The sequence below is a fragment of the Myotis lucifugus genome, unplaced genomic scaffold (genome assembly GCF_000147115.1).
Source record: "Myotis lucifugus unplaced genomic scaffold, Myoluc2.0 scaffold_124, whole genome shotgun sequence".
Taxonomy (NCBI): Eukaryota; Metazoa; Chordata; class Mammalia; order Chiroptera; family Vespertilionidae; genus Myotis; species Myotis lucifugus.
The window spans coordinates 678,238-750,326 of NW_005871172.1; the positions used below are offsets into that span (position 1 = coordinate 678,238).

At 40.3% G+C, this 72,089-nt stretch overlaps 1 protein-coding gene across 7 annotated transcripts; it reads right to left on the reverse strand.

Moving 5' to 3' along the window:
- Positions 1-4,747: 4,747 nt before the first annotated feature.
- On the reverse strand, positions 4,748-48,129 carry ZDHHC13 (zinc finger DHHC-type containing 13). 7 transcript variants are annotated; one of them, XM_023758149.1, is made up of 19 exons: positions 48,023-48,129; positions 47,158-47,228; positions 40,410-40,555; positions 37,286-37,408; positions 35,932-36,009; positions 34,574-34,718; positions 32,812-32,876; positions 30,782-30,944; positions 29,009-29,134; positions 26,146-26,279; positions 22,637-22,737; positions 17,842-17,966; positions 16,974-17,036; positions 16,642-16,722; positions 16,190-16,283; positions 13,830-13,913; positions 9,451-9,608; positions 6,850-6,947; positions 4,748-5,325 (listed from the first exon to the last, which is right to left on the reverse strand). In XM_023758149.1, the coding sequence occupies exons 2-19, from the start codon at positions 47,185-47,187 to the stop codon at positions 5,187-5,189; spliced, it is 1,953 nt and encodes a 650-aa protein (XP_023613917.1). In that variant the 5' UTR covers positions 47,188-47,228; positions 48,023-48,129; the 3' UTR covers positions 4,748-5,186. The 7 variants fall into 7 exon arrangements, with proteins under 7 accessions (XP_023613917.1, XP_023613918.1, XP_006093856.1 ...); XM_023758150.1 differs by lacking the exon at positions 47,158-47,228; XM_006093794.3 differs by lacking the exon at positions 16,642-16,722.
- Positions 48,130-72,089: the final 23,960 nt, after the last annotated feature.

A 72,089-nucleotide genomic window follows, 5' to 3' on the forward strand; every position in this document is an offset into this window, starting at 1 on the left:
ATCCAGAAGGTCATTCAGCTGTTTTGCCTAATTAGCATATTACCCTTTTATTATTATAGATTCCCATCATTGTCAATAATTAATAATACCAGTGATTAATTGAACTAACTAAATCCAGTCCTCTTTAACCTGCCTGACTTTGAAAGCAGTACACTACCCTGGCCCTTCAGGAGGAAGTCCCCACACTAGAGACTTGCAGGCTGAAGCTAAAAACTTCTGTCACCCTTAGCATTGCCCTCACCCTCACCCTTCCTTGCCTCACTCTCTAAGCCTCCCTGATTCTGACTCCAAAACATCTCTAGAATATACCCCTCCATTCCTATTCTTTGGTATATATTTCAGTCTGCTAGGCTTCCATAACAAAGTACTATGGATTGGGTGACTTACACAACAGAAATGACATTTTCAGTTTCAGCAGCTAGAAGTCTGAGACCAAGGTGTCAGCAGAGCTGATTTCTTCTGAGGCCTCTCTCCTTGGCTTGTAGATGACCACCTTCTCCTTGTAGTCTTGTGTGCATGTGTGTGCATGTGTGTGTACTAGTTTTTTCTTCTGAGAACACCAGTCATGTAGGATTAGGGAACACTTGAATGACCTCATTTTAATCTAATTACCTCTGTAAAGACCCTATATCCAAACACAATCACATTCTGAGGAGTGGTGTTAGCGTGGAAGGAGCGAGGAGGAGTTAGAACTTCAACATATAAATTTGGGGGGATGGGTATAATTTGGCCCATAACAGCATGTCATATAAGGATTTTCATGAATTGGCCTTGGACTTACCTCTTCAACTTACTTTAGACAATCTCTTCCATATAAGTAAGCTCCACCTGTACTTGAAGACTTAAAGCTTTCCAAAGATGCCAAGTAGCCTCACGCCATCATGCTTTTGCCAATGCTGTTCCTGTTGCCTGGAATGTCTGGAAGATGGAACCCCCTCCATCTTTACCCTCTCATCCAACTCCTTAGCCTGGTGAACTCCAAGTCACAGGTCCAATGCCATCTCCTCTGCAAAACCTCTGCTAAACTACCTGAGAATTAATCCAGCTCTGTTCCCACAGCCAATATATAATATGGCACGTGAAACCTTGCATTCTCACCTGTCTTTTTGTTAGAATGTGGCAGGCTTGCTTTCACAGTGCTCAGCAAATAGCAGGCACTTAACAAACATTTGTTGAGTGAGTTGAAATTGAAGAGTGCAGGCAGAACTAAATGCAAATTCTGCAAGAATTTCAAAAGAGTTTACTAGTACTATCTACTGGAGTGAAGGGCCTTGGTATTGGAAAAATAACAAAACAAAACAAAGACAGAACATTATTGTGGATCAGCAGTCTTCCTATTTCTCCTCTGCCTCAGGGCACACTGTACTATTACATCTCCCATGCTCCCCTGCCAGAGACTGGGACGTGGGGCTCAGTTGGCCAATGGAGGTCTGACCTCCAAGGCCTCCGGGGGAGTCTCCATTCTCTCCAGACCTGTGGATGTAGAAGGCCAGTGGGCACTGAGGCCCTAGGCAATGGGGGAGCCACTAGGTTGGGAAGGAGCCTGGGTCCCTGCATGGAAGAACACCTGCTAACAGCTAAATGGACTGATGTAAAAGGGAGAAATACGCCTTGCGTTAAGCCACTGAGATTTAGGGGATGTATATTATAGCATTAACTGCCTTGACTAACACCCACCTGAAACACTGGATGTCTTACACCTGAGGTGGGTATATCTTACTGCTCAGTGTCCATCCTGTCCATTTAAATCACAGGGAGCAGCATCAGGATTTTGCCCAATATTTGTGAAACTGATTCAAATGTGCTATTTCTGATGTGGCTATACAGACATTTGGGAAAAGGAATGAAGTTAGGGCAAAATAATCTAACAGTCGCATTCTTCAGGCCCCAAATAATATGAGTTTTCTTAGCTTTTAAAAAAATTAAAACAAAACCTTCCTATTCACCTCCAAGCTATGGCCTTCTCCTCTCCTTTCAGAGTCCACTTAGTTCTTAGCATCTTAGCATCTCCCCACCCCACCCCACCTTCTAATCATAAATTCTCTGGCCTTTCTTCAGTTGTTTTTCTCAACTCTCCTTCATTCCTGACCACTGACTGTTTCCTCTTTGAAATTAATTCTTCTTGAATTCCATGACGCTGTACTCTCTTGATTATCCTCTTACCCAACCTCCTCCCAGTCCTTTCTTCCTCCCCCAGTTCTCCAAATCCATATTCCTCCACAAGGTCACATTCCTGCCCTTCTCCTCTTTCTCACACTTTTTTTTGTTTGTTTGTTTGCGCTGTCACCTTTGGTCTCTTTTTCAAATTGATGTTCTCATTTCAGGAGGGCAGCTCTCTTTTTCATTCTCATCCCATTTTTTTCCTTCTCCCTCGTAACAATCTCATCATCTGTGCAGGTGATACTGGCCTCTTTCTGGCTGCCTTCTAGACTTTTCCACTGGATAGCCTGCAAGTATCTCAAACAGCAGGCACCAACCACCAAACTCACCCCCTAGTCTCTCCGCCTGTTTTCCTTTTCTTAGAATAGCACTGCCATCTTCTCATTCACTGGGTTCAACACCTCAAAGTCACCTGTGATTCCTCTCCCTCTCCCCCACATTCACTCAGTAATCTGGGCCTGCCGGATTGCTTCTGTGCCTTCAATACTTCTAGCCTGGACCATTATTAAAAGCTTATCTCTACATACTTTATCAGTCTGGGTCCAGTCAGAAAAACAGAAACCACACCAGTTGTGTGTTGTTGTTTTTTTAAGAGAAATAAAATAATAGAGGGAATTGGCTAAACAGCAGTTAATATTTTTGAAAATGTAAGGAGGAACACACTGACCTAACACAGAGGTAACTGCAGGAAGCGTCTACCACCTCTGGGGTGGGGAGACAGAAAATAGGTGGAGGAATCCTAGTTTGGATGCCTCAAGGAGAAGTCTCCCAGGGACTAAGTCAGACCTCTGAGGAGAGAGCCCTGCCTGGTTACTGCTGGTGCTTCTAAGGGGTATAATGGGACTGCTTTGGGGAGGGCCGGGGGGGGGGGGTGGGTAAGCTAGACACTGATTTTCAGCTGTCACTGTCAGGGTGAAGGGCCATTTCAGCTGTCACTGTCAGGGTGAAGGGCCATTGTTCAAACAACACTGAGAGGAATAGCCAGCAAGTACAATGGAATAACTCCTTTCTTTCCCTCTTTCTTCCAGTTTACTGTCAGAATTTAATAGAAAGTCAGCTGGCAAGGAGATAGTTTTCAGAATTCTGGCCCCAGAACAGGCAACACAGAGGACAGAAGGGTGAATTTGGTGCATTTTCCTACCACTAACACTAGTTAGTGTCTCTCTCTCTCTCTCTCTCTCTCTCTCTCTCTCTCTCTAGTCTATTTCCCAAAGATTTCTAAATAGCCAGCATTTATTGATCATTTACTATGTGCCTGTTATAATTCTAACCACTTTACATGTATTAACACATTTAATCCTCTTAACAACATTTGGAGGTATATGCTATTAGTATCCACATAATACAAATGAAGATACTGAGGCACGAGGATATTAAGTCATTTGCCCAGAGTACAAGTAGCTTGTAACTAGTAGATCCAGGAGTCAAACCAAGGTGTCAGGAGTCGAACCAAGGTGTCTAACTATAAAACACTGATTCTCATACCTTTTTTTTTTTTAAACTTTCACACTGTGTACTTGAGGGAAAAGCCAAAATAGAATGGTGGAAAGTAAGATTCCTTAATTAAAAATAGTTCTCAAACTACAGCATGTGCGCGTAAGAACCACCGAGGAACTTTGAGAAAATATGGATTCCAGAATTCACTTCTCAGACAGTAATTTGGAAGGTCTGAGATGAGGAATTTAAACTCTGAACACTTGATCCTGGATGCCACACCCCGACCTGTGCCCAGCCTGATTCTGATGTAAACTGTCTATGGACCACAAGTTGAGAAGACTTACCTGGCAGTGGTTGATAAGAGAGGAAGAGAAGCTATAACTTGAAAAAAAAAATCCTTCCATAGGTTCCCATTGCTCTTGGGGTAAAAGGTAAGTTGAGAATCAGTCTTCAAATACAACTCTTGATCACATCATGTCCTGCTTAAAACCCTTCAATTCATTCAACAAGCTAGTCCACAGATTAACTCAAATAGTTATTGAACACGTATGTGTCAGGCAGTATTCTAAGTGACTGGGTCTCTAGAGTGGTCATCCCACTTAGTATCTATGTAACCTTGGAGAAGATACAACTTCTTTAGATTTTCATTTCCTTACCTGCAAAGGCTCTGTAGGAGAAAGAACAAATCTGGTTAGAGTACAAAGCTTGGTGCAGAGTGAGTACGGTAAACAAAATAATGTTCTGTTGTTTATTCAGAGCCTCAGAAGTTACATGAGGATTTTAGCTTTTACCCTAAGAGCAATGGGAACCTATGGAAGGGTTTTCAGCAGGAAACTGACATATCCAAGGGTGTATAATATACAATACCAAGAATTAAAGTCAGTTAGTATTTCCTCCAGGACAAGGGAAATTAGCAATTATAATCACACCAGTCTAATATTTTCAGGTTACTTAGTGAAAATAATAATTCATCTTTAAGACTTCTTATGTTCAATTTTCTAAGTAAGATGGAAAACTAAATTAAATCTTGCTTATTGGTGTTAACAGTGATCTCAACTCATGACTAGAATCATGAATCAGTTTGTTTTATACGTACCTTTCCTCAATTTAAGATTTGAGAAATGTTAAGTGTCAGAAACTACAAAAGAACTACAAAAAATTTTTTTATTAAGTGTGAAAGCAAAACAGTATATCTATTTAAATATTTTTACATATTTATAGATAAAACAAAGACAAATAATTTATCAAAAATTACAAGTTTAAAGAACAGACTATTTTGAAACAGCCAATAAAGTATCTGAAAATAACACATTTTATCCATAATTAGTGAATATTATCCCCCCCAAAAGTAACTTGCATTTGTAAAAAATATAAAAGTTTTGTTTTTTTTTAGATGTCTGCCAAGACTGCTCTTGCTAACTCTAAAAAAAGTATAATGCCTTTATCGACAACTTCTGTTTTCACCAAATGGCTTTAAAAACCACCTGTGTTCCTCTGGGCTTAGGTGAACTCTAAATCTTCACTTTTACACCACAGGGCGTGAACATAAACACAAACAAATCAGAGTGAGAGCTTTGGGCTGCTTTGCTTCATACTGAGCGAAGAACTTTCTCCTTGGCTGGGTGAAAGACCATGGTGTATTGTGACGTCCAATCTACTGCATAGGGCTTCACCAAGCCAAAGCAGCCACACTGAAAGAAATCTGCAAGATTCTGGGTGAACCCAAGGCTGCCAAGAAAGGAAGAGAACATGTCTTACTACATTTCCTGTGTAGCTCTTGACAAACGTTCATTCATTCACACCATAAACATTCACTGAGATTGTACAATGTATAATGTCCTTTGGAGCTCCTACAGGAATCCAGAAGTGAATCAGTTACTGGGTTTATGGGACCTTAAAACAGAAGCCTAGTTCCAGTTCTGGAACTGAATTCCTAATTTCGAGAGTTCCTGGCTTCTGCCCAGCAACCAAATAGCTTCATTTTGGGTCTCCCACTCACTGGAATGGTCACTGCCATCAGTAAGTTTCTTTCTTTCCTTCCCACTGCCCTAATTCACTTGGATTATCTCAAAGCCCAGAAAAAAAAAAACAATCAACAAGATGGGTTTTTTCTAAACCTATATAGCTCTCTAAATGATGCCCATCTCAATTCTTCCCAGTTCACTTTACATCCTGGAGATTGTCTAGTCCTCCAAAACTCTGATATAGTCATAGCCCTTCCTTCCATCTCCATCATGCTCGCCCCACAACTTTCAAGGCTCAGCTGAAAATTCCACCTCTACCACAAAGGCTTCCATACTTTAGTATTTATCCCTCTGGTTAAACCACTAAGAAAGGGACTTTATTAATATCACTGCCAGTCTGAAACAATCATCACCAGCTTAACACCGTTCTCCGCTCTCTATCACTTTAGCCACCTCTTCCCAATAAAGTCATTTTCTTTCCTCTTTAAATACACATCAGAGTCACATCCCAGGCTCTGATTTCCTTGTCTAACAGCCTAACAGTTTCATCTTGTACCACCAATGTGCTTTAAAATAGACTGCTCATGAGATATGCAGTGAGCGCTCAAATCCCTGGAGGACTCTGGGTCACCTCCACAGCATTCCCAGCCTCCAAGATCCCTATACATGTGACAGGGAGATAAGCTTCAAAGCCTGATCCTTCATATCTTAAGATGACGACCTTCCTATACAAACATTCTCATTTTCAACTGAGGACAGGTTTTATACAACCAACACTCTAGGAAGAACATACCCCAACCTCAAAAGCTGGCTTCTCCCTGACACAGGTGGGCACCTTAAACATAGGGCTGAAATAATTACTGGTGATAGAAAGCCAGGTTGAAAATCTTGGCAAAGTTCACAATCTAACGCTTTGTACAGACAGCCTTATGGCTGCCTTTCTCAGCCACATGCTTAATTATCTCACATTGACTTCATGCCAGCAATATGCAACCTTGTGACCATGTGGCTTGACTGCAGAGATTCCCCATCTTGGCAAAACTTCACAGTCAGTTATTATTTGTGCTGAGTCCAATAGACTAAATCCCAAATTCTTACCACCTTGGGGCTCATGACCTTACCACTCATCTCCTGTCACTGAGGCTTCCAAGAAAAAAGAGGGTCAACTCTACCAGATAGCAAGTCAGAGGACAGCAGCATGGCCAAGGGTGGTGACACTGGATTGGGCAACCAATGGCTAGACTAGCATCTTCCTTAGGACTCAGTGGAAAGAATAGATCTCACTTACTTGTATGGTGTCCTCCTGAGGGACAATGGCTGCTTCATATGCCTGCTCTGCTTCAGCAGGCTGGTTCTCTCATGGGAGGTCAGGCCCAGAAAAGCAATCTGAAAAAGGTTGGGAGGTACATGAAAAATACCACATCAGGGCTCCATCACTCTTAGCAGTGCATCATGGGAAACTGGAAAACATGCAATACCACCCCCCCTCCCCAAAAAACAACAACAGTATCACCTACACTTCTAACCAAGGATTAAGGTGAAGGCAAAGATTCAGCAGCTCTAAGTAAACTCTCCTATGTAAATCTAGTAGCTGGGCTTTTTTTTATTGTCTTATTTTATTAACCTTCAGGAAAGCACAGTGTATTGACTTAATGAGAGTCATGAAATAACTGCTTTAGTAATTACTTCAAGCCATGGCTTATGGCCATGTTTAGATTCTCAATAAATTCAGCATGCAACTTTTAGATAAATAAAATAAGGTCCGTATCAATGCAATTATTTCGACTTGCATATTCTTCTTAGTATCTCTTTGAAAATAGCCAAGTGAAAAAGTTAATAATCTTAAGTAAAGAATATTTAAATCCATATATTTGGGGAGAGGTAAGAATTAAGGTAACTTGAAAACTCCCATGTCATTAAAAACACTACTATTGCCCAGCGGGTGTGGCTCAGTAGTTGAGCATCAATCTATGAACCAGGAGGTCACTGTTTGATTCACAGTCAGGGCACATGTCTAGGTTGTGGGCTCAATCCCCGCTGGGGGTGTATGCAGGAGGCAGCCTATCAATGATTCTCTCTCATAATTGGTGTTTCTATCTCTCTTCTTTCCTTTCTGAAATTATTAAAAATATATATTTTCAAAAATACTACTATTTACTGAGTTATCTCATTTAATCCCCCCAAAAAACCCAAACATCAAGTTCCTTATCTTTAAAACAGAGATTATCATCTTCATTAGATTGTTTAAGGGTTTGAGATAATATATTTAAAATACCTAGTGCAGAGGCTTACAGGGGTGAAGCAACTGGTCCAAGGCCCCACAGCTTAGAAAGTGGCAGAACTGGGACTGACACCTCGGTCAGTGTGAGAAAGAGCCCATGGTTCTAACCAGCAGTCGACAGTCTCAGTATGACTGGCCACAGTCAAAACCATAACTCACCAGAGCCCTCAGGAACTGAAAGGCTTCGAATAACTGAGTTGTTTTGTTTATTAAGAAAACTTTGCTCTGAATTCCTATACCTGAAAACTATCCAAAGCATTGAGTCCATTTTCCTGCCTTAGAAAATATACACAAATATATTAACCTTTTTTTGTTTATAAATTTAAGAATATTATAGTCCCACGTACTTGTACTTATTCTAAGAGTCCAGAAAAGGAGGAAGAAAATTAGAATTGATGCCTCAAGTCTTAGGTTCTACATCTAACTCCTCTTGCTGGCCCTATGGCCACAAGCAAGGCATTCAGCATCTTTAGGTTTAGTTTGCTCATCCATATAATGGAGAAGATACTACTTTGGCACAGTCTGCATCTCAAATGTTTGTAAGGAAACAGATGGGAAAGTGCTTTGGAATATGTGAAGCAAGTATAAATATTAGGTATTATAAATGACAGTAATTACTGCTAATAATCGCGGATGCTGATATCCATTCTTAGCGCCCGAGTCTGTAGATATCAGAGGGATAGGAATTTAAGATGAATGTTCAGAAACTTCAGTTCAGTCAGTATTATTAGCTTAATTCCTTTCCTTAGCAATTTTCCCTTTTAAAATTTTATTATTATTATTGTAGAATTGATTCCTTCCCCATAAAAGTGGAATGTATTTTGCTTTCATTGAATAATGCTCTAATTATCTTGAGTCTTACCGTAAATGGCGCAGAGGCACAGACTGATCATGGCTGTCCATTCCATACAGGCAGCCATAACAACGAGAACCAGGTTTTGCTCAGGGGAAGACAGGCAGCAGGGAAGGGATAGAAACGCCATAGAAAGCTGAAGATGACTACTGCCCTGGAACCTGGACTTTCTAATGGCCATGACCTTCTCTGGAAGTGCAATTACCATGTCCACTGGTTAGTGGTGTGTATTTCATTTCTTCTCCACTTCTATCCACTTAAGCACTGCATAATAATGATAACAAACAGGCTTGGAAAAGTGAGGGAGAATAATCGCCTCACACTTGCATGCTTCACGGTTTATACCATGCTTTCACACAACATATATTTTAACTGCATGATGGAAAAAGCCCTTAAATGGGACTGTCAAAAGACCTAAGTTTCCCGTTCAGATTTTCCTACTCATTGGATGACCTTGAACAATTCAATTCACCTCTGTACCTCTGTAAAATAATAGGTTAGATAATTCCTAGGGCCAACACTTAACAATTTATCATTCTAACTTTAAACCCTGCTGTGAGAGGAGACAGGCATTATTATCCCCATTTCACAGACAAGGAAACTGAAATTCAGGAGTCAAATAACATGCCTACACCCACAGAGAACGTGACAGTCACTAGAAACGAAGTCTTCTGATTTGAAATTAAAGTCTTTCTACCCTAATACAGGTTATTGGAAATATTACCCAAAGGCATTATAAGAAGAGAAATAAATACCTGAAAGAGTTGATTTACTAATAAAAATGATGACCATGAGAAATGGAAAGTTGCCAGCAGGAAGATATATAAAACCCAAGGGGAACAAGCCACAATCTGATTGAGGTAGGTCCATAGTCCATCTTCTCTGAATGTTGTGGCACAATGATTTGACCAATCTGTGAATTCACAAAAAGGAACCCATTATTTAAAAATACAATAAATTGCTGATCATTATGCAGGAAGATTAAAAATCACTGAAGTTTTTTTAGGGAAAAAAGAAAGGAAGACATAATGGCCCAGATCAGAACCTGACTTCAAGATTTTATCTTCCAAATGCCAGCTCTTCTAACACAGATGAAAAACGGTACCTCACTGTTAATTATGGCTATGATAACAATGCATTGGTAGTCAGCAGTGAAGAAATTAAACCAAAAAAGGTCCATGAAATCATCATTAAGATCAGCATATTCAGCATAAAATGCACTGGCCAGAGAAGTTAATTGTTCAAGAACTCAGGAATGATTATATCCTATCTAATAAAGAGGGAATACGCTAATTGACCCTCACACTGTTGCAAATATGGCAGCGCCCACAGCCAATAAGGAGGGAATATGCTAATTGCTGCCACACCCTCAAAGATGGTGGCGCCCATAGCCACAAGATGGCCGGCAGGGGAGGACAGCTGTGGAAGATCAGGCCAGCAGGGGAAGGCAGTTTGGCGGGGGGGGGGACCAGGCCTGCAGGGGAGAACAGTTAGGGGCAACCAGGCTGGCAGGGGAGGGTAGTTAGCGGCGACCAGGCTGGCAGGGGAGGGCAGTTGGGGGTGATCGGGCCAGCAGGGGAGCAGTTAGGCATCAATCAGGCTGGCAAGGGAGTGGTTAGGGGGTGATCAGGCTGGCAGACAGAAGTAGTTAGGGGCAATCAGGCAGGCAGGCAGGCAGGTGAGCAGTTGGGAGCCAGCAGTCCCAGATTGTGAGAGGACTGTCAGACTGCCGGTTTAGGCTCGATCCCACAGGGGCTAAATTTCATGCACCAGGCCTCTAGTTTAATAAATATTTGTCTTAGAAAATTCTCTATCTTATCCATGTTATAGCAAGATATGGGCCATCACAGAACTAAATATAAACTCTTATTAAGGGTTCTGATCAACAGGCCATTGTTGTGGGCACAAGAAATCCTGTAAGCACCTAGATACCACTGGAACACAAGCTAAGAGCATGCAGTTTCCGAACATACTTCTGCATTGGCACCGTAATTTATCCTGCAGAGGGAAAAAGGCCAGGTGAGGAAATGCATGAGAAAGATGCCCCAAGAAAAGTACAGAAAGAGAGTAAGATTCCTATGATCACAGCTCAGTTTCTCCCCCAGGAGAATTTATTTATATGCCAATTAAAAGAGGACTTCACTATGGTCTTCAGAAAACTGACCCCTAACCCATATAGCTAAGACAGTAGTGAGGTGAATGTAGGTAGGAAGCAGGAGAAACAAGGGAACAGACCTTTAAGGTTATATAAAGCCAATGACTTTTACAGGCACCATGACTGTTAATAAAGGGCAAACTATTTTTGAAATGAGAAATCTGTAGATTTGTACCCTGAGGTTTCATAAATGCCTCTGACAATTTGATCAGCAGTTTTAGGCAATTTCCCAAAGCAATACTTAAGAGCTCCTGGGACAGGAAGGATATATGAGTCCATGACTTCACTATCAACCGACTGTCCATTTTTGTCCCAAATATCTATATATTTTTTTGTATCATTTAAGTCCCAGCTATCTTTCATGGGTATATGCCAGAAGCATTCTAACAGCAATCATCACAGAGCAATAATCAAGGTAACAAGGCAAATTACACTCTTCAGAGCTTCTCATTGGGACACAGAAAGAAGCATCCCATGCACCTGGTATGACATAAGAGAATGTAATTTCCACCAGCAGGCAGCAAAGACAGCTGAGTAGGAAGAGTATTGACTTTCTTTCAGCTTATGGTCTTCCACTGCTCTCCTCTGGGAATTATTTCGATAACACAGCATGACCTCAAACTGAAGTTTCCATAGAACTGATTTCAGATTTAATATAAAAGATATACTGTAAGTGGCCATGTACATTATCTGATATGCAATATAACACTTTAATATGTACTAACACATTCACTGGCTAATGAGAGGGAACTCCTATTGCGGTTCCAAGTCAATTGTTTTCATCTTTAGATCGCTCGGATACTTAGAATGTTCTTTCTAGCAATAATCTAAGATCTTTCTCCCTGTAACTTGTACAATGCAGACACGTTGTTACTTATTGTCCACCCTGAAAACAGACCTCACAAGATGAAATGGATGGTGCCTGTACAGAGCCAAAAGGAGCTGCAACTGGATCACACAGAGAGGGTGCACAGCAACAGGAGTGTTAATGGTAAACAAAAAAGGTGGGAAGACAGGGAGGACGCATTAGAAAAATGGAGCACTTTTTTTTTTAAGTTCATTTTTCCTGTATGTGAAATGATAAAAGATACAATGTCCTCATTCATTGTAAAAAAAAAAAAAACTGTCAAAATATAAATGGGATAAAAAGTAACCAGATATGTTCAGCTAGTTGTAAGTGAATGTAAAGGTGAGACTGTTCCTAAGAAACAAAACATTATATACAAATTCGTTCAGAGCCAGAGGATACAGACAAAGAGGAGGGAAGAACTAATGCATGTCATAAGAAAACAACTTGGAAAGAATGAATGTAATGGAAAATCACTTCTGTCCTTATCAATACAGTCTTATGCTGGACAGACACACCAAACAAAGGGGACTATTTTTAGTGGAGAGAGAAGGGGGAGAGACAAGAGTGGTGTAAAATCTGGCTCCTTTTCCCTAGGATCAAGTCCAAGGCACAAGTTGGTCCATGGGCCAGCTTAAAAAGGTTTTCCAGGAACATGCTTTAATGTCAGGCCTTCAAAGGGCAGCCCTTTCAACAGAAAGAAGCACTGAAAAAATCTTTTATTTTCTACACCACAGGACATAATCTAAGAAGTTTCAAATTCCAATGCGCAGGATCCCTGATGGCCTTTGGCAAGAACTGAGATCAGGGATCACAATCTTCTGACTATTAGACCCATTTGAGATGGTGACAGTTATATTGAGCCACAAAAGCATTCCCAAGTGATGTCAGGTGGGAAAGGGGCTGGCAAGGTAATTGAAGTCCTCTCCATGCCTATAGCAGGGCAAGAAACAAACCATTTCACATAGATATTAGCAACCTCTAAAAATGAAACCCCAGACCAAACAAAACTTGTAATACTGAATGTTTCTGGAGAGGGGAGCTGGGAGGCTGGGGGACAGTGTAGAAGCAACTATCTTTCAAAAACTAAAAATTTTAACTAAAGAAAACCAGGAGGGCAGGGAGGACTTAGGGAGGGGTGGAGCATGGGATGATAAAGGAAAAAGAAAAAAAGGTAGGAAAAAACTTTCCTAATGTCTTCCTGAATCGTTCCAGATTTTAGCTCAAGCAACAAATTAGTATTTTACTGGCAAAAGACAAAACTTGAGCATAAATATATGCTCAACAGGAGGGGGGATGGAAATAGAAGCTCTAGAGCCAAACTCTCCCAAAGTTTTCACAATAAATACATAACAGAGTCAAAATAAACTACAATAACAAACAAAGTCAAAATAAATCACAAGCACTACAGGTTTTTCCAGTAAGGTAACCTATTCCAAGGTTTGAAAAGCAGTCATGCATTCTTAGGAGCTACCAAAATCCTTCTTGCTACAACTTAAAAGCTATTCTTTGTTGATCACCTTGGAACAGCTGGCTGTCACTCCCTACATGAGATGCCCAGAGATGGCCTTTACACTGCTACTAAAAAGTCATTTTCCTTGCTCAGGAATGCAGAATAAGTGATCTAATATTTTCTTCCAAGTTATTATTTCCAACCTTTCAATGATTGGTACAGTTATAAGTTGTGACCTGAGATTTATCAAGGAAATGAGCTTTGAGTTTTGTTCCAATGTGACAACCTTCCAAGTCCCCCAACCTGTCTTCCTCCAATCTCCCCCTGCCTCCTTTTATCTACTTACCACTCCACTTGCTTTTGTACCTGAGCAGCTGATTTTTCCTCCTTTCACTGGGTGAGAAATCTGCACTTGCCTTAAATAAATTTGTATTTTTTACCACTTTTCTAATTTATCAAGATCATTTTAGAGTAAAATCTTTTCAAAGGTATTGACAACTAACCTCTCGTAGCATTTCCTGCAGCTTCCCAATGCCAAGAATCGTACCAACATCCGTTTAGTTTTTATTAGGGTATAGTTTATAGTCACCTAGCCCAAATGTGATATATAAGAGTTCACAAGGAAAAGTGTATGTAGATGTGGGTACATGAGCTTGCTGTAAGAAAAATTTATACTTACACATGAAAGATTCATATATAATCCAGTTACACACAACGGAAAGGAAAAATAAGAAGAATATGTAATAGCGATGGTTGCCGAAACCTACATAAAAAAGAAAATCAACATATTTAATATTTTCGTACAATTATGTTCCAGACCAAGAGCCTATTAACCACTTCCTGTCCATAGCCTTCACAAAAGTAAAGAAATAAGCTGTTGCTGTGCTTTTAAGTACCATTAAACCAAAACCAAACACTCTAACATGTCATGGTCAATTGTCCATGTTAACTGAACTAATATTTATTCACTACTTAAAAGAGGTTTTTTGTTTTTGTTTTTAATACAACAAAGTTTACTAAACATATACAGCTCTAGGATGGCCTATACCAGTGATGGCGAACCTATGACACGCGTGTCAGAGGTGACACGCGAACTCATTTTTTTGGTTGATTTTTCTTTGTTAAATGGCATTTAAATATATAAAATAAATATCAAAAATATAAATCTTTGTTTTACTGTGGTTGAAAATATCAAAAAATTTCTATATGTGACACGGCACCAGAGTTAAGTTAGGGTTTTTCTAAATGCTGACACGCCGAGCTCAAAAGGTTCGCCATCACTGGCCTATACTGTGCTGGAGGGAGAAGTAGGCAGGAATTGGGGGAAATCATACCCTGTCTCTTCCTTTCTTCCATGTGATAAGCTTATACAGGTATAACTTCTGGACATCAAGGACTGACTTGATCAGGGAACAGAGAAAATGAATCTGAGGAGCAGCACTAAATAGATATGTTGCAAGAGACTGGACATAGCAAAAGAGGGGCAACCTGCAGCCCAATATAGGCTTACTAGTATAGACGCAAAGAGGGGGTGAGGCTGCCATGCAACCAAGCTCCACTCTTCTATGTGCTGCCCTCTGATGTTGGAGATGGGGGCATTTTTTATGCTAATGACACAAAAGTTCCTGAGGTACCATCAATTCCCATCTTCTCCACAGGCAGCAAAGCCCAGCATGAGCAACACCCATTGGAATGAGACCTAGGTTTATTAATGACTAGTTGCATGACTATAGGTACAATATTCAACCTCCTTAATCCAGTGTTCTTACTTCTAATATGGGCATAATATCCTTTTGGGGGGAAGGAGGTAGGGATACTATCTTCTACTTCACAGGCCCAAAGTAATCAGAGGATGATGCATGTGAAAATACCATGTTAAATGCAATCTGATAAAAATATATGGACTCATTACTACTGTCTTCCCACTGCCATTCAAAGCTGCCTGTTATAATGCCAACCATCTCATCTTTAAGGTGGGATGGGTCCATGAAGTTTGGGATCCCAGAAATTATCTCTTACTTGTTCTCTAGGAAAAGTAAAGAGCATCAAAATGCACCAAGGAAACCTGAGTGAGCTGAGGCAGCCTTTTGTTTATCAAGATCATGGAAGCATATCTTCTCCTAAAAACCCATGACCACAGTTCCTCATAATAAACCCCTGGCTTTTACTGTGATGGCTCAGAGGAAACCCAGGGCTGCAGATCAGGAAAACGAATGTTCCTTGGGTGGAAGGCAATCCCAGATCTCCGCCATCTCTGGTTCTAGCTCTTACCTGAGCCTTTAAGAAGGCAGGTGGAGAAGGTGAACAAGAGAGACAAGACACAAACTATGGAAAGAACATGGTATTTGGAGGAGAAAACTGATACTACTAAAATGACTTCAGGCAAATAATTTTTTACCTTTTATATTTTTCAACACTAAAATGGAGGTAATAATACCAACCTCATAGGAGTGGAGTTTGATGATCAAATAGAATACAGTATATGAAAGTGCATTACAAATGCTAAAATTCTATAAAATGATACTAGAGGCCTGGTGCATGAAAATTCATGCACTCAGGAGTTGGGAGGTATACCCTCAGCTTGGCCTGCACCCTCTTGCAGTCCAGGAGCTCTCGCGGGATGTCCACCTGCCAGCTTAGGCTCGTCCCCTGGGGGATTGGGCCTAAGCTGGCAGTCAGTCATCCCTCTGGCAGCCTGGGAGCCCTCAGGGGATGTCCAACTGAAGGCTTAGGCCCACTCCCTGCAGACATCCTTAGCACTGCCACAGAGGCACTGCTGCTGGGCTGGCAGCCATGAGCCGGCTTCTGGCTGAGCAGCACTCCCCCTGTGGAAGCGCACTGACCACCAGGGGGCAGCTCCTGCATTGAGCATCTGCCCCCTGGTGGTCAGTGTGTATCATGGCGACCAATTGTTCCGCAGTTAGAGATGATTCTCTGACAAGCAAGAGCTACAAAATGGATTCCCTTCTACTTTTTCTATGAGTCACACACATAACTAAATATAAGCTTAACTTTATGTGGTAATTGAAAAATTTTCACCTATGCACCGTCCAGTCCACAGGCAGTGTTGGTCGTATCGAGCCACACAGGATTTGCACACAGGGCAATGGAGTGACCTTAGTGGCTTCCTTACCTAAGTGGGCAATTAAGAGAGGACCAAGCAAAAATCAGTCTCTCAAACTGGTAACAAATCACAAACAAAATCTTATTCCTAAATCATAAAGACAGTGGCACAAATCATCCTAAATATCAGACCATCAATTCACAGAAAGGCTCTGGAATGCCTTTGTAATATTTACGACTACATGTCCATTTTGTCAAAGCCATCACTAAAGGGGGCCTGAATTCCAGGGCTACCAGCACTGACTAATGGGATGAGGCAGTACCATACAGCACAGTGGGCACTGGACTGAGGAGAAGGTAAAATGAGGTACATTTCTGGCTCTGCCAATAATTTGGAGAAAGTTAATTCTCCGTTTAGGCTATAATACCTCAACTGCAAAATGAGAAGTTTCACTAAGTGGTTCTTGGGTCACCATGAACCTCTGGCTCCAAGTTAGTTTTAACATATGCTTCGTGGCAGGAAAAAGCAAACAAAACATACAAAGAGATTTTTAATCATAGGCAACGTCAAGAGATCATAAACATCATTCCCTATATGTTCAAGGCAGAAAATTGTCCTGACAGTAATGCAAAATTAGAACCTGGTAGAAACAAAGGTGTAGAAATATACCGCAAAGATTTGATAAATGTTTACATGAGCAATGTAACCAAGAATTTGCTTTTACTATGGGAAAACATTATGAAGAAAAGGCTCACTCACAAGACACGATGTACAAAATGTCCTGAAGTCCAGACAGCCAGTCTCTGCAAGGGTGATGATATTCTGAAAGATATGCAGTTTGACCTTACATTTGCATTTACTAGGGAATGTATAATGCATGGTCATATACCATAATCACAGCTCTCTCCCCAAACTGAGGTAGCTAGCAGAGCAATTTGGAAGATTTGCCAACACATCATTCTGTGCCTGAAATAATGTAATTTTTTTCAAGGCTGCATTTTCAACCACAGCCAATAAATTAGAATGCACAAAAATTATACCCCTTCTCTCCATCAATGGCAATGACCTCCCAGTTATAATCTGTTGGAGAAAAATAAACACAGACACTCCTAAAAAGAAACAAAAACTACCAGCATTCAACAGCAAGAGCTCAGTCTTTGAGGAACACAGGGTTTAGGTAACAAAGATGACTCTCCCCAATTTCTAAACATTCACAGGCAATGGAAGACATGCCATGTCATCTGACAACTTCATATCTTAGTCAATAAGGAGGACCCTCCTGCCCCCCGCCAGCTCCTGCCTACTCCATGCATTAAATGAGGGACTTTAATTATATGATCATAATCTAAGCGTTACTATAAAAAAGCAGACCATATCTGCCAACAGAAATTACATCTGAAAAAGTCTTGGTGAGGTATTACTTTAAAGAAATTAAAAATATATTTTTTTAATTTTCATATAAACAAATGAAAAAGTATGACAGTAGAGAGATATTATTTTGCTGATTCATACATTCCACATTTAATATTATTAGGTGCCAGGCACTAGACAGTCATGACAGAAACCAACATGGCTATGAAGTTCACCCTCCTATTTTAAAATCAGTAACATTACAAAGAAAGTTCACCGTTTTCCTTTCTTCTTCAGAAGCCTTAGTGAAGCCTGGATCCGTTGCCCAAGTCTTATAGAAAAAATAGAGGAAGCCTATTATGCTGAAAATAAAAACAAAATAGAAAGGAGTGCCTGCCAGATGTTAAAGCCAAGTTAAGGAACATATCGGACCTCCCATAATTATGACACAAGCAAATTTCATCGTTGGTGCCTAAGAATCTCTCTTCTCTGCATTCTATCCTCACCTTCCTTTATGTAACACATCCTGCCCCCATAGCTGGCCCCATCCTATGTTCTAATCCTATGGGAATTTGGTCATGGTTGACAAATTAATCCCTCGTCAAATAGTTGAAACCCACATGAAATATTGATAGGAAGAGTTGCAATATATGAAGAGCATCCTGAAGAATGAAAAACATTCAAGATTCAAATAAATTAATCTCTAATGGTATAATGTGGCTCTCCTGAGAGCATCCAGAAAAATATTTTCTGATCATTCTAACCAAATCATTCAAAGAAAAAAGCCACTTGGTTCAGAGATTTCAACTAAAACTATTTTTTTATATATTAAATGCTTGCAAAAATTTCCTACTGCAAAGTTTAATACCTAGTCATAACTGATTTAGGCTGAGTTAATTTAGAAACAAAAGAAACTGCTCTCCCTGCAAAGTGATTATAAGTCAAATATTATTTGGGAAAGGCACATGATATAAACTGAGATAAAAATTGTTTCAAGTATAAATGAACAGTCCTCACTACAAAATCTTTGTATAAAAATTAAAATTTTGCTCCAGTAAAATTTTGTGCAGTAATCAACCAATACGCCAGTAATAAACCAGTGTCCTTGCTCAATTTAAATCATTATTGACACAGTAACTGTATTTGCCTTCCAGGGTGTTGCCAAGATGTCTGGTGCCAAACTTCAGAGTAGAAAAGGTGGCCATAAAATAAGACTCTTAAACACTTGCTGCTCAAATTGTGAGCCATGGACCCACAGCAATGGCTTTACCTGGGAGCTTGTTAGAGGCAAGAACCACAAACCTTACCCCAAAACAGCAGAATCACTCTGCTGTAACTCACAGAAACCAGCACAACCACATCTGGTTCAGGTAGGAAGGAACGAATCTTATTGGTTTAGTTTACTAGTTAATCTGCAGATAGGCCTGGCTTTAAGAAAGAGATAGGGTACAGAAAATTGTGTGAAATTGAATTTTAACAAATATGCTTACTTAGAATTAATTAAGAACACTATTTAAAAGTACACAGGACAGATCTTTTGTTAAAGAATCACATCCTTCTGCTCCCCCCGCCCCAGAAAACCATGATCAACATATATGACACATTCCCAAAAACACACCAATGAATCATATGATGATCCCTCTTATTAAACTAACTGAATTTCTGCTCTGAATAACTTACAACTCCTCTCCCTCTAAGCAAGTGAATTGCACTCTATCTCCTCACATAAAAGCCAAACATTCCTTGCTTCCATGCCCTTGCTTTGTGTGCTTCACTGACCTCAAATGCTCCCCCATCTCCACCACCGCCCCCTTCCCCAAAACCACACTTTTAGCTTGTCCAGGTTCTAAACGCCCTCCAGACCTAACTTACATCCCCTTCCCTTTGTAGGCCATTCCCTACAGAGGCTTCTCCCTCTTATCTGAATCTAAGAATGCTTATTCTATGGTACTTATACCTCAAATTATAGTTATTTATAGACATCTCAACCTTTCCAGTTAGCTTGTGACTCCTGCAGTCAATAAGTTTCTCAACTTGGACTAACTGGACTTTATTTCCTTAAGAATTCTTTAGATACTTCAGCTCTACACTAGAGATCTACCCTACAGAAGCCTATTCCTCATGCTCAGTAAATCATGCTCAGTGAGTGCCCATTCTACACAAGGCACTGGCTTCCAAATGATAGACTTCCCATAAAACACTGTTCCTTACAAAACATAGTTCCTGGTCAAGTTCCTCTGTTTATGCTCCTGACTCCCTTGTCTCTTTTAAAAGAACAGAATTGAAAACAGAACAAACACACTTCAGGTGTGTGCTGACCAGTGCAGAGGACAGTGAGATTGCTGCTGTCCTTTGCTTGGACACTCAAAGCCTCGTAACCCTATTGGAGAATACACTGGCTTCCGTGACAGCGCATCACTACCCACACCAGGCTTTTAGTCAAAGCACCTGGTTCTTGTTCACTTGACCTGAAGCTATGTCATTTTCACATGTGCTTGTACATATTCTCTGAAACCCAGTACAGGACTTCACATGAGTTTATACCTCTTAAACTTAACTCAGCTATAGCCAGAATCTTTCATCTTTAGTCTTTAATCTTACTTCCCAACTCATCAGTATATGATCTTACCTCCTTCACTTGATACTGTCTCATAAAAACCATTAGTTCCTGAGCCAAAATAAACTGATCATCTGAGGAGCTAACCTAGAGCTGCCCTTAAAATTAATTTCAACATGCAGCCTTCTACACAGATTTTATTTAGAAGACTAGTTAATAATAATAATAGGTATTATTTACAGAATTCCAATTACATAATGGGGACCATGGTCAGCAATTTACAAACATCATAGCACAGTAGTCCTTGCAGCCACCCCACTATTATCCCCAATTTATAGAAAAACTAAGACTCAGTGAAATTAAATAACTTGCCCAATGGTACATAATAAGGAAAAGGGCCAAAACTTAAATTCATGCTGATTCCAAAGATGGTCCTCTTTCCACAGTGCCCCAGACCCTCCCCATACGGCAGCTGTAGAAGCAGAAGCCCCCACACAATCCAGACTTGGCACCTGAGACGAAACTAGTTTAAACACTCAGATGGGCCTTTACAGGGTAGCGCTTTAGTTCATACCCATGGCAGTTCAACCAGCATTTACCATTCAGCTTGAAAAACACTGATCCGACAGCGAAGTGTGCCACCTACTGACTGACATTCTCCCACCAGTAACAGGCTCATATGGATGCCTGGATCAAATGGCTTTTTATGCTGAACATGTGAGTAAAATATCCCACCTCGTCAACTCCAACATCTTAACATTCTGTCTGGCTACGGAAATCAGTTCTTCTAATGTAATGGCATCTTTTCAAACAGTGAACAGTTTGAAATTAAACTCAGCTGCATACCAAATTCTGCAATTGAAGTTTTTAAACTACAGTGGAATTACATTGTTGTTAATATTGATTCTATAAACCTGAAATAATTGTATATAGTTACAGTACTTTTTGTGCAAAATTTGAAATAATGTAGTTGCTCACAATTTTAAAAATTCATCAAGAAACACAATTGTAAAACTGTTTACTACAATGCCACATGGGTTAGTAAACAAACAAACAAAATCAGCCATCTCTTCTCAATAGTATGTCAATTACCCTAGAATTTACCAGCCTTGGGATCTCTGTGCTGTTACTTGATGGTTACGTGTAAATTTAATTATTTTTATATCACATAATGATATCATCCAAGCTTTCATTAAATGGTGGTAATAAGGTTAGTGCTTAAAAAGCTGCCCCCAAATCAGTAATTATGAGACAAAGGTTAAATTAATAAAGTCAAATGAACTCCATGGTATGCTGTACCATTCATTTAAAGGAATCTGAAAAATATTAGCAATAATGCTCAGAAATAAGAAGCACCATTAAAGTAGAAACGTGCTATAATGAAAGTAGATGTATACACTCTAAGAGTTCATATGCCTCTCACTTTACAAATGAAAAAATATTCTTAAATTTGAGTGTATGAATCTCTCCCATAAGTACTACTCTTTCTTTTTAAAATGCCATTACCAGAAATAGAAATAACATAGAAGTTAAAGGAATATGCTTAAAGGTACATTTCTATTCACCACCTTCCTTCTTCTCCTACCTGTGAGGAAAACAAGTTTATAATGGGTTTCTAGAATCCTTGGAAGGGAAAAAGGGATTCTGGAAAGAAGTAGGAAGATGGAAAATTGGAGGAAATGCCTCCCTCATACTGGGAGCTATAAATAGCTATAAACTAAGAAGTAATCCCTGTTCCTACTTCTAGGTGACTAGATTTTGGTCAACACTAAAAGCACAGCACACCCCTACGATGGACTTGGTCTGAGCCCTGCTCTTCAAGTGATAAACCTACTTGATAGGTGAGTTTTGTTGTTGTTGTTGTTTGTAAACCATGGGCTGCCATCCATTAGCAGGCCATGAAAGAATTAAGTGGGCTGTGACCAGCATGTTTTTAAAAAAGAAATCTAATAGGATAAAATAAAATTTCAGAGTAAAACACATATTAGGAATACCATTTTCTGAAATGTTTGCTTCACATATGTTTTGGGTAGCAATGTATACTTATTTTTATTGTGGACTAAGAATCACCACCTAGGTTAATAACACTGTATTGACTACTGCTGAGGAGGCCACATTTCCCCCAAATCCTTCCATGTAGGCCACCTTGGTACCCAGAAGATTTATTAATAACTATAACCGCTGACCAAGTTAAAAGATCCATCTGACCTTGAAGAGAAACTCAATGAAATACAATAATATTTTATGGACCCAAATAAAATAATATTTCTTTCTACTGTTTCCTTCCAATGAGTAATAAATACTAGACACCTACTGTTTCCATTGTGTACTCTGAGATTATTTTCAAAGTTGAGTAGATTTTCAACACTAAACATCTTCAACTAAAATCACTAACTGAATACAAATGTGAGTTGCATTCCCTGGATCTTGTCTAACATCTATATTTCTAACAATGGCATTACTATTTTTTAAAGGCAAAAAGAGATAGGCATTTAAATTTAAGCTTGAAGGATATGAGGGAAGAATAAGATGAACCAAGTCACAAATATCCAAAAAATGGAACTTAGCAGAAGGACCGTTGGTAAGTACACAAGGCACTTATACCCAAACAAGAACCTAAAAGAGAAAAAGATAAACAGGAGGTATTAGTGAAAACAAGTATGACTCACATTAATTTTAGTTCTAAATTCCATTAAATAGTAACAGTGATAATAATGATTCCCTTAAATACCAACAACAGCTTTCACTTACTGCTTATCATATGCCACTTTCCACAAGGTAATGAGCTACGCATTAGCATCCACCATTTTACTCATGAGAAAACTGAAGCACAAGGGCTCTCAAGAAGTAAATGTTCTCGTTCTTACAGCTAACTTACACATTACTTCATCCCCAATCACTCTATATTTTCAATGATTCTTTTATTTCTATTGAGACATATCACATTTGTATTTCTTTTGGGGGTGGTCACATCATATGTTCAAATACTCCAAAATGCAAATTTTAAATATTTGGAGATTCACCTTCCCATCTAACAAGCTTTCTTCTAGAGCAGTGGTTCTCAACCTTCCTAATGCCGCGACCCTTTAATACAGTTCCTCATGTTGTGGTGACCCCCAACCATAAAATTATTTTTGTTGCTACTACATAACTGTAATTTTGCTACTGTTATGAATCGTAATGTAAATATCTGATATGCTATATGTGTTTTCCGATGGTCGCAACCCACAGGTTGAGAACCGCTGTTCTAGAGGCTTGCAGGCTATTTCTGAAACATACATCCCTTTCATCCCACAACAGCTTGAGAAGCAGCCACTGGACATAAAAAGATACATAAAGGTTAAAAGTGGCACTAGTCATCAGAACACCAACCATCTCACTTGGATATAACAAGAAGCTTGGAAGTCCACACAAAACTTACTCAAATGTTAATATTGTAGTTTCAAAATAAAAAAATAAATAAATCCGTCTTTCACATTAAATACTCAATATAGTAAATCTAGGCATGAATATCGTTTACCTGGACCTGTTTTTAAATTTATAGCAGGAAAAGACAACAGTTGATGACAGGCATGAAAAGGGTTTTTTAAAAGCTATCAAGATCATTAGGATATTATGATAAAATATTTGAGAACTGAAATCCCAAACCTAATATGCTGCCAGAATAGGCCATATGGAGCCCATGTAACCTCCAGGGCATGACCTGACTGAGATTTTGCAGCAAAAATGTGTTTGAACTAATTAAGTAGTACAGTGAACTATCTCATTTGTAAAAGACTGTTTACTTCTGACAGGCATCACATAGCAGCCTGGATCAATAAGCACCTGCCCCTGGAGCCTAATAATAGTAGAAGTTTGCAGCTGCTTACCTCCACAAAATTAGGCTCTACAGAGGAGTGTGAGAGAAATAAAAGCAGTATGGATAAAGTGGCCATATGCATTTGTCTCCCATTTGAATTGTGTTAATATGTCAAGCCTGACATAGGAAGCCCTCAACTCACTGTTATCAAAAACAAAAGTCTTCATATACTTTTTTATAATTTGGGTTTTTATTAAAATAAACAAAATCTCAAATACCCCCATCCAAGATCAGTAAATACTACCCTTGCTTTCTCTCTGGAAAAACAAAAAAATGATGATTATGATACCTGGTGATTTGGCTTAAATTTTGTTTGGAGACTGAGTCAATCCACTTAGTGAAAAATGAATGACTATTTCTAAGTTATAAGTTTTCTGAATAGTAGACAATTTAGAAACTTCACTATTTTCCAGAAATTTGAACTTTTACTTTATGTTTAAATTCTAATTCATTTCCAGCCAACTGTCCTGCTCTTGAGTGACAGAGAATCTTAAATGGTAAGATTCCTCTAATACTCTGTTTTTTCTTATGACAAAAGTAGCATATGCTTATTCCAGAAAATGCTGGCAGGCATAAGAAGGGCAGAGGAATCTCATAATCACACCCTGAAGAAAGCAACACTATTTACTTTTAGGTCTTTTCCTATGGATCATCATTACAGTTTTCTTTGACTCAGGAGAGGTTTCCTACTTGTATGGGCCTTGCATTCCAGGAAACAGTGGATAAGTGCTATGAAGAAAACAAATGGGGAATCAGGGAAGGCCTCACTAAGGAGGTGGTATTGGAACTTGGGCCTGAATGAGACATCTCCAGCTATGCAATCAGAACATGTCAGACAGGGACCAAGTGAAAGCCAAGGCCCAGGGTGAGAGGAGTTTGATGTGTTCTGAAACCAGAAAGAAGGGTAGAGACAATGAAGGAAGGAGATGAAGTCAGAGGGGAGGAAATGAATCACATAATACCTCCTAGGCAAGGAGTTTTGATTTTATTCTGAGTACAAGGAAAGCCCATGGAGGGCTTTAAGCAGGGAAAAAAGACAGAACCTAATCTGCCTTTTTAAAAGACTAAACTGATTGCTAAGTGGGGATGAGCTGGGGGGAGGCGGGGAGGGTGGGAATAAGAGTTGGAGTCAGGAGGCCCGTTAGGTTTGACCGAGGGTGCCAGTTGTGGAGATGCAGAGAGCAGACCCGATGTAGGCTGAGCAAGAAGGACTTGGTAATGAGCTGGATGTGGGAAGTGAAGAGAAGGGAAGAATTGAGAATGGCATTAATCCAAGGATGATAGCCATTATTCAACGTGAGAAACTGGAAAGGGAAAAAGAGATGAGGGGGTGACAAAATTATTCAGCATTGTGTGTCAGCCATGGTTCTAACCACTGAATGTGTGTTGACCATGAGACAGGCATTGTCAAAATTATTATCCTCATTTTATACACGGAAAAATTGAGGCACAGAAAGGTAAAGCAACTTGTTCAAGGTTGGCCTGCTATATGAATCTAGGCAATCTGACTCTTAACCAATGACTATATGGAACCATCTATAACAATAAATGCGTAATATGCTAATTAGACCGGACATCCTTCCAGGCATCCTTCCTTCTGGACAAAGCTGCAGTGGGCGGGGGCAGAGGCGGCCACTGTGGCAGCAGGGGGCCAAGGCCCTTGCACGAATTTCGTGCATCGGGCCTCTAGTGTATAAATATTTTCCTAAAAATAGAACCACACCATAGTTACTATTTTATAACCTCCTGTAATTTAACTAGGTTGTTTCCACCAAATAACATTAAGAACAAAAATAATTAGTTCAAAATGAATTTAGATTTAGAAAAGGAAAAAGCAAAATTTCTGAAAAATAGGCAAAAATGCTTCAAGATGCAAATTAGTTAAAAAAATCTCCCCATTACTCACCAAAATTACCATTTCAAAAAGTGAGCTAGGATATTTATTTTCAACTAGTTGTCAATTCAATTAAATTATTGTGTTGACCAATTAGCTTTCAGGCCAAACACATGCTACCAAAGCCCTTCCTTCCCAGCAACCCTGAGGATGTTTCTATGTGATAAGTAACAGAGCTCAATAAAAACCTGTAATTTCAGCTAATCAATAATAGAAATAAGCAATCAAATTGGAATGCAATAATCAGCCTTGCAAAGACTAATATACACACCTTGGAAACAAAGATGTCAGAAAAAGCAATGTTATTAGAAGACATCCTTTTAAAAGCCAAGAATCTGAATTGAAGTCCAGTATGTATCCAACAGCCCACATGGTAATCACAGAAAGCATCAGCAGCAGGAAGAGCTATTAAGAGATTCAGAGTTTTAGAACTTTATGGATTTTACCTCCTAAGTATCTAATAATAATTAGTTCATCAGAAGAACTACTTCTTAAACATATAACAAGTAATACAATAGCAGAACACAGAGTTTTCCTTCAAAATTGCTGATTGATAAATCTGATGTTTGAGAAATTACAAATCTTGGAAACAATCTTTCAAAAGCCTTACATTTTATAAAATGTTACTTACACATACTTTGTTTTGCTTTCCTCCCCGTCAAGAAATGGTGGTCGTTTAGAAAAGTGTTCATGATAGCTGACATTTAGAAAAGCAATAATTTCTTTCAAACAATATTATATACCAGAAAGCATAAACCAAGACAAAAAGGCCGCACAAAAATCAATACACCCAAGATTTAATGAGGAGAATATAAGAGTTCCAATCTGGGCACCAGATGGTGCCATTCCCTAATAAAGAGGGTGAGAAGGAACAAGTTTTCAGAAAAGATGAGTTTAGCTTAGCACGTGTGGAATTTTAGATGAATGTGGACACCTAGTGGATATTCAGGAGGCAGTCAGAAAAGCAGGTCTACCACTCAGGAGGAAACCTGGACTCATCAGCATATAGGTGGTAAAGCCATGAATGAACAACATCCCAAGGACTGTGTGCAGGTACAAAGGGGCAGAATCTTGGCCAACACAAACGATTAAGGAGAAAAAGCTAAGTCCTCGGAGGTAACTAAGAAAGAGTGACCAGTGCGATCAGAAATGCAGGATGAGAACCAGGAGAAAGAAAGGTTCCCCAGAAGCCAGGGAAGAGTTTCAAGACTGGAGTCATTCTTGGTGTCAATGTCACACAGAGGCCAGAGACTGAAACATATCCTCGCAAAGTCAGAAGAATAAAAGCCTATGAACCAACAGTGTGACTACCTGCACTGAAGCTGGCACCACATTTTTACAATGCATGACCTTGGAAGCAAATAGAGAAAATACATTCTGCCCTATCTTCTTCAATTTTTACTTCTCTGAGCCATATTCTAAGGATGGATAATTTCAAATGATATCAAATCTTTAAATTTTTTTCAAATTAGATTGCATAACACCAAATGAGCAAATTTAATTTTTAAACAAAAAAAGGTAAACTTAAAATCTACAAGCAATTTAACTTCAGAACAGAAATAAGAATTAAATATGGAACTCAAAATTTTAACTCCAGGTGTAACACTCATAAATGAGCCACACTATTCATTTATTCAACAATTATTCCAGAGCATATACAAGGTGGGGCGAAAGTAGGTTTACAGTTGTTTCTATGGAAAATACAATAATCCTATTTAATAAAAGGGTAATTTGCAAACTGCCCCTAATAGCAGAACCAGTGGGAATGACTGGTCACTATGACACACACTGACCACCAGGGGGCAGACACTCAATGCAGGAGCTGCCCCCTGGTGGTCAGTGCACTCCCACAGGGGGAGCTCTGCTCAGCCACAAGCAGGCTGATGGCTGCCAGCACAGCAGTGGTGGCGGGAGCTTCTCCTGCCTCCTCAGCAGCACTAAGGATGTCCGACTGCAGCTTAGGCCTGCTCCCCGCTGGCAAGTGGACATCCCCCGAGGGCTCCTGGGCTGCCAGAGGGATGTCTGACTGCCAGCTTAGGCCCGATCCCCCGGGGAGCAGGCCTAAGCCAGCAGGTGGACATCCCCCAAGGGGTCCCAGACTGTGAGAGGGCACAGGCCGGGCTAAGGGACCCCCCCGAGTGCACAAATTTTTGTGCACCGGGCCTCTAGTTAATAAATAATACAAAAGTAAACTCTGTGTTTTGTGTATTCACAACTGTAAATCTACTTTTGCCCCACCATGTGTATGTAGGCACTATTCTAAGCACCTCGGATACATCAATGAATTTAAGGTCTTTCTCTCGTGAAGCTTAAATTCTAGCAGGGGAAGACAGACAAATGTACTAAGAGAATTTTATAATACATAAAAAGCTCCAGCCCTTGTAAGGACTTTGGAGCCTTGTAAGGACTTTGGCTTTTATTCTGAGAGAAAGGAAGAAACCTAGGATTCTGAGCAGATAAATGATAGGATCTGACATCATTTTAAAAGATTCATCTGGCTGCTCTGTTAAGAACAGACTTGAGGTGAGCCAGACAACTGCAATAATTTATATGAAAGATAATGGTGGCTGGACCAAAATGCCATTGGTGGAATGGTGAGTAGGCATTAATGAATATAAACTGAGGGCAGAGTAGCCTATACCTCTTTCTAATGGCCTAGATACATGTTATGACTGAGAAAAGACACAGGTGATTGGAAAGCTGGAGTTGCCATGTATAGAGATGTGGAAGGCTATGAATGGAATAGTTAGGGATGGGTGGGGAGAAGATGAGGATTTCAGATTTGGATGTTGTATTGGAGATGCCTATCAGACACTGAACTGGGTAAGTTATACAGGTAACTGGGAGTTAGCAATACTGTATATAGATGGCATTTAAAGCCATGTAAATGCATGAAATCACTAAGGGAATGAATGAATACAAATAAAAAAAGTCCAAGGACAAAGTCCTGGGGCACCCTACTGTATGAGGTGGGGGAAAAGCAAAGGAGTTGGCAAAGGAGACTGAGGAGTAACCATTATTTATTTCTCTCTCCCTCTAATACCTAAATGCAAAATAGGTGTAGTATTCATGATGACCCTCTCCATAGAAATCTGGTGTTAGTTAATTTAGAATCATTCTGAAAGTATAGTTACCTCGCATTTCTGTAGCCACCTCCAAAGTCTGAATTTTTTGTTAGCTCTCATTTTGGCTTCTGTTTTTAGCATGTGAATAATGAGCCGATTTTTACTTTGTAGAGCCATCTCAAGAGGTGTTTCTCCCTAAAAAAAGAAAGAAAAGGTTCAATCACATTTTTTAAAAATATTTTATTGACTTTTTACAGAAAGGAAGTGAGAGGGATAGAGAGTTAGAAACATCGATGAGAGAGAAGCATCGATCAGCTGCCTCCTGCACACCCCCTACTGGGGATGTGCCTGCAACCAAGGTACATGCCCTTGACCGGAATCGAACCTGGGACTCTTCAGTACCCAGGCCGACGCTCTATCCACTGAGCCAAACCAGCTAGGGCTCAATCACATTTTTTATATAGCATGGGTACTAGACTTTTTTTTTTACTGTATGATTCCATTTTTTTAATTGAATTTATTGGGGTGACAATAGTTCACAAAACCATACAGGTTTCAAATGTACAACTCAATTAAAACATCATCAGCACACTGTATCGTGTGCCCCAAGCAAAGTCTCTTTCCATCCCCATTCCCCTGCTCCTTGCCCATCTCCACCTGGTCTCCACCCCACTTTCCCTCTGACTATCACCACCCTGTTGCCTGTGTCTCTGTGTTATATATACATACTTTTTGGCTAATTCCTTCACCTTCTTTTATTCAGTTCCCCCACCCTTCTTCCTCCTAACAGCTATCAGTCTGTCCCATGTATATCCATGCCCCTGTTTCTTTTTATATATATATATACATTTTTATTGATTTCAGAGAAGAAGGGAGAGGGAGAGAGAGAAACATCAACAATGAGAGAGAATCATTGGTTGGCTGCCTCCTGCATGCTCCCCACTGGGAATCGAGCCCACAATCCAGGCATGTGCCCTTGACCAGAACCAAACCTTGGACCCTTCAGTCTGCAGGCTGACACTCTATCCACTGAGCCAAACTGGCTAGGGCCATGCCTCTGTTTCTATTTTGTTCGTCAGTTTATTTTTTTCATTAGATTCCACATATAAGTGAGATCATATGCTATTTGTCTTTCTCTGACTGGCTTGTTTCACTTAGCCTAATAATCTTTAGATCCATCCATGCTGTTGCAAAAGGTAAGAGTTCCTTCTTTCCCATGGCTGCATAGTATTCCATTGTATAAATATACCACAGCTTTTTTACCTATTCATCTACTGATGGGCACTTGGGCTGTTTCCAGATCTTGGCTATTGCAAATAACACTGCAATGAACATAGGGGTACATTTATTCTTTTGAATTAGTGTTTCACATTCTTAGGTTATATTCTCAGAAGTGGGATCTTAAAATATATCCCCAAAAGTGAAATCACTGGGTCAAAAAACAGTTCCATTTTTAATTATTTGAGGAAACTCCCTGTTTTCCACAATGGCTGTACCAGTCTGCATTCCCAACACCAATGCAAGAGGGTTCCCTTTTCTCCACATCCTTGCCAACACTTGTTGTTTGTTGATTTATTGATGATAGCCATTCTGGCAGGTGTGAGGTGATATCTCATTGTGGTTTTAATTTGCATGTCTCTGATGATTAGTAATGTAGAGCATTTTTTTAAAACCTCATCAGATTCATAGACTTAACATATTTGTTCTGAGAGTAGCCAGCTATTATTATTTACATCTATCCTGTAATAACTGAAGTCATATGTAGAGCTTACCTTTATGTTAATTTATCAATCTTCTAACTGAAGATATAATAAACTAAGGGAGATAAATACCTGGTCATACCTTAACATTTCGGATATCCAGGCTAGAACCGGCTTCCAAAAGTTTATCAACTGCAGTAACATTTCCTGCTGCCACTGCCCAGTGAAGTGGGGTGTTTTGGTGTATTTTATCAACCACATTGAGAGAAGGATTAAACTTTAAAAGAAATCCAGTTGGTTCTGGCCTGTTTCAAAACAATAAAATACCAAGGGGTATTAGAGAATGAATGATTTGAGGGGAAAATGTAAATAACCAATCTTTTAAGCTAATATATCAATTAACAAATAAAAATTCTGAAAACTAAGGACCTTCTTTGTGCAGAGTTCTATTGTAGTTGCTAATAGAAGAGATGCACATGCCCCTCAAAAAGATATCTATTGTGTGACTATATAGAAAATATAATTTTCACATCAATACAGTGAAATAACTACTTTTGTTTTTCAAACTTTTACTTTCATGTTGTTATTTTATTAACCTTTTCTTTTAAATTATACATTTAACTTTGGCCAATATAAAATTCTATGTTATTCATCTAATTAAAAATTAAATGTACAATACTATATTTGAGGAGATAAACCAAAAGCTAACTTCACATTTCCCTTCTAACCTATTATTAAATAAAGTTGGGTATAAATAATATTCTAAAATATGTGTTTATCTTAGAAAGTTATGGACTAGAAGGCAGAATTCAATAAATATTGTTTTATCATCAATACCTCCCTGTCCTTCATGACTACTTGAGATTCTTTTAATAAAATAATATTCTACTTAACTTATTCTACCGAGATCTTTAAACACTGTATCTGACTTCAGAGTTATCGGCAAAGATGACAAAAAGCTTTCTAATAAAATCCTACCCCTACCCCACCACTCTATGAATGAAAAGGAAATGACATCAGAACTAACTCACTTCCTAGGAGAAAAGTCTAAAGTAAAATCAAAATCGGAAATTGAGCATAACCTTGGAAATAAACTGACAAAGTGAAAACTAAAGCATATATTTGAGAGAAGAAACACAGAAGATGGACTATATGCTGGTCATTAATCATGTATTTATAAAAGAAATACACAGAAAAACTTAAATATGCAAGTACTTAATGTGAACATATACACTATTTCCATAGGTCAGTTACAATTAATATTTTCTGAGCAGTCATCAATGTTGGAGATCCTCAACATTCATAGTGTTCTGCAAAGCAGATTTATCATCTAGATTTCAAATTATGAGAACATTTAAACTTGTCTTTTTTATGCATATATATATATTTTTATTGTTGACAGTATTACAGATGTCCTGAATTTTCCCCCCATTGCCATTTTTAAAAAATGCAAAATAAGAAAAGTAAGTCATGTTAATAACTATATGCTATCAGGGAAGGGCGGAGGTGGGGAAGAAATCAACCAATGAACTCATATGCATATATGCAAAACCCATAGACAGAGACAGTGGGGGAGAGGGGCTGAAGAGGGCAATGGAGAAAAATAAAAGGGACATATGTAATACTTTCAACAATAAAGATTTATTTAAAAAAATAATAAATATATGCTATGGAATCTCTATCTGTTCTATAAAGAAATTATCCCATATAATAAAAGGCTAATATGCAAATTGTCCCCTCACGAGTTCGACCAACCGGGAGTTCAAACGCTTGCTATGACATGCACTGACCACCAGGGCGTGGCACAGAACAAAGGAAGGCCCCAGCCAGCAGCCGGCAGCCAAGGGAAGGAAGGTCCTGATTGGCCCTGATCGCCGGCCAGGCCTAGGGACCCTACCCGTGCATGAATTTCGTGCACCAGGCCTCTAGTTTTCTTATAGTAGCTTTCAAACTCTTCCCCTAAGCTATCAGAAAAGAGAAAATTATTTCAGTAGTGCTTTTCTAAATATAACTACATAAAAAGTCCATATCACAATCACAGGGTGGAAAATCTTATTTTATTCTTCAGAATGTACTATCATTTCATATAGATTAAGATACTTAAAATTATATACACAAAAAAAGAAATGGTCAGAAGCAAGAATCAGAATGAGGCAATTCAATTAAACTCACCCAAGTACTTTGTGAGCTGATAGCATGAGAGGTGTTTGCCCATTTAAATCTGTCATATTCACACTCTGTTCAAAAAGAAGGGTCAATCAGCTTAACTGTAGATACAGTCAAAATTCTCTTTTTTTTCTTAATAGAGGTATCTCTTCAATGCATTAGCACTACCATTGTGTCTATAAGGAGGGTTCAAGTATCATTTAATAAAAGAATGTTCTGCTTCACAGCCATAGGATAAAAGTTCATTGATTTATAGAAAATATTTTTAAAAGGTATATCTGAATATATGATTCAAAGTGTTATATAATATGAATAGAAGAGAGCTAAGGGAAAGAGAGAAATAATAATCACCATCAAATATGAGAGACTTTAGAAGCAAAGACCCTAGAAGTCATCTAGTTTTAGACCTTAACTGATAGTACATTCACTGGTACTATCATCTTTTATTAAGTCATTTTGAACAATAGATGAATTTATCAAATGTTTTGTAGGCTGAAGGGAGGGCATTTCAGGCAGAGGGAACAGCATGTACAACAATCAGAGATGTGAAACTGCACAGATGTTCAGAGAAATATAAGCAATTTAACACTGAGGAAGGATAAAGCATATGGAAGAAAATGGTAAAATATGAGGATAGAATAGAGAGGCAAAGACTGCCTGGGCCTTCTATGCCATGCTTTGAAGTTCATAATTCATCTATTGTTCAAATTTATCAAATTTATCAAATTTATTCAAATGACTTTATCAAGCCATTCAGTCTCTACTTAAACACATAACAGTAATAGTGAACAACTATCTTCTAAGGCAACTCATTGTATTTTCTTTTATTTATCATATTATGTTTTAAAAGGTAACACATGAAAAATTCTTTTCTATTTTTCTAGAATATAAAAAAAAGAAAAAAGAAATTGTACCTCCTTTTAATAAAATGGGCACAGGTTCGAGGTATACAATAATGGTTCCAACCAAGCCAAAGAAAGAGTTTCAATTATTGAAGATCCTTATGGGCCTTGGAGGAGTACAACATGGGAAGGAACCCAAAGAGAAGCAGGAAGCATTCTTCCTCAAACATATTTCCAAAGTGAGCCCAAGGACGTTATAATTATTCTACTTCAACTGGCTAAGTCTGAGAGAAAGTGTTTATTTACATAGAACACAGTCATTCCACAGCATTTGTGCAAACATATGTCCACGCCTGTTATAGGCGAGTCTGCTAATACATAAACTACTTTGCTAAGAGAAAGCATATCCCAGACAAATATAGCTGACAGTGACACTCCCACTGCCAATAACCTATAATTTAACCTGTGCCATAAATGGATGCCTCTTAAGGCAAGTCATTTTTCATGGAATTACTTTAGAGAACAATAAGAAGCATACATTCAAATTGGTCTCCCATTTATACTCAAACAATGAAAGCAATGATGGGTTAATTCAGTGATCTGATTACCATTTCTACATTCAGCCAGAAGAAAAATATAGGCTTTGAAGTCATGTTTTTTAAAATCTCTGCAAGAATCATAAGGAAAACTATTACTGGCTTACAAGCTTAAAAACATCTATTATATGTTACTGAGCTAAATGACCTGTCCTTTTTGCTCCAATGAAGCTAGAAAGGAATATTCAATAGCTAAACCTACTGAGGCTAATATTTGAATATCTGGATATTTTTTACTTATACTTTAAAAATGAGAACAGACTACTAATCATCTTCTCAATCTCTTCAAATTTATAATAGCTATAGTATAAGATATGTTTCAAGATATACCTGTCCCTTTGAGATGAGATATGCTATAATGGGCATGTGTTGAAATAATACTGCCAAGTGGATGCTGCTGAATCCTTCTCCATCGATGAGGGTGGGGTCTGCACCATACTGCAGTAATAATATGACCATGGGTAAATGTCCTTGTCTGTAAATAAAGAATAAAAAGTATACTGTATTCTGTAGCAAAAAAAAATAAAAATAAAAAATTCAGGGAGAAATTGATATTCCTGAGACATGAGGGATTTTAGTTAGATATAAAAAGTATTTCCTAACAATAAGGTTTTTAAAACTCTGGAGATTCTCTGGATGTCCTTTACTTAGGTGTTCCACACTTAGAACTATCTGGACAGTCCTTCTTGAGGGCAGGTAATAACCTTAATAACCTCCCAATCTACCTTAAACCTTATGTTGCTATCATGTATAAATAATAATGTTACATGACTAATGCTAAAAATGTAAACTTTAAAACCAGTTAGACTTCACTGTTGCTACTTTAAAATAATCATGAGCCAGATACCCTGCAATATAACATTCAGACTGCTGGTATACTGTAATATTATTCTTAGGAACTAGATATTTTTACACCTGAATATGGATCATTTTCCACATGAAGCTTACATGCGGATGAGTTCACCCTAGATTCTTCAAATTTATTGGCTATGGAGAAAAGATCCAATTCCTTGCCTTAAATGAACAATTATTCACTTTAGTTTCAGGTTCATGTCAAACCCATCAACCATACAGAATGGAGTTATGATGAAAAATTAATTGTTAGGTATTTAGACAGGCCTATTAACTTCAGCTTCAGATGGCTAATATTTACCAGAGGAAAAAAAAATTGATTTATAGTTCACTAAACTATCATTTTTAACCATGTAATCAAGTGCAAAATATATGTATTTTGATTACATAAAAGAAAGTATAAGACACACATTTGAGTTTGAGCATCACACTGGAGGCCCAAGTTAAACACAAAAAACATGTCTTTGGAAACTCCTTAAAGCTAAATTTGTTTGTTTGTTTGTTTGTTTGTTTGTTTGTTTAATGAAGGGGGGGAGGAAAGAAAGCCCTTCAAATGGTCTCTAACTGCAGTTTCCAATATGATGGCTAATAGCTACATGAGGCTATTTGATTTCATATTAGTTAAAATTAAATAAAATAAATTTAAAATTAAATTTAAAATTCAATTCCTTAGTTACATTAGCCCCATTTCATATTTCACCTATGGCTAGTGGCTACCATACTGGATAGCACAGAAGAGAATCCCAGAAAATTCTAGTGGAAAATGCTGATCATTAATGTTCAGAAAATAAACTTTGACTTTGAATAGCAATGTCAGTGTACAAAAAAACCTTTACCTGATGGCCCAGTGAAGAGGAGTTGAATTTAAATCTCCACCCAACTGATCTACCACAGCACCTTTTGAAATATAAAACCTGTTAAAAACAGACATAGATAAACAGATTTAAAACTTAAAATTCATATTGAGAAAGAAAACTTTATTCTTAGTAATAAATGTATTGGAAAACAGAAATTATAATAAGAACCCTCCCTAAAACCTCACAGATCAACAGAAGTCTGAAAGATTCACACAACAGCATCAAACAGAACCCTAGTGAAATATTCATAGCATATAAGTAATTACTCCTGGTGTCATGAGCATTCAATTATAACTTACATACTGAGCATGTGATAACTATTCTGCATATTCTAATTACCACAACACTCTTAAAGGTTTATATGTAAAAGGTTCAGGATCACACAGATATGCTACTTAAATTGAAAGAAAAAGTGAAATTATATCACTTTAAACAGCTTAAGATTAGAATTAACTATCTGGGAATGAATTTTAAAAATAGTAAAAAATAATTCAAAATTCTTTTAGAAAAGTTAGACATTTTGAATGTTTTGCTTTCTATTTGGAGGCACTGAATAAGTGAATCTGTAAGGCAAAGAGACGTTCTCTTCTGTGGTTTACAGGAATTAGTCTCATTATCTCAAAGTTGTGCTTCGCATATCATTATCAAACAACGCATCAGTTTATTTTCACAGAAGAGGGGTTTATCTGTATGTGTATTTATTTTAAACTTTAGTATAGTTTTATTTTCTTAAACCTCCAAAATTTAATATATATAATACAAATTACATGTAATTCACATACATACATATATTTTACATGCTAAGGTATAAAATAAAAAATAATGGTTAGGCAGTATTGCTTTACGAAGAGAAAGTATTTTCTACAATCCAATACATGCCTACTTAAAAATGTATTGCACATTTAGCTTTTTAAAAAGGTAAAATTATTCCCCTATTCATCCATTCCTCCTGGCATTATTAAGCAATGTAAAAATATTTCAAGGTTTCTTCTACACTACCTGAAACTTTCTGTTCTATCCGGAGAAAGTTTATCTTACACTTTTTCTTTTAAAAACAATGTTCAATTACATTGCCTGAACTTTATCTTTATAATGGGCCCTGTGGCTTTGTCTTCAGTTTTCCTTTTAAGCCAATGACAACCCTGGACTGGATGATCTCCACGGTCCTTTTCAACGCTCGGATAACTGATGTGTGTGGCACAGTTTCAGGTATTCATTTACAATAAAGGACTATGGATGCTTCAACATTAAAAGTTGCACTTGAAGAAAACACAAATGAAGGAGAGGTCTAGAATTATAAATACACAATTAATACACATATATCCCATCTTACTTTACAAGATCCAGTCTGTTGTTAATAGCAGCCCAATGAAGAAGCGACACATTTTCTTTGTCTGGTTGCCTGACATCATATCCTGCTTCTACCAATTCTTTACATCGTTCAAAAATCCCGTATCTCAAATAAGAAAAAAAAGGACATAATTGATACCATTAAAATAATTTCAAATATCAAAATTTCTTTCTTTTACCAGGTTTCATCCGATCTTTCAGTCAACACAGAAATACATTAACAAAGATACATATCAAGAGGCCATATTGTAAAGCCAAATAACATCCATTTGGAGTTGAACTTGATTTTCTTAAATAAACTTTAACATTCACATTTGCCCTCCTTCAATAAATTTCATTAGATTCTCCACTATATGCCAGGAATGTATGGTGCTGATTCCTGACTACAATCTCATTCTTGAATCAAACCAAACCCATGCAATGACCTCCCAATTAAGGAGAGAGACTAAAACTTGGGATGGGATAAATTCAACAATAAAATGTAAACATAGCATAAGGTATGTATGGCAAAGGAAGAAATCAGACATTCTGAAGGGGATGAACCATGGTTTATGAACTATGTTTTGTAGGCTGAAGGGAGGGCATTTCAGGCAGAGGGAACAGCATGTACAACAATCAGAGATGTGAAACTGCACAGATGTTCAGAGAAATATAAGCAATTTAACACTGAGGAAGGATAAAGCATATGGAAGAGAACGGTAAAATATGATAGAATAGAGAGGCAAAGACTGCCTAGGCCTTCTATGCCATGCTTTGAAGTTCATAATTCACCTATTGTTCAAAGGGAAACTACTGCAAGTTTTAAAGAGGAACGCTCTGAGACTCTTGAGTTTTAAGGAAGATCGCATTAGTGGCAGTATGGAAACTAATTTGCAGAGGGTGAAGCAGAGACTGAAAGACCAGTTTAGAGGCTCTTGCAATAAATACAGGTGAGAGGCAATGAGAGCCTACAGTGAGGGATGGACTTGAGGAATATTTAAGAGAGTTATTTAATTGATTGACTATAAGAATGAGAAACAGGAGAGAAGTATATATTTTAAGACCATAATAACTTTTAAAATAATTCATTAGCAATATTTCTTTTAACAAAAAATATTAAGTCCCAACTGACCACATTTAGCATGATGTAAAATTAAATCATTTCTACCTCACCAAAATGTGTGTGTGTGTCCCTATCTATCTGTCTTTATGGCATTTTTAAGATAGAGGTAACTATCTTACAATGCTAAATGAAAATATTAATAAAAGTAAATCGTTGATGATACATACATTTTTCATCTTTTAAATGTCAACTTTAACATTTTACTGGGGAAAAAAATAGTCCCTTTACATGAGAAACATAAGAGTACACACTAATGAGGATTTTTGTGGTTTAGAAAACACACACACACACACACACACACACACACGCTGGCTTTTGTTTTTTGTGGGGGTTTTTTTGCCTTCCCACATCTATCTAAAGATCTTCCCACAATGACTTAAGAAGGTCTAAGACCTCAAAGGAAAGTTTAGGAATGATATAAAATGTGAGATTTTTTTAAATATATATTTTTTTATTTCAGAGAGTAAGAGCAAGATAGAAACATCAATGATATGAGAAAATCATTGACTGAGGTCGAGCCCGCAACCCAGGCATGTGCCCTGACCAGGAATCAAACGGTGACTTCCTGGATCGTAGGTCGATGTTCAACCACTGAGCCACACTGGCAGGGTTAAAATGTGAGTTTTTAATTTCCTGTGTGCATAGCCTAATTTTTCACATTGATCTTATAGAAATTTACCAGTAGCAGAGAAAATTTAAATGTTTCCATTATAATTAAAGCTAATATTTATCTTAAGAACATTCTCATCTTCATATAAATATAATAATATAAACAATATCAAATAATATTCATGTAAAGTAGTGGTTCCCAGGGCCTCGAGAATTCATATAAACTAATATTTAGAATATCCAAATAACTGTCAATTATTTTTTAACTAACATAAATTATATATTAGTCTATATTAAGGCCAAACAGGCTAATTAATCACCAAACATCCTTGCTTTTGACAACAATTATATCAAGTTAGTGTGGCAACATTAGTTCTTTTCATGCTGATTAGAAGCTCTGATAGTCAGATTTATATTTGATTATTAAGAAAATGTATTAAAAATCAATGTAGCTTGATGGACAAAATATTTCAAAATATATTCAATGGCAAGAGATGGGTGGATGTTAATAATCAATGAGATTCACGAGAACAAAAATGTTGGAAATGATCTTAAGGATCTCCTTTCAAAACATAATTTCATTTTTGGTGCAAGCAAAACAACCCACTATATGTTTCAAGTGGTCAGGAAACCTAATTATACTTTACTGACTTTCTCCTAGCACACAATAGGTACACAGAAAGTACTCAATAAATAAATGTTTAAAATATCCATAAAGGTGTGAGCTGGTATTTTTCCAACCCACCTATATATTTTGGTTGTAGTACATTTTAAAAGACTCGGATTTGTGTTTCAAACTCAGAGTCTAGTTCAGTGATGGCGAACCTTTTGAACTCGGCGTGTCAGCATTTTGAAAAACCCTAACTTAACTCTGGTGCCATGTCACATATAGAAATTTTTTGATATTTGCAACCATAGTAAAACAAAGATTTATATTTTTGATATTTATTTTATATATTTAAATGCCATTTAACAAAGAAAAATCAACCAAAAAAATGAGTTCACGTGTCACCTCTGACACGTGTGTCATAGGTTCGCCATCACTGGTCTAGTTTTAGTGTCACTTAAAATGATTCATTCATTCAAGCCAGAAGACAATAAAAGCATTTACTGGGCACCTAATACAAGGCAGGGACCGTGCAAAAGCATGGGGCTACAAAGATAAAAAAAAAAAAAAAAAACATGCTTTTGCTAAGAAGCTGCTCACAATCTAATGGGACAGACTGGTAATAAACAGCTAAGGTGCACTTCGTTAAGTGGTCTGATGCTGCTATAACAAACATACTAGCAATGGAGTAGGAAGTGAGCTGGGTATACACTGGATGCCATGAACTGCACATACATTATTACACTTGAACAGAACATAAAGGTAAAACAAAGAACTGGGAAGACTTACTGAGTAGCTTTTACAATGTCACAGTTACTAGAGTCCTCTATAAGAGGAAGAGCTTCTCTTGCCTTGGCAAGTTCTTTGTTTTCATGTGCACAGACTCCTTGTCGACCAAATCCTGAAGGGTGGGGGCCATGGCTGTGATTCCTGCACTGGAGAGTAGGAGTAATTTGACAAAGCACAGGAAGAGAATTAATGTCACATTCAATTACATAATGAAGAATTTGCTACTATCACCAATATCGATGTTATTAAATTTTAAATGTTTTGAGTCTTAGAGTTGAATACAAGGGAAGATTTTCATCTTAATTCTCTTCATGAGGATTAGATGCTTAATATTAGAAAATTCCAAATTATATGTATGTTGTGTCATAAGACAAAGCAAAGGCACACAAATAGATCTTAATACTTATAGTAGGTGGAAGGTCATGGCTACTGACATTCAAATAGGAAGGTCGCCATGCCTGTTTTGGGAGTTGTGGCAGATACACACTAAAGAGATCCCTAATGAATCAAGTTCTTGAACGTGTATAGCTTGAGTCCCACAAGAAGAGGGAGAGATATTTTTAAATATTTGACTAAACAATAGCCAAAAATCTGCCAAATTCAGTGAAAAATTACAAACCCACAGCTCCTAGAAGCTCAAAAACAAAAACAAAAAACAAGCAGAATAAACCTCAAATTCTCATACCAAGGTATATCATAATCAAATCACTAAATAAATAAAGACATAACCTTAAGAGCAACCTAAGGGAAAAGACACATTATGTTCAAAAACAAAGATAAGAATGAATTCAGACTTCTCATCAGTAAGTGCAAGCCAGAAGACAAAAAAAAAAGCACAATAGTTTTGAAGAGCTGAAGGAAAATACTGTAAACCTGGAAACACCAGCAAAAATATTCTGCAAAAACAGGGATGAAATATACACTTTTTCAGACAAAAGTTAAGAAAATTGCCATTTTTTAACTGAGCTATTTGTTTTCTTAAAGTTTTGAGAGTTCTTTATATTATATATTCTAGACAAAAGTCCTCTGTTAGATATGTGATTTGCAAATATTCCAATCTTACATTACCAGAGATACTATTATTTAATTTGGGGTATCCCTTGTCATTGTGTATACAGGCAGTCCTCGGGTTACGTATGTCGTTTCGTGGTTACGTCACCATCTCCCATTTATTTATAAAAAAAGAAAAGTTCCGTCATTTCGACATATGTACATATATGCTTTATGTTTTTTATTATTTATTTACCACAAGTAAAGGTCAGGAATTGTTATCTTTCTTTTAAATTTTTTTTACTGTTTCACTTCATTACTGCTGTGTATGTGTTCCATGTGAGTGACGTAGGTGCTTATGTAGGTGGGTTCAGACTTATGGAGAAAATCACCTTACGTCGCACCGTAGGAACAGATCTCCGACATAACCTGAGGACCTACTGTATACTCTAACATATCTAACATTATACAGTATATATACATATATGCTTTTATCATTTTCTTCTTAATATTTATTTTTTTAAAACAATGGGATCACATTCATCAACTTGCTTGTCTCACTTAACCATGTACCATGTATAGCTCTGCTGGTCAGTAATAGTTGAATATTATTCAATTGTATAGATCTAGCATCATTTATTCAACCACTTCCCTATTGTTAGTTCTGTAGGTTGATTTCAGTCTTCACTTCTACAAATAATCCTATAATTAACATCCAGTACATTCTTGCCAATCTGATGGCTAAAATATGACACCTTGTTTTTCATTTGTGTGCCCCTCATAGCTAATAGGAGTTTTGGTAGTTTGTTTTGTTTGTTATGTTGACTAGCTCTCATAATTTCTCTTAGGTGGACTGCCTTTTCACAGTCTACTGTTTTTCTAGTAGATTGTGTATCTTTTTCCATTTGTATGTTAGAAAGATTAACCTTTTGTTTATATACAGATTTTTCATCACAGAAAATTGACTCATTCTAAAGATACAAATTTGTTTCCTCTAATAATTGTCTTAAGGCATTAAGGACATCAGCTTCATTTTTCATGTAGGAACTTAGGGAGGATTATACATGTCAATGTAAAGAACATGGGCAATTAAGAGCATTTATTTACTTATTCAATAATTAATTATTGTGTACTTATGATGTACATGGCCCCCACCCTATGAGGAATTTAAGTCTAATAGTGCAGGTAAATCAGAGACATATGGAAGGAAATATGTGATTAAATGGCAAAAATGGGTGATAAAGACTAGAGAACAGGAGGTGCCTTCTGTTCATGTCAGCATTTTTTTTGGGGGGGAGGGGGGAGGGACCCTAAATCCAGATCAGAGTAAAACCTATAAATGATTATATAAACTCAAAGCCTGCTTTCAGTCAATGGTCTCCGAAGTGAGGCAAGTTTACACAAGTTTACACAAGTTTACACAGTGTATATGCACTGACCCATTAGATAATGGGAAAAATGTTAAAGCTTCTATTCTATTACAATGCCTTTGATCTTTATTTTTAAGAGAAAGCTGCAAAGTTTTATAAATTTGGCCTCTTTAAGCTTTACTGATTTGAGCACTAAGTTGCCCTCCCAAAATGAGCAAGTGAGTTAAACTATAAAGAGGCCATGAATTAAGATAATAACAGCATAAGTACACACAAACAAGAGTACGGCAGAGCTGACACTTCTCTTCAGAGCAGGTAATCTTCATTAGTCACACAAAGTAAAAACAAAGACAATCTAAACAAAATGCCAGCTTCCCTCCAAAAATATTCAAAATTACCAAAAAGGGTGATTTGAAGCAAATTTATATTTACTATCTTTAATTCAAAACCTTACCATGTGTATATGTTGACCTATTAATGAATGAATATAGTTTAGAAATATATTGTCAAATCTTACAATAACATGCTCCATGACAATATGAATTTGGTGACTGACCCGTCCCAAGCCCCCATGTACATCAAATAGAGGGGTGCTGAACTGTTTAAGTCCCAGACAACCATATAACAGAAAATCATTCCCATCAGTGCATAGGGGTTAGAGTTATCCATTGCCAACAAGTGATGATAAATTGCAGTCAGTGCCTGGATGATCTGTACTGTGCAGCTGGATCCCTGAGCTCCCAGCCAGCTTGCAGTGCAGGCTCCATTCATCACTCCATTCAGCTCAAAATTAGTGATATTTTACAAAAATGAAAATTTTGGATCCTACTTTTCACAATATAATAGTGCTTTATTCTAGGGGTGCAAGTTCAAAATTGTTTTACTGATAGGAGTGCATGATCAAAAAAGTTTAGAGACGACAGCTCTAAGTTATCTCCTTTGCTCTAGATTCGCTCCTTCCCAAAATTTTCCACAAGAGTTACAGGTGAAAAAGGAGAGGACCTGCTTTGGGGGAGGTTAACTAACTAGAGACAGTCCCATAAAGATGTTTAAGGAAAACAACCATATATTCCCATCACAAAGATTAAAGCAGTTTATGTCATGATAGGAAATCCTTCTTAGAGATTATTCTCTAGTTATCAAAAAATTATTTTTATGGTATTTTCTAGTTGTTTCATTTTTACTACATTGAAATGTAAACTCCTTGAGAACAAGGTCAAAGTCTCAGATTTCATGTTGGCTATATGATGGTGGCTAATTACCCCATTTTTGGCTTCAGCTTCTACATTTGTAAAATGGAAGGAGCAGGTCATATAGCTATGAAGTTCCTTCCAACTCCATGTTGTATGGTAAGAGGAACTGTTACAAGAGTCATTCATGACATGTGCACTGGTAAAGACTTCACCACACAAACAAACATCCTTTTGCAGTGGAAGCTTAACTGCTTCATGGCTACCTACAATATTAAGGTAACAGAATAGATGAAGCAAATTCTCAGGAAGCCAGCAAATCCCTGAGTTTTCCTTAATCATTCATTCAGGGAAATGTAAAGAACACCTACTACCTACCAATCACAGTACTAAGTAACTAAGTAACTAGGTAATCGAGTAAGACACAATTCCTACTACAATCCATTCATTCATTCATCAGATATTAACTGAATGCCTACTATGTGCCAGGTACTGTTCTAGACACAGGATATGGCAGTGAACACAACAGACAAGATTTACAAAAAGAAGGGGTGGGATACCAAGAAAGAGACATGTAGCTAGCTGACTACTCTCCTTCACGGGGATAACAAGATATTATGAAAATCACATCTGTGGTGATTTTTATAGCAAAGCCCCCAACTTCTTTGATACTTCTCCATCAAGAGGAGAGGGTCCATGTCCTTCCTCACAGAGGAAGCTCAGTGACACTCCACTACTAAATTCTGCAGAAGTGATTCCCAGGCCTTAGAAACTGGCAGCTTCCTCCTTCTGTCTCCTGAGATGCTCACTCTTGGAACCCAGCCACCATGCTGTGCAGAGGCCCAGCCACATGTAGGTGACCCTGCTGAAAGTCAGCATCAACTGCCAGACGTGTGAGTGAAGACAACACCGGTCCTAGGTGCTGAGTCATCCCAGTTGACGAGTCTTTCTAGCAGAGGCCCCACATATGGTGCAGCAGAAACAAACCATTCCTGACATGTCCAAATTCCTGACACAGAGTCCATGAGCATGGCAATAGGTGGTTTACACCACTATGGTTTAGCCCAGCCGTGGGCAAACTACGGCCCGCGGGCCAGATCCAGCCAGTTTGAAATGAATAAAACTAAAAAAAAAAAAAGACCGTACCCTTTTATGTAATGATGTTTACTTTGAATTTATATTAGTTCACACAAACACTCCATCCATGCTTTTGTTCCGGCCCTCCGGTCCAGTTTAAGAACCCATTGTGGCCCTCGAGTCAAAAAGTTTGCCCACCCCTGGTTTAGGGTGACTTGTTACACAGCAATAGGTCACAGGAACATCTTTAAGATATAAGGGATCATATGATATTTCCATGAGATATCACAAATCAAATCATTTTACTAAATAGTAAATAAATACATTTAAAGTTACAATGACATTAATTTTAGAGAAACCCCAAATCTACAAAACCGTATGCAAACTCTGATGAGGGTCACTGTTCTGCAAGATTATCAAATAAAACAAAAAGAGAGATCTGACTGATAACCTTTAAAATTTCTTAAGACATTAACAGGAGTACCAGAGTTCCATTGGACAATTATTTACAGAGTACCCACTAGTGCTAGGCACACAGCAGTGAACACAACAGATAAACATCTCTGCCCTCAAAGCCCTTAATTCAGTGGAGGGAAAGAGACAACAAACAAGACAAGTATGTTAAATGGTATTAAATGCTGAGAAGAGATAAAAGCAAGGAAGGAGACTAGGGAATGTTGCTGGTAGTGGTGATACTGGGGAGGGCTTGCCACACGGAGGTGACATTTGTGTCAAGACCTTAATGAGGTGTGGAAATAAGCCATGTGGGTATGAGGAAAGAGTATTCCAGATAGAGCAAATAGTAAGTACCAAGGCCTTGAGGCCAGTATGGCCGGGGTTAATTGAGCAAGCAAGAAAGTAATAGAAAATGAGGTCAGAGAGGAAACTGGGAGCCAGATGGCACAGGCCTAGCTTGGAGATACTGGGGGTTCAGTTCCAGACCCCTGCAATAAAGTGAGTATCTCAATAAAGCGAGTCACACACATTTTTTGGTTTCCCAGTACCTATAAAAGTTATGTTCACACTATAGTGTAGTCTATTAAGTGTGCAATGGCATTACGTCTACAAAAACCATGTGCATACCTTAATTTAAAAATTCCTTATTGCTAACAAATGCTAACCACCATCTGAGCCTTCAACGGGTCGTAATCTTTTTGCTGGTGAAGGGTCTTACCTTCAATTTGTAAAAAAGCAGTATCTGCGAAGCACAACGAAGGGAAGCGCAATAAAACAAGGTATGCAAATTGTTTTGGCAAATTCTGCCCCAAAAAAACATCAGTTCTCAAGGTGGAACCAGAACCAAATTCAACCAGAGCAGGAGTGTTTTTGTCTGTACTGTTCTGATTTATCTCCTGCACCTGTAACAGTACCTAACTCCCAGTAGAACAAATGAAGTCTTGGCTCTGTTACTTAGCGGCTATCAGACTTTTCACAGATGACGTCCATATTTTAAGCCTCAGGCCTAATCTCTAAAACTAGAATCATGATCCCTCCCCACCTCACAGCGTCACAGTGAAGGTCAAGAATGGGAGAATATTTTGCAAACTTTAAATACCATATGTAGGTAAGATCTTTACACAACTATGGAAACACTTAGTAGCAATTATTATTAACAACAATGATATCTCTACCTTGCCCCATTAATTTCAACCTCTGAATCACTCTCTCCCTCCATCTCTCACGGAACTGGGGCAGGGCTGCCTTCCCTTCAGCAAGAGGGAGTGGACTTGTAGCCCTTTAAAGCTTTTGTAAATGAGTGGCAGTAATTAAGATATGATGGTTACTCCTGTCACCTTTTCCTTGAAACTCGGGCGGGGAAAGGGGTGGGGGGATAGTTCCCATGTGAAAACTCTACACTCTTTTGGAAAATCCAGCCTGCGTACGAACCTTTTTTATTTTTGCCTGTCAAAATCCAAGAACACCTACTCAGAACGCCTTGACACTCCCCCCATGTCTTATTTATTCCTCACGTAAAGCTACATCAGACTGTTGGAAGAAGGAAGGGGCAGGGGGAGCATGAGAAACGCTCTCTAGATTGGGCTTCTTTGAGAGGCCAAGTAATCCAATCATCCAACACTGCTTGAGCCCTGCTGGCAACAGAAAATCCACTGCCTAACTCACTCCAACCGGAGACAGCGTCAGTGTTCTCATCTGTATCTAGAGATTGCCATCTTCTCAAGGATGCGTCCATTCTGGAATAAAATAATGCATTTAAAGGCACTTGGCACATGCTAAACACTCACTCAAAGTTGGCTGAATCTGGGTATGCTTCATTTGTTCAACATATTGTGACCAGCTACAATATGCATTGGGAAAGGGCCATTTTTTTCAAAAAAAAAGAACAAAAAAATCTTGTTCTCTTGGAGCGAACGTGTACCTCCTGTAACGCCCCCCAGCGGCCCGTTCTGTTCTCTGGAACTACATCTGGCTGCTGTAATACCTCCACATTAGAGAGTCCTTTGGGTTCTGCAGGCAGCTATCCCCGCACCTCCCTTTCCAGCCCCCTTCTCTAGTCTAAACGAGCAGCCCGGCCTCTTCCAAGGAGTAAGCAGGGGTGTGGGAACCAGAGCTGCAGCAGGGCTGGGTGGTGCGAAGGCGGGTGCCCCGGCGCCTCAGCCAGAAGGAAAATCAAGAGAACCGCAATGACTCCGGCCCAAGGTCAAGACCGACGGGTCCAACTCAGGTGTGTCACCTGACACCTCTCCCAGGAACAGCCACCCTCCCCTCCCAGGCCCCACAGCGGCCCCGGCCAGGCACCGGGGGAGTACCGGTCCCCGGGGGTGCTGTGGCCCGAGCGAGAAGGCTGGAGGCTTGGCGAAGGCACTCAATCCTCTGTCCAGGCCTCCTCCTCCGGGTCTCCTCAGAGAAACGCCAGCATCGTTCTCGGGGTTTCCAGGCCCCGTGGGGAGCTTCCTCAACCCACGCCCTCGCCCCGCCGCAGCCGCCGCTCCAGGCCCCCGGGTCAGCCATCCCGGGCCGCACTCACCTGCGAGGCTAGGCCCGGCCCCTCCATCGCCCATCGCCCCAGTGACTGTAGGGACGCCGCGAAGTGGCGGATGCAACCCGCTGGCCAGCGCGCCGCGAGCCTCCCGTATCCCACTTCCTGCTCGCGGCCCCGCCTCCGCCGCAGCCCCCGCTCACGCCTGTACCCGTCAGTCGGCCTCGGGAAAGCCAATCCCTGCTCTCCTCTCGCCTGGGGGCGGGACTTTCCTGCCACCGGGAAGGCGAGTGGGGAACCGGGAGCTGGAGGCCCCGCCCCCAGTCCGCGGTGAAGTTCCAGCCCCAGGTCAAGACCGCATTCGGAACTTGAATCCCAGCTCCTGCACAGCCTGAGTCCCCGCCCCGCCTGCCCCGTCCGGTAAAGACCGCTGCCCCCGTCCCCCGCCAATGTCTGAATCTAGTAAGGAATCAACAAATGTTAACTGAAAACATTTGCCACTCTCTACTTCTGCGATCTTCGGCAAGTCGCTCCCACCATCTGGGGTTCTGTTTTCTTCATACAACACAGAAAATAGATGAGTTCCACAGCTCAGGCTACAGGAGGATTGGGCAAGAGGCCCCCACCTGCACTCCCCACGCCTCTTTAATGTCTGCACTGAAGGAGCTGGCATCTAAGATCTGTTCAGCTCAAAGGACAGCTATGAAGATATGCTAAGCCTTGGTCCCTGACCTTGGGGAGCTCCAGTGGTGCAGTGGGTCTCTCGCACTCAGTCCCCAGAAAACCGGAGCTTTTCTAGCCCGGCACTAACACAATCTTTGTCATTATTCTTTCAAATATCTGTTGCTAGGCTAAACTAGATTAAGACCTTTAGGAGTTAAATTGGGGAAAAACTGAATGTATTATGATTCTTTTATTCTATAAAAGCAATACTAAAGCATTATATAAATGTCTAGAAATCGAACAAAGTGCTGGTTTTTCCCATGATAAATACTATAATAAATAAAATTGTTGAAATGTGTTGTTGTTTTTATTGTAACACTCCTGCCTATTGGGCACACCAACCATGAGTTGTCCCAAAAGCCCATCATCAGGCCCTTTTAGGGTGGGAACCATTGGTACCCATCTCTGAATTCCCAGGGCCCATCACAGCCCAGGGATATGGAAAATGCTCAGTATAATTTTATTGAGTGGAGGAGCACATGGATAGGTGTGTCATCAACTTCTATGATACAAGGAAGGACAAATTGAGTGACGAATGGAAGTGCAGGCAACTTCTGGAAGAGCCAGAGGAGCAAGCAATTAATTTGGTCAAGCTAGGATAGGGCAAGGCTGCACAGAGGAGAGAGTCTTTAGTATGGCCACTTTGCTTAGCTAATAAGAACACTGTTTATTGATCACTTCCTATGCATTGGCACCCATGACAGTGTTTTCACATACATTATGTCTAATCTGTAAGATGAGTGTTATTTTTCCCATCTCCCAGAAGAAAACAACTGAGGTTCAGACTGATATCATAAACCCCCAAGTCACTCAGCTGATAAACGGTGAGAGAAGATTCAAACCCAGTTCATATATATATATATATATATATATATATATATATATGATTTCTTACAGAGAGGAAGGGAGAGGAATAGAGAGTTAGAAACATCAATGAGAGAGAAACATTGATCAGCTGCCTCCTGCACACTCCCTACTGGGGATGTGCCCACAACCAAGGTACATGCCCTTGACCAGAATTGAACCTGGGACCCTTGAGTCCCCAGGCCGACGCTCTATCCACTGAGCCAAACCGGTTAGTGCCAAACCCAGTTTTCTTAATGCAAAGTGCTTTGACTAAAGTGGTTTGGTTATTTCATTTTCAAGGACTGAATTAGAAGATGTTTTTGAACTTGAGGGAGGCTTGATATCTGCTATTTCAATGCTTGCGCATTAATATCCTAACACATCAGAAGGTTCTGGGACAAGTAAGTCCTAACACTTCCCTCTGCTTCTTTTATGCCTCCACTGAACTACTTCAGATTGGGATAAGGTTATGCATAACTAATGGCTATATGAAATCAAACCTAGTGAGGCCTGAAGTGCCATCATTACCTTTCATCTTTGAAAATGCCTTTGGCTTGTAGACATACCACAGTAGAATAGCATGATACATGGAAGCATGTTCCTGGAGAAGACTGCATGAGCCTGAATCCCAGCTCCAGCACAGAGTATCTGTATGCTCTTGAGCAAGTTGCTCAATTTCTTTGTGCTTCCGTTTCTCATCTGTACTCAGAAGGGTTCCTAATATATGATAGGCACTATACTATATGGGTTAGCTCTTACCATCATCGCCAGTGTTCCCAACATGAGTGGATGTGGGGGAGAGCACTGAGTGGACCAGCCAAGTGGTGTCATGCAAAGAGTTTAAGATAGTCAGCAGACCTGTCTTCTTGTCCTAACTTTGCCTTCACTTAACTTTGCCATAACAAAGTACCACAGACTGGGTGGCTCACAACAGAAATTTATTTTCTCACAATTCTGGAATCTAGAAGTCCAAGGTCATGTCTCCACAGGGTGGTTTCTTCTGGGGCCTCTTTCCTTGGCTTGTAGATGTCCATCTTTTCTCTGTGTCTTCACATGGTCTTCCTTTTGTGCATGGTATCTGTGTCCTAATCTCTTCTTATAAAACCACTAGAGGCCTGGTGCAAGAAATTCATGAACAGGTAGTGTCCCTACACCTGGCCAGTGATCAGGGCCAATCGGGGCCTTCCTTACAACTGCTGGCCGGGGCCTTCCTTCGTTCCTTCTTGCCCCCTGGTGGTCAACACATGTCATAGTGAGCGATTGAACTCCTGGTCTCCCAGTCGAACTCCCAAGGGGACGTTTTGCATTATGTGTGCGTGTGTGTGTGTGTGTGTGCGTGTGTGTGTGTGTGCTATATGTACATATACACGCGCACACGCACATACATATACACTGGAGGCCCAGTGCAGGAATTCATGCACATTGAAAGGAAATTAATTAGAAGAAATATTTTAGAGGCCATTAGGGGCCATGGGAGGTTGGCTCCAGGGCGTGCCCAGCCCATCTTGCCCAGTCCCTGTCAGCCAGACCCCAGCAGCAAGCTAACCTACTGGTCAGATTGTCTGCCCCCTGGTGTTCAGTGTGCATCATAGTAACTGGTCGAGCAATCCACCAAACAGTCGGACACTTAGCATACTAGACTTTTATATATATATAGAAGATAAATCATAATGGATTAGGCTCCTCCCATAAGACCTCATTTTAACTTACCTCTTTAAAGAGCCTACTTCCAAATATAGTCATATTCTGAGGTACTGGGTGTTAAGGTTTCAACATATGACTTTGGGAGTGCAAAATTTAGGCCATAACACTGTGTTATCCTGGGCAAATCACTTTCCCTCTCTGTGACAGTTTCCTTATGGGGCTGAGAGTAGCAGCAAAAACACTAATCTGGAATGTCCCGCTCAGCTTCCATCATGTAATTTCCCCAGCAGAGACTAAGCTCTACCTCTCCAATCCCCATAGCACTATTTTTTTTTAAAAAAATCTCTTTTCAATGACATGATTTTCCTAATTCTGCAAATGTATAGTATTGAGTTCCTACTATGTACCAAACACCATTCAGCACTGGGGATTTAATACTGAGCAAGACAAAAACACCTATTCCCTGGCTTCCTGGTGCTTACTGTCCAGCAGCAAATGACATACTTTAGTCAAACAGGCTCACAAATACCGACCTCTTCGAGTCAGCCTTGTCTTCTTGGGTAGGTCTTCTTTCCTCTACTTGGCCATGGGCTCCTGGTGCACATCCATCTCGAGGTCTCTCACCATGCTTTGCACAAGATCTGGCATGTGCTAAAGCCTATAAGAAGTGCTGTCCAAACAAATGAACAAATGAAGGAATACAGCTAAAGCAATGGTTTACAAAAGGACATCTAAGGCAGTTCAGCTCCCTAAATCACTCTAAGAAGTACTGACTTCACAGTGCTTCACAATCCTTGGCTTTGAAAAAATATTCCACATTAGGTTTTCTAATCCTTACTGTCACACTATGGATGGCAACTGACTGTGTTTTTTTACTGAACTTTTGATTCTGGCCTTGTTTCTTCCACGACCCTGGAAAGGACAGGGGCATTGTTTTTGAAACAGGGGCTTTGGTTATAATTATTTCAACACTGGAATCAAAATGAGCATTTGAAATGTTAAAAAAACACACACACACGCACACCACACATCTGTCAGCACAAAGCTTCTCACAGATACCAGTTAGGAAACCCCCCTGCTCTCTGGTACCAAGCTAGCAGGGCTGGGGTGGGGATGAGTGCTCGCTGGGAACACTTCAGGCAACAAATATTTATTGAGCTCCTAGTACGTGCCAAGCACAGGCTAAAACATGTAAGTACAGTCTCTATTCTTCTGCAGTTTCTGCATTTCAAGTCTTTTGGGGAGGCAAATACTGATAGAGGTAGGGGTGTGTGTGTGTGTGTGTGTGTGTGTGTGTGTGTGTGTGTGTGTGTTTAAAGAACTAGAGACAATGATAAGTGCTAACAAGAAAAAGTACCAAGAATATAACACAGGGACCACATTAACCTGGGGGGATAAGGTAGGGTAGAGGCCCTTTTCATAACTTATAACACTAGCTCAAAGGACTTTTCCAATTTCCTCTTTTATAAATGGGAAAACAGGCTCCAGGAGGGAAGTGACTTGTCCAAGATCACTCTGTAAATTAGTGGTGCAGATAGGATTAGGACACCAGCCCTCAAGCAGCTTCAGATTTCTAACTATAACCAACCTCCCAGATTCTCACAGCTGGCGGTTGCAAGATGGGTCAGAGAGAGCTTAGAAGTCTTGTGCCATCTCTTATCTTCTATGTATGAAAAGCTTCACAGTTAAAAAGTGTAAGTGAGTCTTTCCCTTCATTTTATATACAAATCACCAAGGTCTGGTAATTAAGTACTCTAAGAACTACAGTTGATATGATCTGGGTGTGGAGATCATGGTGCACACCTCCTATATTTTATTTTATATTTTACCTGCCAGATTAACCAGATTCTTATGGGTGTGTGCGGTGGGGGAGGGAGGAGGCAGGAGACGGATGGAAAAGCAGGAAGTATTCCTACTATATTTTGCTGGTTGCTATTTTGAGTCTTAGTCACCTGCTTGCAGTCACACATTTAAATACCAACTCCTACGGAAAGTTTTCTGGATGTGTCCAAATTGCAACAGCAACACTCCAGACTAGGTAATAAATCTACTTTGACTCTAATATAGATTTTGAAAAAATCTTTTCTCTATCTTTTGTATCCATCTATCATAGCTCTGTATTAATTGGTTTACATACTCATCTCCCCCTGGCCTCTATGCTCCTATAAGACACTTAAATATCATTTCCTCAGGAAACCCTTCCTAGATTCCTAGACCAGGTTAGGCCCCCTGGTAAGTGACCCTATCACCTGTCATTCTTCTAACAGCACCATATAACATTATTTAATTCATGTTTTGACTATCTGTCTTCTCTGTATACCATAAGCAGTCTGGCCCTGTCTCAGACACAGATTAATTCCCAGTGCATAGCCAGTACCTGGCCCATGGAGCCACTCAATGTTCAGTTGTTGAATGAATAAACAACCCTATGTTATTCATTTTTATTTATACCCCTATCAGCTAGCACAGTGGTCGGCAAACTGCGGCTCGCGAGCCACATGCTGCTCTTTGGCCCCTTGAGTGTGGCTCTTCCACAAAATACCGACTTCTGTGCATGGACCACGAAGTTTCAACCGCACTGTATGTGTGCGCCCGCACGTGGTATTTTTGTGATATTTTGTGGAAGAGCCACACTCAAGGGGCCAAAGAGCCGCATGTGGCTCATGAGCCGCAGTTTGCCGACCACGACCCCAGAGCATCAGTCTAGAGAATGGAAGAGCCCAGGCCCAGAATCTCTGATGACAGTGGCAGGACTGTCTCCTGTGTGACAAGGCTGTGGCCTTGCCAAAGCTGTTACTGACAAGAATCAAGTTCAGGGCCTCAGAACTAACTGCAGGTTCAGGGTCTTTCAAAACTTCATACAGGTATTTCTTCCAAAAGTATTTTCAGATTCCTACCTGCTTCAGGGAATCAAGTGGGATGTGAGTTTTGGAAGCTCACTTTCTGTGTACACTTAGAAAGAGACCTTTCTACTTTGAGCCTCCAGGCTCTCATCTGTAAAATGGGAATAGTAATAGAATCCACTTCATAAAGTAGTTGTCAGGATTAAGTGAAAGAATGCATGTAGTGTGCATATACTAAGTGCTGTATAAATGTTGGCCGTTACTAGGTACAAAGGCAACTGAGAAAGACTGAAATATGAGGGGAAACGTGGCCTTAACATTGATCAGAACCCAACTCTGGAATACTCATGACTGTATAGGAAATATAATGACCAAGGTTCCACTGGCCAAAATGTATTCCAAATTTCAAAGAGGACTTTGGTTTGTGACATTTAATAGGAATTATTGTTCTCTCTCCACCACCCTGCCCTACACACTATACTATTTGTGTTGATGAGAAAAGCCGCATGGCCCTCAGCTCTGCCTTCACCAGAGGACAAGACACTGGTTAAATCTGCTGTTAGCTATTGCCTGTCGGGCTCCATTTATAGCAACAGAGTGGTGTCCATGGTAACCAGCCAAGCTGGCTTGCCGTGGTGCAAGTTGTTCAAATATATAGAAGAAAGGGCCATGGGAGGCCAAATTGGTTAACCGTCATCTGTTTCTAAATAAAGAAAACCCACACTGTGCTTTGGATAGACGGTGAATCCAGGCAACATCTGGATTTCCCAAGCTAAAGGCACTAAGGTCATTCCTAAGGCCACTGAGTTCCTGCTGAATCTGACCACTGGAGGTGCGGATTGTCAGCAATGGCAGTAGGTGAGTTGGCAGGAGTGGCAGAACATTGAATAAAATGTTAGGGTCAAATTCTGCCACTTTTTGGACCTTCTCTGTCTCCCTATTGCCTGCTGTAAAGTTCTTGGTGGGACTGGAGTTGAACCCTGAGACACCTTTTTAAAAACAAGGTAGCCATGGTCTCTCTCTATTTCCCCTCTTGTGTCTCTGTGCCTCTGGGCATCTGTCCTGTCCTCTCTTTAATTCAGGGCCTTCTGCTTACTTACAACTTCTGCATGCACATGCCATTGACTGCACATGCCATTGACTGCAGCCTTGACTTTGTAAGATTTTACAGACCCAGCTTTGACTCTGTAAGATTTGACAAGCAGGTCACTGTTTCTGTGCCTCTTCACTTAGACCAGTGGTCGGCAAACTGCAGCTCGAGAGCCACATGCGGCTTTTTGACCCTTTGAGTGTGGCTCTGTGGGCGCGCACGTATAGTGCGATTGAAACTTTGTGGCCCAAGCGCAGAAGTTGGTATTTTGTGGAAGAGCCACACTCAATGGGGCCAAAGAGCCGCATGTGGCTCGCGAGCCGCAGTTTGCCGACCACTGTCTTAGACTATTGAAAGAATCCACTTGGCTGCTATTAATTTGTGGCTTAGATGGCCCTACGGTCACTTACCTACTGTGACCAGTCATCTGTGATGGAGTGGCTTGATTTTGCCATGATCACCAAGAGATTTAGCAAGCACTGTAGGTGGGGACAATTCACAGGGGAGGGTACCTATATTACCTGAAATGCTATGAATCAGAAATTCATTTGCACTTACAAGTAAACACATTCATCAGGATGTATTAGTTTCCTAAGGCTGCCGTAACAAAATACCAAATTGGGTGACTTAAAAGAACAGAAATCCATTCTCTCACAGTTCTGCAGGCTCGATCCTAAATCAAGGTGTTGGCAGGGCCACACTCTCTCTGAAGGCTCTAGGGGAAGATCCTTCCTTGCCTCCTCCTAGCTTCTGGTGGTTGATGGCAATCCTTATTGTTCCCTGGTTTGTGGGCACATTGCTCTCCAATCTCTGCCTCCTTCATGGTATTCTCCCTGTGGGTCTCTCTCTGTGTTCAAATCTCCCTCTTATAAAAACAGTCATTGGATTGGATTATCCTGATCCAATATGCTCTCATCTTAAGTTGATTACATCTTCTAAGACCCTATTTCCACATTCACAGGTGCCAGGAGTTAGGACTTCAACATCTTTTGGGGGGACACAATTCAACCCACAATAGAGGGTAAGAATGGTCAGGAGAATTAACTTAATCCCAGTGCATCTGTCTGAGAGGTCCTGAGAAGACAGCAGTTTCTATTTGGGAGGAGGCAGGCTTAAACTAGAGGTAGTTCTGGGACTTGAGGCACTTCCTGTAGGGAGAGGCCAGGGTAAGGTAGGGTAATGACAACAAGGAGGCAGTGATGGGAACTGGGATACTCAGCAGTTGAGGAAAAAAAGCATCGGGAAATGAAAAAAGATAGACTTTTACTTACTTCACAAACCATGGCGCGGGACCCACTGAGAGGTCACAGGAATCCAGAGCCAACTCGCAATAGCACCTAAGACAATGTCTAGTAAACAATAGGTACTCAGGAGATTTTAGTGAGAGATGGAGAGAAAAAAGGAGGAAGAAGAGGCTGAGGAAGTAGAGAAAGATTGGCTGTACTGTGCAAGGGCTCCCATGATACCATTCTCTGCACCACGGCACTCTCCAATGCACCTGTCTCACTGTATCGCAACCTCCTGTCTACCTGTCCGCCTCTGCCTTCAGTCTCTGACTCTGAGTCAAGGGTGCGTGTCCTGCACAATTAAACATACAAAGCAAGTGCTTCATTGTTTTCTGGATGTGTTGGGGACAATAAATGATGCCTGTTTTTCCTCCACCCAAGTTCAGAACACATTATGAGTGACATACACAAAAGTCAGATGCATAGAGATTAAAATTCAGCTTTATTAGTGACAGAAACTATTATTAGAGAAAGGGGTTTAGGTCTGCTGGCTAGTGGGCTTCTAATACATCACCTAATACATCATCTAATATATGAGAGACTTACCCAATCACAATTCCTGGTTTGGTGTTTTTGGGTGGTAGGGAAGATATACGATGCATCAGCTCAAGTGGGATTCCTTTAGGCTTCTGTATATAAAGACAGCGGTGACTAGAGATAATGTTAGGCCACAATTTATTTAAGCCATGGCTTAACTGAAGGGCTACTGAAGTCCTGCTCATTCTTAGCTCTTTGGTGCCCCAACACAACTTGACCTTGATTCCCAAAGGTAGCTGGCAGAGGGCCTAATAAGCCAGATTAACATACTCTAAACAGTACTTTTTTTCTTACTCAGCCAAGTATGAAATGGCCAGATTCTTAATACCTCTCAATAAGTGCTTGTTAAAGATTACCTTGATTCAACAAGTGCATAAGGAAGACTGGAGGTGAGGCACTGGCTTTGACAAGGTAAACAGTGTGTGTCCTGGGAGGCAGTATGGTCAATGGGAAGGGGCAGAGGCCTAGGAGTAAGGTTTCTACCATACATTACCTTTCTACAGACCACTGAACTTAGGTTCTCTAGGCCTCAGGCTCCTCATCTGTGAAATGGGCTGGGGAAGGGCTGGGTTCAATGCCTTCAGCCCAAGCAGAGCACCCAGACTGCTGGCTGGCCACCAGGGATGTCCAGCCTGGTGAAAATCTTTTGACAATAAGTTTTCTGACTGCTTCATGTTTTCTGCATCTTCTTGCAGCAGGTGTTTTCTCCTGAGTGTGGCGTGTGTAGAATATTAAAATACAAAACAAAAGTGGCACAGTGACTCACAATTTAATATTTGCATTGTGATTATCTATGACAGCTGTCTTCTGAATCCTCAGATATTAACATTCCAAACCTCTCCCTAATCATATTTCATAACCGCTCCAACGCACATCCATCCAAGAATAAGATTTCATTATTAAGAATTTCATTTGTCATAATGGATTTTATTTCTAATTTAGGCTTCATGAGCAATGCGCTGTGGTGACATGATTTATTGCTCCCAGGTTGCTGGCCTTGGATACTAATTCTGCCTGTGTACTGATTTTATGGCAGGCTGAACTTCTGCTTCTTCATCAGCTTCTTCCCAAAGGAGGAAAAACTGTAGCCCTAACACCGTCAAAAACAACCAACCAACCAACAACAATAACAAAATCCTAGAATGTAGAGGCAAACACTTCCTTAGAATGAAAGGGTCACATTTATTCAAAAGGCTATTATTCCATCCATGGGCTACTGAAGAGGGACAGAAGAAAACATCAGATGAATAACTGTTCTAGCAAGAAATGGAACAGACTGATTAATTCTTAATTAGCATCCATGTAGAATAAACATTCTTGTATAGTAAATATCTAAGCAATCATAAGCATTAGATTTCTACTCATAATGGAAGTCTTTCTTATCAGCAATGAAATAATATATATGGAAATGTGTATCATTTGTTACATATACATGTGCACGTGTAATTTCCAGAGCTCAGCAAAAAATTGTGAAGAGAGGGAAAATTAACACTTACTTATGGTATTGGTTTCCTGTAGTTTCTATAACAAATTACATAAACTTGATGTCTTAAAGCAACAGAAATTAATTCTCTCATAGTTCTGAAGGCCAGAAATCCAAAACCAGTGTCACTGGGCCAAAATCATGTTGTTGGCCAGGTTGCACTGACTGTAGAGACTCTAGGAAAGAATTCATTCCTTGTCACTTCCAACTTCTGGTGGCCACCAGCATTGCTTGGCTTATGGACCCATCTCCAAGTCTCTTTCTTCTTGATCTTTGTACCATCTTTTGCTCGGTATGTATAAAATCTCTCTCTGCCTTCCTCTTATAAGTGTGCACATGATTGCATTTAGGGCCCAGACAGATAACCCAGAATAATCTCCCCACCTTAAAATATTTAACTTGATCACATATGCAAAAATTCCCATCCCTCCCCACTTTTGCCATAAAAGGCAACATTCATAGATTCCAAGGATTGGGACATGAATATCTTTTGAAGGGCCATTTTTTCTTCCTACCACACTGAACATTTACTCTGTACCATTTCTTAGTGCTGTGTTCAATGAGCAATGTCTGCCCTGAGCACTGAACTTAAAGGGTGCAGGTTTCCTCATTCCCAGCCCAGGGTTTTTTCCGACTGCATGTTGCTCATAGATGGCTGTAGGAGGACGTGCAAGTATACAGGCACAGGTAGGAAATCCGCAAGGATAGCTTGAAAATAACATCAAGAGGCACCTAAATCTTGTGCTAGTGTTTTCTTGACTCACAATAGCCATGTGGTATGTGTCAGCCTGAAGTCAAGACTTCAGGTATCCAAGTATCCTTCCAGGTATCCAAGCACCACCAGCTCTGTCTGTTCAAATTATAACCCTTCAAGGACTATTGAATATGCACCCCTCTAGGAAGTCTTCCTTGATAGGACATCCAGTGCTCTTTCCCAGCTCCTGTGCATTTTGCCATATGCATTTCAAGTTTCCCTTAGATAGGGACAGGAACAAGTCATCCCTGTCTCCACAGAGGTTTCATGGGATTGTACCAAAAAGCCTTTAAGTGAATTCCCTAAAACTCACCTCCAAGATTTCCAAGTTTAAAGCTAACCTTTCCCCACACCCCCAGGGTCAACTGAGAGAGACCAGGCAAGCTGAACCAGCTTCATCCCCTGTCCTGCCATCACCTCCTGACCACTTGGGCCAGATAAGAGGAGGCTTGGGCATAAGGATAGGGTTGGCTTTTGGAGAAAGCCGTGTTTGAAGAGGAGGTTATCTATCCCCTTTGCTCACCTCCCCAGAGGGAAGTGCACAGGGCTCTTGACTGGTTTTTCTCTCTGGAGCAAAGGTCCCGTGCATTTGGCTGGGAATGCATTTGGGTGCAAGTAACAGAAAAAGTGACCTGAAGTGCCTTGAGCTGGTGGTTGCTGCATTAGGTCCTATTGGGCATGCTCAACCATGCCATCAAGGACACAGGCTATTTCTTTTTGTCCCACCATCCTTGTGTTGGTTTCCATCCTCTAGCTTGTCACTTTATAGATGCAAAAGGGCTTTTTCACTTCCAGGTTTTCTAGTGTTTAACGCAGGAAGAAGGGGGAAGGGCAAAGGATACTCTCCTTGCAAGCTCAGCCTTCTGCCCCTGCTCCCTACACACATATTGTATGCTTCCGTGGCCAGGACTGGGTCACTTGCCTGCCTAAAGGCCATCATCTGCCAACGGGCAAGAGGTTCTATGACTGGCTTTGATGAATCAAAATGCATCTCCTAGAGCTCCTCTCCTGATAACATGGGACCTCTGCCTGTGCAAAGTAAAGAAAGGGAGCTGTAAAGGCTACTGGGCAGGCAATGGACAGTTTCTGCTCCACCTGAAGAGAATCAATAGCTATTTTGGTGTCTACAAAAAGAGGACACTGACACACCATTCCCTGACTGGGCACTTGCCAGGTCCCAGGCTCGCTTGCCTGCATCAGTGCCATCAGATTGGGACCAAAGAACACTGGAGAGAGCTGGGCTGGCAGAAAGGGGGAGGCAGGCACTACTCCCTGAACTTTTCGGATTATTGAGAGATAAGGAAGATGACTCCCACCCATGCCAAGTACCTCAGGGTCAGGGACCAAAGAGGACAGGTGAGATTGGGGTTATGGGCTTGTTGGTGACCATCACTCATAGAGCAAGAGTCAGCTTGCATCCAGGGCATGAGTGTAAATTGAGGCTGCACAGTCAAAGACATTACAGTTTGTAAAAAAAAAAAGAAGCATTTTTAAAAGGTTCCACCCTCTGTGTAGTTTCACACAGTTTCCTTAAATGCCTTTCTGTCACATTTTTAACAACCATCATGTCAACACCATACCTTTGTATTCAGGGAGCAACTATCTCTCCTCCCGTTCCCCTCACCCTTCAGTCTAGCGCCTCTAGCTGCTTCTGGACCCAGGCTGATAGGAATTGAGAATATGGGCAATGTGGTTATCAAGTACCCTAACTGTAGTAGCAAGGAAGGGCTTGTTCTCAGAAGTTAACAAGACCCAGGTTATATGCACAGAAGTCCAAGGTCAGCCCCTTCCCTGCGGAGGCAACAATTCCCTGCTGAGAGTCTGGCTGCAACATGTCTAGCTGATTGTAATGCAAAGCAGACTGAGATGATAATGCTATTTTATAGATGAAGAAACTGGAGCTCAGAGAAGTGAAATGAGTTGCCTAGAGGTCACAGAACCTGTAAGTGACAGAGCTGTCTATCTTGTCCAGGTCTTCTAGAGCCTCATCCTTGGCTCTCTGCCACACCAGGCTGCCCTGAGACTTTAAGAAAGGAAGAGGTGGTCCCCTCCCCTCTCCCCTTCCCTCCAGTATTTTCTGTCTCTAATGGATTTACCACCTTGGTACCACTGTTCAGTTCACTTGGAATCTCTATGGAGAAGCCAGATCTCATCCTTCAAACCCTTTCCTCCCGAGAGCCCTTATTGCTCAATTGGAGCCTGGGGAGGAGGGAGCAGCTATGAGGCCAATAGGAAAATCTGGGGGTTACATTCCCAGAGGTGTATAAATTGGTACACATTTTCTGGAGAGTCGGTAGCAATGTGTATCAAAAGTCTTAACCGTAGGGGTACACTTTAATTCAGCAATTCCTACAACAAATTTATCCTGAGGAAATAATCAAACAAGTGAATTAAAATACAACCAAGTGCAAAAAAAGAAAAAACAAAGTCCAAAAGGTTTCAGTAAGAGATTACGTATCTATACAATGCAACACCATGCAATCGAAGTGATGATGTCTGTCCATATTTATTGTTATGTAAATAAACATGATAAATAAAAAATAGGCCATATGTATAGTATGTATAGTCTGATCTCATCTTTTGTAAATACATTATAGTCTGTGTGTGTGTGTGTGTGTGTGTGTGTGTGTTTCTATACAGTGTGAACTCTCCTAATTGACATCCAGCCACTTAGCTGACTCACCACCTGGAAAACATCCGGAGCTGATGCTCGAGCCACTGAGGCTTCTGGCTGGAGAGCTGGGGGCCTTTGCACCCATTCACTGCTCTCCCACCAGATAGCGCATGTGCTTAGTGGATTCAGTTATGAAGTTCTCTAAGCTCTTTATTCCTATTGACTTGTTATTGTAATTTCGTGGTTAAATATTGTATAAGTTGAAAATAAATGAGTGAAAACAGAAAAAAGCAACTTTAAAAAACTAATTTCACTTAGTTTTTTAAATAGGGTAAGTGCTATTGTATTGGGAATAGGAACATAGGTTCCTAAAAATTCAAGATTCTTCTCTCAGACTGCTGCACAAACATTTATTTATTTATTTATTTTTAGTTTTCTTTCTTCTTCAAAGAAGCCAAAACAAGAATTTGGAGACACAATGTTATAGTGTCTCTATAAGAAAGTCAAAGGTGAACTCCCTTCACCAGTGACATAAAAGGCTATATCAAAACACAGATATATTTTCCTTTAAAATTGAAGATTTAAAATATACATTTAATATTATAATTCCTTATTTCAACTTTTTTTTTTTGCTTAACCCACTAAATACTAGTCTTAATACTGAGACATAAAAAGACTTCTTTTACATATATCTAGAAAAAGAAAGTTATTCCTGATATATCTGGAGGGATATAGTGAGATTCTGGTTGATTTTTACTCTCTTTTTGTACCTTCTTTCACTTTAAAAAGTAAGTGTGTCTATGACTTTTAAAATTATAAAATACCACAAAGTCAGCATCATTTTTGGAAGGTAAACAGGAACTTCAGGATTAAGGAAATGACATGCTGGTGATTGTGGGGTGTCCTGGGGCAGTGCTATCTGTCTTCCCCTGATATCTGAACTGTTTGGATTATGGATTTATAAACCCTAATAGTAATGATGAGTTTGGCTTCTTGGTTCCGCCCCATCCTAAGAGTCAGGTGATGTCAGCACTCAGACATCTCAACACAAGTAATTACCATAAGAAGGGGGGCAAGGACTTGGGCAGAGCAGGGCTTGGGGAGAAGAGATGGGCATTCCCAGGAGAGGACTGTGAGGAAGCCAGATCAGAATCAGGATGCAAACCCGAGAGGCACAGTTCTGAGCTCCTCTGGTTCCTTTCATTCACAGAGCTTACAGCGATTGCTAAAGTCATGTGCTGACAGAGGTTGCCTTGCAGGAAGACGGGTTCAACTTTCTCATATAAATAAAACCACAAGCCTTATTTTTTATAAATATAATTCTTATAATTATTTATAAATAATTATTCATTCTTGACTTACAGAAATATCTGTTGAAAATTAACTTTTAATCATAATAACTAATCTAAAATTATAATAAAGTTGTTCAAAGTCTTATGTTAAAAAAAAAAAAGAATACACAAATCTGTTCTTTTTCCAATGCCTTTCTACAATACATTGTGCTTTGGTGCTGGAAAGGCTGAGGCAATCAGACATGAAAAAACAAACAAACAAAAAAACACCTGACAGGTTGAAGTCCTGCTTCTGGAAATAGGATTTTTAATTATGCAAGGATGTTCTGGGGAGATGGAATTTGTGGCAGCTCAAGTAGAAAAGACTTGGAGCTTTTGGAGATAACAGTCAAGGCGGGGGGTCACTTATGAAAGCAAATGACGGTCATCATCGCGCACAGTCTAGCTGTGACTGGCACAGGGACTCGGCTTAAGGAACAGTCACCAGTCAGGCAGGAGCACAGGACCTGCAAAGGAGCAGAGATGAGAGTGGATTCCACCTTCCCTTCCAGTTCACTGTTGAGAGCAATGGCAGGCATCTCTCTGAGATTAGAGCCCCAAGAGCATTCAATCCTATTCCAGGCAGAATTTGGTGAATTAACCTCAATCTCATGCCTAGTGATGGGCTTTGGAGTCAGCTAGACCTGGATTCACCTCCTCGCTCTACCACATCTGAATTCTTCAACACAGAGTTTTAAACCAATTTAAAATAGAGGACATGCTGGAGGGTACTTGTGCTCAAATTTGGTCAGCATGTCCCTGCAAGGTGGCATGTAAATCAAGTGCTAGTTAAATGCATGAAGGACACATTCTCTCTTCTCTCTCATATTTACACACACACAGAAATCAGTGTAACCCACAGACTCAGATAGAAGTACATCATTTTTCACATTTTTCTAAATCAACACAAATCTTGCTCAGCCCTCATCTACCTAGTTGGCAGAGTCAGGAGATACAATCTTGGTCATTCTGAGGGTTGCTGCGTACTGAGAAGGTGGATCTTGCACATTCCAGAAATTCTGAGGAGGGGCCTAGATCCTCAGACAACCACGCAGATGCTGCTGGTCAAGCCAGTGCATGTCATCCATTTCAGGGCGGTGGCTCTGCTGGTGGTGATCACACCACCTCAGGTACACTTGGCTGCTGGGCCTTCATGTGGCTCCAAGCCATGGTGCTCTGTGCCTAGTCCACCAGCAGCCTCATAGCCCTCCTCCCCTTCTACCTCCAGGGAATGGAAGGAGGTGGGGCTTCTCAATCCTCCATTAACCCAGTCCTGTCACCCCAGCTCCCCAGGCTAGGCTTTTGTGCTTTTGAAGGCTCTAACTCCTTTCTTATGGACCCATCTACCTTACTCCCCCACCCTAGAGCTAAAACAGGAAGTTGTCACCTTCCCACAACCATCCTGGTGAGGGGGAGCCCAGATCTTATAAGTGAACACTTGAATGAACTTTCTGGGAGGAGAAAGAGAAAATTTACCCTTCTTTTCTCTCTTTTCTTAATTTTCTTTCTCTCTGTGTTTGTTATTGAGTTCATAACAACAAAAAGGATGAGATACTGAATAATTTTTCAATAACTCAATACTTTTTAAAATCAGAAAGCCTTTATCAAGTCTTCTAACAGAGCCAAAACAGCCTCTAGAGCAGCGGTTCTCAACCTGTGGGTCGCGACCCCTATGGGGTCTAACGACCCTTTCACAGGGGTTGCCTAAGACCATCGGAAAACACATATATAATTACATATTGTTTTTGTGATTAATCACTATGCTTTAATTACGTTCAATTTGTAACGATGAAAATACATCCTGCATATCAGATATTTACATTACGATTCATAACAGTAGCAAAATTACAGTTATGGAGCAGCAACGAAAATAATTTTATGGTTGGGGTCACCACAACATGAGGAACTGTATTAAAGGGTCTCGGCATTATGAAGGTTGAGAACCACTGCTCTAGAGGTTTAATTAATAATCGCCTCCCAGTAATTGCTTTTTAGATAGTTTTATTTTTAAGTGACAAAACCAATAGCATAAACATATGATGGTCACATGGCACTTAAAAAACTCTAGAGGCCTAATGGACACAGACAACAGGGGGGTAGGGCATGAGTGGGAGGGATGGGAGTAATGTGGGGATAAGGACACATATGTAATAACTTAATCCATAAAAAAATTTTAAGAAAAACTCTAGAGGCAACATTCTCTTTGAGGTCAGGACCATAGGTTTGAATCCAATTTCATCACTTACCAGTGTGTGATCTTGGACTAGTTAATTAACCACTTTTGAGCTAAACTGTATCACAAAGGCCATTTGTTTACTCTTCTATTCTCAGGCACAGTGCTTGGTATGCAGAAGGCATTCAATAAATGCACCAAATTAATGAGCAAACTAAGGGCACCTAGCACAAACTAAAGGTTCCTTCTGCATCTCTACAATTTTGTCAATTTGACAACATTTCATAAATGAAATCATACAGCATCCAACCTTTTAACATTCACTTTTTGCACTTAAGGCACATGCCCTTGAGACACATCCAAGTTGTTGGCCTGTATCAATAATCCATTCCTTTTTATTTCTGGGTAGTGTCCATGGTAGGGATGTACCACAGTTTATTTAATTCTCACCCACTGAAGAAAATTTGGATTGTTTCCACCTTGGGGCTACTACAAATAAAGCTGCTATAAACACTTGTGTAAAGGACATTTTTGGTGAACCATGTGCTGTGAACATTTTGTGTGAAATAAGTTTGTGTGAAAAAAAATTGTGCTGTGAAGATTTGTGTGAACGTAAGTTTTCACTTCTCTGAAATAAATACCCAGGATTAAAATTCATGAGTCATATAGCAAGTATATGTTTAACTTCTAAGAAATTGCCAGACAGGTATCCAGAGTGGCTGTACCATTTTACATGCCCACCAAGAACATATGAAAGATCCAATTTCTCCACAACCTCACCAGCATTTGTTTTTTCAATATTTTTTTTTATTTTAGCCATTCTAATAGGTGCATGGTGGTATCACGTTGTGGTTTTACTTTGTATTTTCTTGATAACTAGTGATGTTTATCATCGTTTGAAGTTTATTTGCCATCTGCATATCTTCTTTGGTGATGTGTCTAAATCTTTTGCTCATTTTCTAATTGGATTGTTTCATTACAGTTGAGCTTAAAGGGTTCTTCATTCTGAAAACAACTCTTTTTTCAGATATGTAATTTGCAAATGTTTTTTCCTAGTCCATATTTTATTCTCTTAACCTAACCAAGTCTTTCACTGAGCAAAACTTTTAATTTAATAAAGTCCAATTAGTTAATTTTTTAAATGAATTGTTATTTTAGATCATGAAGATTTTCTCCTATGTCTATGTCCTCTCCTAAACGTTTATGGTTTTATATTTTAAATTTAGATCTCTGGTCCATTTTGAGTTTATTTTTGTATAAGGTTTGAGGTGTATAGGTCAAGGTTCATTTTATTGGCTATTGATGTCCTATCCATTTGTTTCTGCCAAGTGAGAGAAGAGCACCAGGTTCTACAGGAGTCCCAGAGGTAAGATAGCACTCAGGGAGGTGGGATGTCTGAACAGTCCCTTGCAGAAAAGTAATCACCCTTACAGGTGTATCTAGAATAAGCTTGATGCTATGGAAACCAAGCATTTCATCAGTGAGTCTTTCTTCTGCAATCCTATTGTGCAATTAAATACTGTTCATACAGGATCCCTGAGGAGACTCCTGCTGCCTCTTGCATCACAGCTTCGAGTGAATTTCTGTTTGAAGCAGGAAATGAACATCGGAAATCCCTGTTGCACATGATAACATATTATTTAAGGGTAGGAAAGGGTGTGTCTTATCCGAAGTCTGGTCTCAGAGGTGACAAGGGCCCAAACCAGGAATCCCTTCTATAGCTTCTTTGAAAAGAAGAACAATCTTTCATTCAACAAACATACATTGAGTAGCTACTACATGTCAGGAACTAGGCAATGAAAGATGTAGTGAACAAAACAGATGTCCCCGCCCTCTGGTAGAGTACAGGTAATTATATAGGTACACTATGCTTCCTGGAAGAAGTTGACACTGAACTTGAGACCTCACAGGTGACTAGTAGAGAGTTAAGTGGAGTGGAGTGGAGTAGTGTGGGTGGGAATGATAATAAGAAGGAAGAGTCTTCCAGAGGGGAAAGAGCATGTGCAAAGGCCCAGACGTGGGAGTGCATGCAGCGGGGTGTGGATCTAAAAAGAAGAGTCTTCCAGAGGGAGACTATCCAAGGGGAAAGGGCAATGGATAAGGCAGACCATGAAGGGCCTTAAAAGTCACTGTGGAATTTATGGCCAAAAGAAAGTCATGGCCAAGGAATCCAGCCATTTCATGAGGACACCAGAAATCCACTGGAGGGCTCCGAGCAGAGATGTAACAGATCCACATTTACAGTGTAGAACTTTCTCTGGCACCATGGAGACAGATTGGTGGGAATCTAGGTGACTGGCTAAGGTGTTGTTCAGGAGATTGTTACAAGAGATAATGGTACCAGAATGGGGACAGTGGAGAATGGTTGATGCATTAGCATTGGAGTAGGATCTGTGGCTTGCGGGGAGAGGATGAGGTTTTGAGATCACTTTGAGAAATGGGGGACAGAGTTGTGCAGAGAAACAGAAGTGAGTTGAGGAATCAGTTGTGGTTGGAACCATTGTGTGGACACTCCTACTGAGGAAGAGCGAGTGACTCTTGTGACCCTTCCATGTTTGACAGTCCTGCTTGAGCAGAATTCTGCTTCCCTGTAACTTCCTTGCCTTGGTCCAACTTTGGCCCTGAGGGACCACACAGAACTAGTCCACCTCTGCTAGTTCACAGCAGCCCTTGACCATTTTAAAGACATGAGTCAAGTTCTCACAAACTTTCTTTTCTCCAACTTACAACTAGTTTCTATAATCACGTCTCATTTGGCATGGTTCCCACCCCTCTTCTTTCGGTAGTTCTCTACCTCCTATCTTCAATTTAGTCACCTGGTGTCAGAAACCTGGATAGAATCCATTCAGCCAGAGAACAGCAAGCCTCCCTTTCTGGAGCCCGGACATTCTTTCCCAGCACCCCTCCACCCAATACTTCTGCCCTTGTCATGGAAGTTGCCTCCCTTCCCTGAACATTAGAGCCTACATCCCCCCAGTGAGATCTGTGGTCACCCTAGGCATTGGGGACAGGACTGGGCTCAGAGCCTCAGGTGGGGAAACAGGTTTGACAAGGCCATCACTGACTCACCTCTGACAGTAGGCAAGCTGGGAGCACATGACCCAGCCTCAGACAGAAATGGATTTCCTGCCTTTTTTCTGCTGAGAATCACGACACCAAGGACTAACCACTGACTGGTGTGGGGTGTGGAGTTTGTTAGAAAAACAGAGGTGGGACACTGGTTCTGTCTTCGGGAACTATGTAACATTTTTAGGAGAGAGGAGAGGGAATGGGTGGTCAGAGAGAATGCGTTTACAGAGCAGATGAGGTCACAGCTACCAGTAGTCCTTGAAGGACAGGGGTTATCAGCTGGTGAGAAGAATGAGGCGGTGCTGTGGGATGGAAAAGGTCAGAGTATCTAAGGTGGGCATAGCAGGAAAAGAAAAGAAGATACTGTGGTCAGAGCAGAGACTCTTCATATGTGAACATTGAGAAAACATGCAGCAAATGAAGATTAGAACATATTGGGATGCCAGCCATAAACTTCTGTGGTTTTTAGGCAGATCTGCACTTAATGTGGTTACCGCAGTTACAAGGGGCAAAACAGGTCCCGTAAGGGTAAAGCAGAAAAGTCCGCCTTGGCAATTAGCACTCAGGTCACCGCAGAGCTCACAGTATTGGCATCTGCTCCAACAGGAAAACCCGCATGCCTGTCAATGACATTCTAAACCCTCCCATTTGGGCTGTGGCACCAGCATGACCAAGCCATGCTTGGCAAAGGATGGATCCTGTCTGGCTGTGGGCTGATGTCACGGATGAAACCCAATATTACCTTGGGGAATTGACTGAGTTCCAAGTTCTGAGTTTAGAACTTTGTTTGCCCTATGTTGACCAATCTCCACTGGGATTAAAAGGAGGTGGATGTATCTTTGTCATTAAATACATCATGACAAATTAGCCATTCATTCAAAAATGTGCATGAGCAATTGCTATTTACATTAAATGTATGTGTATTGGATGGATGGATGGATGGATGGATGGATGGATGGGGAGATCCAGGACCTGGTTCACAATATTACTTACCATCTTGACATATGAACCAGGATATTTTCAGTTACAAGTGACATAAATCTAAATCTAAGTAGCTTATGAGGGAATAAGATATGCATTGACATATATATTTGAAAACTCTTCAAGAGTTTAAAAAAGTCCCTTCTTATCTTGCACTTCTGGTTTCTTCTGTGTTAGCTTCATCTTTAGACAGTCTTTCCCCTACCCAGTGGCCATGTGCACAATCAGCAGCTCCAGGCTTTCATTCATCTAGTTTAGCAACCCCAAAAGAAAAAGTGCCTTTCTCCCAAGAGTTCTAGAAAAAGTCCTTAAGAGGGTTCTCACTGGCCCAGCGTGGGTCATGTATTCATCCCTGGACAAATCCCATGGCTGGGAGACTACAACATTCTGATTGGCTGGGCATTCCCACAAAGTCTAGAGGTGATGTCAGCTCCAGCCCTATGGACTGATAGTGAGGACAGGAAGGCATTCCCAGAGGAGAAGGGAATGGATGCTGGGCAGGCAAAAAGCTCGGCCATCCTTTCTCTGGGTAACCGTAAGGCAGTCTCTTTGCCACTTGGAACCTGATTGTCCTCACTGCACAGGCTTCCTGTGATGTGAAAGTCCTTTGACAAGGTGGGGTTATTCTTTTCTCTGGTCATTTATTAGTAGCCACCATGGCTCCTCTGACTCCTCCTCCTCCTCGAAGCCCTCCCCAATATGTTGGCCTTCAAATTCCTCCCATTTCTGACTTAGGCCATTTAACTTTTCATGCCATCCATTGGATGACTAATCATCAAGTATATCTGGAGCAGAAAAAGTGCCTAGACTCTTGCCAGACCCAACAAGAAATATTACAATGAATAAAACCTTCTCTTTCCACATAGAAGACTCCCAATGTAGTTAGTGACAAATCTAGCATTGTTTCCTAATTGCTTTGTCTATAAGTTTCATCCCCAAAACAAACTACCGGTTCTTTGTGGGCAAGGCCATGCCTCAGCCTTCTGTCATCTTGAGAGTATCAATCATTTGCTGCTTGGCTTTTTGGCTAAAATGAAGTGTGGAGAGTACCAGTCAAGGGCCCTTGGAGGCCCCATCACTGACATGGTTGGAAGCCCTATCCCATGGGTTCTGACCTTCTTCTTTAAAGGACCCCCATGCTCCCAGCAGCCAGGACAGTCCTCCTCTCTGTTGCCTCATACTATATGCCTTGCTTCCCACACCATCTCATCCTGAGGCCCTCAGTCACCACAACATTGGTACCCTCACGCCCAACTTAACAGTGACTTCCATCTTTAGTTTATGAAGCCACTAGAGCTCTGTGGCCCTGACTGCCCTTTGGATCTACCAAGCCGTGGGCAAACTACGGCCCGTGGGCCGGATCCAGCCCGTTTGAAATGAATAAAACTAAAAAAAAAAAGACCGTACCCTTTTATGTAATGATGTTTACTTTGAATTTATATTAGTTCACACAAACACCCCATCCATGCTTTTGTTCCGGCCCTCCGGTCCAGTTTAAGAACCCATTGTGGCCCTCAAGTCAAAAAGTTTGCCCACCCCTGATCTAGCCACTTCCAAGCTGAGGAGGAAAAGTTCTTTCTCTAGCTTGTATCACACCATCTTGCAAGGCCAGAAGCAGAGTGGCAGCTTCGAGATATGCTCCTTTATTCAACAAATATCTTCTGAGCATCCACCATTCTGTGCCCAGAACATGTGCTGGGGAAAGCGGTAAAGAGGCAGGCAGAGTCCTGCCTGTCCTTCAGGAGTTCACAAACCAGCAGGAAAGACTCCCCACCCAACCCTGGGAGAGAAGCTTCTCACACCTCCACAGTGATCCCTTCTATTCATTCCCTGGAACGTGGATGAAAGGAACGTGGTACAACTGCCCCAAATGGCTTGGTTGTGGTTCAAGGGAGTGGGGAGGAAAGGAGAGGAGTGGCTCTCATGATCAGCAACTCAAAGTGGTCCTTTATGTCATTTGTGAATCATGTTCCTGGACTTAGCACGTGGACCCAAACTCATTCTCTGCACTTACCGCTAAGGCCACAAGCTGGAGCATCTTAGCTTTGGCTTCAGGCATCAGGGCTCTCCAGGGAGGTGCCTGTGCTTACACCAATGTACCCCAATTTGCAGTGGGTATATGCTTAAACCCTTACTTCCCTTACATCCTTCATGTCACCTAGCGCAGTCCTGTGTGCCAGACACGAGCTCAAAGGACAACTGATGGGTAAGTCTAACGTGAAATGAAGCCAGTCAGATTGAATGGCCCTCTCCTAGGCTCTTCCAGACAGAAGTTGATTTTTTTGAAAAATGAGGGGCATTTTCTGATCCATCTCCTCTTCACTTGAACTCCTTCTGAAAGTAGGCATTTCCCTGGCATATATCTGTTCTTCTCTCCTTTGAACTCAGAGGTGAAATGACTCCTGGGAACTCAGGGGTGAAATGAAGTCCCCCACCGCCACCTCTTCTTTCTGACATTAAAATCAGTCTGTCTTTCATATCCACACAGGAGGGGGGTGGGGCTCCACTAATGAATGTTTGAGAAACCCTTTGAGATCTTGGATGAAAGGCACCTTATAAAATACAATTAAAAATAATAGGGGTAATTACTAGCTGGGCTTGTCCCTGTAGGATAATTAGAGAGTTTTCCTCTGGCAGATTCTGAATTTGCGCAGAAACACAAGGGTTCAAACAGCAAAACTGATCTGAGCTTTCAGGGGTCACTGTTATGCTTCCTCCATTCAAAGATCCTGTTCTGGAGT

Excerpts from the sequence above, each read along its gene's own strand:
- ZDHHC13 (XM_023758149.1), bottom strand. The coding sequence starts at position 47,187 with ATGAGAACACTGACGCTGTCTCCGGTTGGA. Across the intron at positions 40,556-47,157 it reads TGACGCTGTCTCCGGTTGGA|TGCAGGAATCACAGCCATGG; the intron begins GTGAGTTAGGCA and ends CCTACTCTCCAG. Across the intron at positions 16,284-16,641 it reads CTTCTCATTTTGCAGTTGAG|GTAAGGAAGCCACTAAGGTC; the intron begins GTATTATAGCCT and ends TTGCCCACTTAG.